The sequence below is a fragment of the Argopecten irradians genome, chromosome 3, assembly GCF_041381155.1.
Source record: "Argopecten irradians isolate NY chromosome 3, Ai_NY, whole genome shotgun sequence".
Classification (NCBI taxonomy): Eukaryota; Metazoa; Mollusca; class Bivalvia; order Pectinida; family Pectinidae; genus Argopecten; species Argopecten irradians.
Genome location: NC_091136.1, coordinates 2,747,930 through 2,820,018, shown reverse-complemented (window position 1 = coordinate 2,820,018; position 72,089 = coordinate 2,747,930). Strand labels below are relative to the sequence as shown.

At 35.3% G+C, this 72,089-nt stretch overlaps 1 protein-coding gene across 1 annotated transcript; it reads left to right on the top strand.

The window, feature by feature from the left end:
- Nucleotides 1–35,499: 35,499 nt before the first annotated feature.
- On the top strand, nt 35,500–71,001 carry LOC138317308 (YLP motif-containing protein 1-like). Its single transcript, XM_069258875.1, has 20 exons — nt 35,500–35,928; nt 37,901–38,090; nt 39,092–39,196; nt 41,569–43,792; nt 44,278–44,311; nt 44,946–45,743; nt 45,988–46,217; nt 47,499–47,686; nt 48,115–48,195; nt 50,807–50,828; nt 51,152–51,359; nt 52,954–53,073; nt 53,643–53,819; nt 55,071–55,154; nt 55,468–55,551; nt 56,322–56,417; nt 63,685–63,733; nt 64,072–64,193; nt 64,337–64,513; nt 69,323–71,001. Exons 1-19 carry the CDS (start codon nt 35,578–35,580, stop codon nt 64,481–64,483), a joined length of 5,310 nt encoding a protein of 1,769 aa, XP_069114976.1. The 5' UTR covers nt 35,500–35,577; the 3' UTR covers nt 64,484–64,513; nt 69,323–71,001.
- Nucleotides 71,002–72,089: the final 1,088 nt, after the last annotated feature.

The window sequence follows — 72,089 nt, the reverse complement described above, 5'->3', positions numbered from 1 at the left end:
TCCGATGACTGAGTGATCACTTTTCCCTAAAGGAGGATCGAGTTGAATTAGTTCTATACAATCTTCCTTATCGGTTAAAATCAAATCTATAACGTTAAGGTTATCCGTTCCACGTCCACGGGTGGGCTGCCGTATATGCTGATACATGTAACAGTCGCGTACGGTTTCAACAAATATGAATTGTTTTGAAGCTTCACCACACTTAGTATTACAGACTGACCAATCAATTCCTGGTAAGTTCAAATCTCCAAATAGTGTTTTGCAGCTGTACTTCATTACTGTTGTTTTTAACAGTAATGCACACATGTTTTTGAAATTTTCTTCAGTCGCATTTGGACTTCTGTACAAGGAACCAACTAGTACTTTATCCTTGGCGTTGATATCCACTTCACACAAAATATGTTCATCAAATTCAATGCTGGTGATCTGGGAATATATAAGACTATTTTTATTTATATGACCATTCCTCTTCCGGTTGATTTATTTGTCACATTTAGTGATAGCATTCCATATCCCTCTATATTATATTCAGAAAGTTCAATTTCTCTTTTACAATTCTTTGGTTTAACTTCAGAAATTAATAGCTATTATATCTGGGTTTTCTCGAATTATCAATTTCCTTAACTCATGTAATTTATGTTGAGTCAAAGTATCTGCATTTGTAAAAAGAATGTTTAGATGATTGTGTATATTTGTGTGTGCGAGTCTAATCTTTCCGCACTTTCTTCATCTTTATTGTCCGCATATCCCACGGTGGGCCGCGAACTACGTATTTCCATTCCCCCGACTTTTCACTGCGCGATTTTGCCACCGTGACTTTTTCCTTTAATAACTTTCTTTCTTCCTGTTTCATGTCATGAGTGACACTGATATTTTTAATACTTTCGTCACTTATCTTGCTCATGAACTAATTCTTTGCTTGATAATCCTTAAAATTTAGGAGTAGGGGTATTTAAATATTCTTGAGTAATCCCCATATATGAATATACAAGAAATCCCTCTGGCGCCCACCAAAGAATGATATATTTCTGAAAAATGACAGAGGGATCTTTTCTCTGCTTTTCAAACTACCTTTCCAAAACGGCTTTTGATTTTTAAAATGAATGTAAAACGAGATCAATTATTTTGTAGAGTCACAAAAGTTATTAACTTACTGTTTATAATTTATTTATAATCACATTCTGAACAATTTTATAAAAATGAATAAAATGTTAATTATCCTAACGCGGGTCTTCCCGCCGTCGTCCTAAATACCGCGCGGTAGTTGTGAGCATCACTGTGACAAAACAGCGAAATGACTCTCCACTGTTTTCATATATTACGCAGGAAATTTTGCATATGTTTGGTGTTGTAACCTCATCTCAGTCCATCGATATATATTTTCTGTAGTTGTTGATGTTTTTTTTTAAAGAAACTTTTATATTTTGCTCCGGAAAGGAATGTGAGTATTCGTTAAAGGCCCACTACCTTTCCGAAACAGCTTTTAGTTTCTAAAATGGGAAAGTAAAACGAGATCGATATTTTTGTATAGTCGCTAAAGTTATTAACTTACCGTTAATACTACACGTGTCATCACATTCTGAACAATTTTATAAAAATGAATAAAATGTTAAGTATCATAACGCGGGTCTTACCGCCGTCGTCCTAAATACCGCGCGGTAGTTGATCATCACTGTGACAAAACAGCGAAATGACTCTCCACTGTTTTCATATATTACGCAGGAAATTTTGCATATGTTTGGTGTTGTAACCTCATCTCAGTCCATCGATATATATTTTCTGTAGTTGTTGATGGGTTTTTTTAAAGAAACTTTTATATTTTGCTTCGAAAAGGAAGTGAGCCTTTAAAGGCCCACTACCTTTCCGAAACAGCTTTTAGTTTCTAAAATGGGAAAGTAAAACGAGATCGATATTTTTGTATAGTCGCTAAAGTTATTAACTTACCGTTAATACTACACGTGTCATCACATTCTGAACAATTTGATTAAAATAAATAAAATGTTAATTTTCATAACGCGGGTCGTCTTATGTTTCCCGCCGTCGTCCTAAATACCGCGCGGTAGTTGACTATCACTGCGCCAGACGGCAAAACAGCGAAATAACTCTCCACTGTTATCAAACATTACGCAGGAAATCTTGCATATGTTTGGTGTTGTAACCTCATCTTAGGCCATTGGTATATATTTTTCTGATGTTATTAATGTTTTTAAGAAACCTTTATGTTTTCCTCCGGAAAGGTAGTGGGCCTTTAACTTTCAAAATCCAAGATGACGGGTGGTCGGCCATCTTGTTGACCGCTTGGTCTCAAAATACAATATGCACAACCAGGGCCCTAGGGGAACCTGCGTATGAAATTTGAGAAATATCTCTTCAGTACTTTCTGAGAAATAGAGGTAACAAACTTTAACTATCAAAATCCAAGATGGTTGCCTGGCAGCCATCTTGTTTACCAATCGGTTTCAAAAATGCAACATGCACAAAAAGGGCTCTAGGGGAACCTACAGATAAAATTTGAAAAAGATCCCTTCAGTACTTTCTGAGAAACAACGATAACAATCTTAAACTACCAAAATCCAAGATGACTGCCCAGCGGCTATCTTGTTGACCGCTTGGTCCCAAAATGCAATTATGCGTAACTATGGTCCTATGAGAACATACGTATGAAATTTGAGAATGATCCTATGAGCGCTTTCTGAGAAATAGCGATGACAAGAATTGTTAAGGGACGGAAGGACGGACGGACGAAGGACGGACCACGGACAAAAGCGATTGAATAGCCTACCATCTGATGATGGTGGGCTAAAAATGGAAAATGTCAACCCAGAAAAAAGATGGAGAAGTCCCCTTCTTGTCTTTAAAATTCAATACAAAAGGCCATGACAAGTCTTATAAAACAAATGTTTGTGTCGCTTTATAAAGGGCGAGACGAAACCTTGAGTGTGTTGTCACAGCTTCATATAGAATTCAATACTACCTCCGGTTAGCCGGATAGCCGATATAATATCGTACAAGTAGATAGAACAGGTTCATGATAATCGAGAAAACAGATAGACAGCCCCACAGGTTCGGTATCTGTTAGATAAAACAAACAAGGCCCAGTTATTCAAAAGACAGGCTATTCACAGTTTAACGACAATTTTCAAATCGAGACTAAAATAATTTCTGGTTATACAAATGTTACAAAATTTTATAAGATTCTTAAGAACTTCATTTTTTACCCGCTTGCTAATTTTGGTGAAGATATTATCAAATAGTTAAATTTTGCTTGTTACGAGAATTTTCATTCGCTTAAAAATTTACTTTATCAGCCCATAAAGGAAAAAATGGCGTCGCCGTTTGTGACATTGCTTCTGATTGGCTGAGATGACGGCGTAATGATATCATAGACAAAAGAGTCCCAAAATTAATTTTGAGTATTGAAAAGATTATCTTTAGTAAATTTAAATTATAAGGATTAATTTGAATAGATTTTTATATGTTAGTGAGATATAACACAAAAATCTGTTGTACTCTCATCATAAAACCGCTTCGCGGTCTATTTATAGTACACTCAGATTTTTTGTGTTACATCTCCATAGCATTAAAAATCCATTCAAGGTTAATCCTTAATTGCTAATTCATCTGATCGCGTAGAGAATTGTATTTCAAAAATCAAATAAAAACAGATATGTCTAATGGACAAAATCTACAAACACATTTGAAGACTGATTGGTGTCGATGATGCAGTATTTTGATTACCAGGACTTTTGTTAAGTCAAGATGTATTTAGATTGAACTCATCGTCCATGGTTGTGTGTGTTTTTTAATCCCACACTAAAAATGCTTTATGTACTGTACAGTACGTTTTATAAGGTATCCTTGTGGTGTACATCAGTGGTGTTTCCAGATGTACCTAGATGGACTTAGGGATTTCCATTGAGGAATGGAAATCCCTATTGTTATTGTTCTGTTTTTTCTTCTTATTATTATTAGGGATTTCCATTGAGGATGGAAATCCCTATTGTTATTGTTCTGTTTTTTCTTCTTATTATTATTATTCTTTATTTTTCTTTTTTATTCTTATTTCCACAAATCTTGTTCGCAGGATATCTCAGGAACGAAATAAGGTACGACGCTCAACTTTGGACACGTTATGAATGTACATAAGATCTTGAAATGTACGTTCGATTTTTTACAAAAATGTTCAAGGTCAAGGTCATAGACGTAAAAAACAATTTTTTGGAACGAAGTTTAAGCGCTCATAACTTCATTACCGTACGGTGTACATCGTTCACGTTTTGTTATTCAGATAGATCGTGACATTGCGCGTGCTTTTCCCATGCCATGTTATCAGAGATTATGTCAAGGTCAAGAGTTCGCTACGGGGTCAAACAAAGGTCAAAAACGAAATTCAACACAGAAAAGTTTTGAAAGTTGGATATGAAAGGGCATGCCCTCAGAAATATATAATGACAAGTTTTAAGGTCATGTGATCCAAAATGGCGGAGATATAGGCCTTTGAAAAAAGGCTATTTTGGCGTTTTCCCGCCAAAAATATTTAAGGTTTCAGCGCCTTTAATACTTAACACACATGCTTGATTTTTTGTATAGACATAGCATGGACGAATGTCTACAGAACTTATGCTGTTTTATTGACCTTGACATTCATTCAAGGTCACAGGGTTCAAAAAGCTTTAAATCTTTAAACGACATCTTCGTAATAAATAAGAGGTGTAGAGCGCTGAAATTTGGAGACGTTATGTACGTACATGAGTTCTTAAAATGTACTCTCGATTTTGGAGGATAACGTTCAAGGTCAAGGTCACAGACGTAAAAAACTGCTTTTTTTCGAACGAACTTTAAACGCTCATAATTTCATAACCGTACGCTACACAACATGTACGTTTCATTCTCCATGTAGATCACGATAATTCACGTTTTTTTCTCATTACATGTTATCAGAAATTATGTCAAGGTCACGAGTTCACTAGGGGGTCAAATGAGGTCAAACAAAGGTCAAAAATGAACTTTACCATAGAAATGTTTCGAAGGGCGCATATGAAAGAGCATGTTCTCAGGCACAAAAAATGACCAAATTCAAGGTCATATGATCCAAAATGGCGGAGATATAGGACATCAAAAATCGAAATTTTAGTTTATATTTGCCCCTGCCCGAGACGTTTCAGCGCCTTAATACCTGTATGTACGGTGTTGATTTTTCATACCGCTGTTGTATGAACTTTTGTCTTCAAAAGTTATGGGTTTTAAAGGGATTATATAGAAAAATGGCGGAAATATAGCTCTCCAAATATGGCAATTTGTTCCATTTCCTTATTTTTCAACGTAATTTGTGTGCTCGTAGCGCCTTCATAATTTAATGTAGGGTGTTGATTTTTTTGTAAATGTAGACTTTAACATATTATCTGTATCGGGTTTCAATTTCAAAGACAAAGCACTGAAAATGGCGGAATTGTAGCCCTCCGAATATGGCGTTTCGTTCATTTTTTTAAAGTAAATTTTACCGTTATTTATGAATTTTCAAAGAAAATTGTTTTGAATTAGATGTGAAAGAGCATGCTCTAAGACACATAAAATGACCAAGTTCAAGGTCATATGATTCAAAATGGCGGAGATATAGGACATCGAAAATCGAAATTTTAGTTTATATTTGTCCTTGCACGAGACGTTTCAGCGCCTTTAAACCTGTATGTACAGTGTTGATTTTTCATACCTGTGTTGTATGAACTTTTGTTTTGAAAACAAATGAGTTGCAAGGGGTTATATAGAAAAATGGCGGAAATATAGCTCTCCAAATATGGCAATTTGTGTCATTTCCTTATTTTTGTCCCGTAATTTCTGAGCTCGTAGCACCTTTATCATTTATTGTAAGGTGTTGATTGTTTGTAAATATAGACATTGGCACATTCTCTGTACAGAGTTTTAATTTCAAAGTCATGAATTTGAAAATGGCGGAAATATAGCCCTCTGAATATGGCATTTCGTTCACTTTTTAACGTAAATTTTACCGTAATTTTTGAAATTTCAAAGAGAAATGTTTTGAATAGGATGAGAAAGAGCATGCTCTAAGACACATAAAATGACCAATTTCAAGGTCATAAGATTCAAAATGGCGGAGATATTGGACATCAAAAATCGAAATTTTAGTTTATATTTGTCCCTGCGCGAGACGTATCAGCGCCTTTAAACCTGTATGTATGTAGTAGGGTCATATTTTATGTGAATTTATGTAATAAATAAAAGTGGTATAAAAGTGTATTTGAAAGATGTTTCAATATTTGCAAATATATAATTTGCAGTGAATAATAATATTAGTATGTATCTATGCCGTGCCGTGTTTTACTCGCGTGCGTAATATATCGTATATATTCGCGAGCGCTGCGTTTGTCTATATGTGTATGTACGTACAGTATATGTTTGTGTACCCGTTAGTAGTGTTCACTGACGGACTTTTATGACGGACAGGACATGTGACTGTTACGGACATTGACGAAGTTGTTTGATTGGTCAGTGTGGTCAGTTTAACGTATTTGATATATATCTTTTTGTATTTCGGGATATTTGAATTTCGTCCCTGTGCTTGGTTGGACGTTTCGTTTTCCCGGTCGAGAAATTCATTAATTTTGGTAAGTCTTGCTTTTCGGTTGTTCTAGTATTTGTTCTTTATCTTGGTTAATACATTATTCTATTCTCCCAGTATGAAAATGGTTTGAATGTGATTATTATAATTTAGATATTTTTAAAATATGAAATATATACGGATAAACATGTATTGTATACATGTGATCCGATTATTGTAATTGTAAAGTGTGTAAAATGTCTAAGTTATATATTTCTGAAATGAAGTAAGAATTGTGTGTTCTTTTATATTGTAGTTCAATCTGTTGTGATTGCATGGTCGTACTCATGACGTACGGAGCTAGTATACTTTGTAGTGCATACATCAATTACATTGATACACCATACGTGTTGTACATTAGTTGAGATTACATGATGTCACCAAAGGGAGATAATCCTCTAATACTAAAACTCGTACGAGTTATTCCGCATTGGTCCAAGATCTTTATAAGAAATGGAGAATTTTTGCACTTTAAAAAAACCTGAAATTCTAATGCGTTTACCTATTCATTATCAAAATTGATATTTTGAACCTAAATCTCAATCTGAATTTCCAAATTTATATCACGGTTATCAAGGAATAATTACCTGTCAGAATACATTTTTGATTTTGAAATTCAGAATCAAACAATCCAATCAGCAGCCGGGTTAAAATTCTGTCCTGGGCTCAATCTTCTATACACACGGGCCGTTTCGAAGGTCTTTTTTCATTTAGTTTTGAATACTTTTCGGGATGTTTTAAGTTCTACATGTACACGTATATATGAACAATGTACACGTGTTTGCGTAAATGCACGTACATGTGTAGCTACACCGCATACATGGGAGGCCGTCCTTACGTGACCCTAGCTGTTAATAGGACGTACATTTGAACAAACAAACAACAAAAGTAATGCACAAACATAATAACTGACAGGTTTAAAAACCTTTTATGTGTGTGGCAGAGCCGTCACCTGTGACACCGGATGTTCAAACACAACCGGTGCTATTTTGAGAAACTACCCGGCCGTTTTGAGATCACAGAACCAAATAAATTCCCATAGAGGACCGTGTTAACGTTTGCTACTATTCAGGTTAAATGAAGTTATCAAAATTCTTTACAAATTTTACATCTACATGTATTGTCCGACCCACACATAAACCATTAACTGGTGTACCCTGAATATATCCAATCAGCAGGCTCCTATATATTCACCTCTCTATGAAATCTTGTGCCCAAAGGGGGATTCCCCTAAATCTGTTTTTCGGTTGGACCAGACTGCTTTCGTAAGAAACGCTTTCAGATTAATATTGAGTGAGATCGTCCGTTCGTTCAAGCAATCGTCTGTTCGCTAACATTACTTATATCATTACATAGGTGGAAATCCCGTGTTTTGATCGCGATCAAATCTAGTTAGGGATTTCCATTGAGGATGGAAATCCCTATTGTTATTGTTCTGTTTTTTCTTAGGGATTTCCATTGAGGATGGAAATCCCTATTGTTATTGTTCTGTTTTTTCTTTTATTTATTATTATTTTTTTCTTATTATTTCCACAAATCTTGTTCGCAGATATCTCAGGAACGAAATAAGGTACGACGCTCAACTTTGGACACGTTATGAATGTACATAAGATCTTGAAATGTACGTTCGATTTTTTACAAAAATGTTCAAGGTCAAGGTCATAGACGTAAAAAACAATTTTTTTGGAACGAAGTTTAAGCGCTCATAACTTCATTACCGTACGGTGTACATCGTTCACGTTTTGTTATTCAGATAGATCTTGACATTGCGCGTGCTTTTCCCATGCCATGTTATCAGAGATTATGTCAAGGTCAAGAGTTCGCTACGGGGTCAAACAAAGGTCAAAAACGAAATTCAACACAGAAAAGTTTTGAAAGTTGGATATGAAAGGGCATGCCCTCAGAAATATATAATGACAAGTTTTAAGGTCATGAAATCCAAAATGGCGGAGATATAGGCCTTTGAAAAAAGGCTATTTTGGCGTTTTCCCGCCAAAAATTTTTAAGGTTTCAGCGCCTTTAATACTTAACACACATGCTTGATTTTTTGTATAGACATAGCATGGACGAATGTCTACAGAACTTATGCTGTTTTATTGACCTTGACATTCATTCAAGGTCACAGGGTTCAAAAAGCTTTAAATCTTTAAACGACATCTTCGTAATAAATAAGAGGTGTAGAGCGCTGAAATTTGGAGACGTTATGTACGTACATGAGTTCTTAAAATGTACTCTCGATTTTGGAGGATAACGTTCAAGGTCAAGGTCACAGACGTAAAAAACTGCTTTTTTCGAACGAACTTTAAACGCTCATAATTTCATAACCGTACGCTACACAACATGTACGTTTCATTCTCCATGTAGATCACGATAATTCACGTTTTTTTCTCATTACATGTTATCAGAAATTATGTCAAGGTCACGAGTTCACTAGGGGGTCAAATGAGGTCAAACAAAGGTCAAAAATGAACTTTACCATAGAAATGTTTCGAAGGGCGCATATGAAAGAGCATGTTCTCAGGCACATAAAATGACCAAATTCAAGGTCATATGATCCAAAATGGCGGAGATATAGGACATCAAAAATCGAAATTTTAGTTTATATTTGCCCCTGCCCGAGACGTTTCAGCGCCTTAAAACCTGTATGTACAGTGTTGATTTTTCATACCTGTGTTGTATGAACTTTTGTCTTCAAAAGTTATTTATTTTTAAGGGGTTATATAGAAAAATGGCGGAAATATAGCTCTCCAAATATGGCAATTTGTTTCATTTCCTTATTTTTCAACGTAATTTGTGTGCTCGTAGCGCCTTCATAATTTAATGTAGGGTGTTGATTTTTTTGTAAATGTAGACTTTAACATATTATCTGTATCGGGTTTCAATTTCAAAGACAAAGCACTGAAAATGGCGGAATTGTAGCCCTCCGAATATGGCGTTTCGTTCATTTTTTTAAAGTAAATTTTACCGTTATTTATGAAAATTTTCAAAGAAAATTGTTTTGAATTAGATGTGAAAGAGCATGCTCTAAGACACATAAAATGACCAAGTTCAAGGTCATATGATTCAAAATGGCGGAGATATAGGACATCGAAAATCGAAATTTTAGTTTATATTTGTCCTTGCACGAGACGTTTCAGCGCCTTTAAACCTGTATGTACAGTGTTGATTTTTCATACCTGTGTTGTATGAACTTTTGTTTTGAAAACAAATGAGTTGCAAGGGGTTATATAGAAAAATGGCGGAAATATAGCTCTCCAAATATGGCAATTTGTGTCATTTCCTTATTTTTGTCCCGTAATTTCTGAGCTCGTAGCACCTTTATCATTTATTGTAAGGTGTTGATTGTTTGTAAATATAGACATTGGCACATTCTCTGTACAGAGTTTTAATTTCAAAGTCATGAATTTGAAAATGGCGGAAATATAGCCCTCTGAATATGGCATTTCGTTCACTTTTTAACGTAAATTTTACCGTAATTTTTGAAATTTCAAAGAGAAATGTTTTGAATAGGATGTGAAAGAGCATGCTCTAAGACACATAAAATGACCAATTTCAAGGTCATAAGATTCAAAATGGCGGAGATATTGGACATCAAAAATCGAAATTTTAGTTTATATTTGTCCCTGCGCGAGACGTATCAGCGCCTTTAAACCTGTATGTATGTAGTAGGGTCATATTTTATGTGAATTTATGTAATAAATAAAAGTGGTATAAAAGTGTATTTGAAAGATGTTTCAATATTTGCAAATATATAATTTGCAGTGAATAATAATATTAGTATGTATCTCTGCCGTGCCGTGTTTTACTCGCGTGCGTAATATATCGTATATATTCGCGAGCGCTGCGTTTGTCTATATATGTGTATGTACGTACAGTATATGTTTGTGTACCCGTTAGTAGTGTTCACTGACGGACTTTTATGACGGACAGGACATGTGACTGTTACGGACATTGACGAAGTTGTTTGATTGGTCAGTGTGGTCAGTTTAACGTATTTGATATATATCTTTTTGTATTTCGGGATATTTGAATTTCGTCCCTGTGCTTGGTTGGACGTTTCGTTTTCCCGGTCGAGAAATTCATTAATTTTGGTAAGTCTTGCTTTTCGGTTGTTCTAGTATTTGTTCTTTATCTTGGTTAATACATTATTCTATTCTCCCAGTATGAAAATGGTTTGAATGTGATTATTATAATTTAGATATTTTTAAAATATGAAATATATACGGATAAACATGTATTGTATACATGTGATCCGATTATTGTAAATTTCAGAAAGTGTGTAAAATGTCTAAGTTATATATTTCTGAAATGAAGTAAGAATTGTGTGTTCTTTTATATTGTAGTTCAATCTGTTGTGATTGCATGGTCGTACTCATGACGTACGGAGCTAGTATACTTTGTAGTGCATACATCAATTACATTGATACACCATACGTGTTGTACATTAGTTGAGATTACATGATGTCACCAAAGGGAGATAATCCTCTAATACTAAAACTCGTACGAGTTATTCCGCATTGGTCCAAGATCTTTATAAGAAATGGAGAATTTTTGCACTTTAAAAAAACCTGAAATTCTAATGCGTTTACCTATTCATTATCAAAATTGATATTTTGAACCTAAATCTCAATCTGAATTTCCAAATTTATATCACGGTTATCAAGGAATAATTACCTGTCAGAATACATTTTTGATTTTGAAATTCAGAATCAAACAATCCAATCAGCAGCCGGGTTAAAATTTTGTCCTGGGCTTAACCTTCTATACACACGGGCCGTTTCGAAGGTCTTTTTTCATTTAGTTTTGAATACTTTTCGAGATGTTTAAGTTCTACATGTACACGTATATATGAACAATGTACACGTGTTTGCGTAAATGCACGTACATGTGTAGCTACACCGCATACATGGGAGGCCGTCCTTACGTGACCCTAGCTGTTAATAGGACGTACATTTGAACAAACAAACAACAAAAGTAATGCACAAACATAATAACTGACAGGTTTAAAAACCTTTTATGTGTGTGGCAGAGCCGTCACCTGTGACACCGGATGTTCAAACACAACCGGTGCTATTTTGAGAAACTACCCGGCCGTTTTGAGATCACAGAACCAAATAAATTCCCATAGAGGACCGTGTTAACGTTTGCTACTATTCAGGTTAAATGAAGTTATCAAAATTCTTTACAAATTTTACATCTACATGTATTGTCCGACCCACACATAAACCATTAACTGGTGTACCCTGAATATATCCAATCAGCAGGCTCCTATATATTCACCTCTCTATGAAATCTTGTGCCCAAAGGGGGATTCCCTTAAATCTGTTTTTTCGGTTGAACCAGACTACTTTCGTAAGAAACGCTTTCTGATTAATATTGAGTGAGATCGTCCGTTCGTTCAACCAATCGTCTGTTCGCTAACATTACTTATATCATTACATAGGTGGAAATCCCGTGTTTTCGATTTCCATTGAGGATGGAAATCCCTATTGTTATTGTTCTTTTTTAGGGATTTCCATTCAGGATGGAAATCCCTATTGTTTTTTTCTTTTTTTTTTATTTTTTTTTTTTTTATTTCCACAAATCTTGTTTAAGACTTTTTCTCAGAACGAAATAAGGTACGACGCTCAAATTTGGACACGTTATGTATGTACATGAGATCTTGAAATGTAAGTTCGATTTTTTACGAAAGGTTCAAGGTCAAGGTCACAGACGTAAAAAAACAATTTTTTGGAACGAAGTTTAAACGCTCATAACTTCATTACCGTACGCTGTACATCGTTCACGTTTTGTTATTCAGACAGATCTTGACATTGCGCGTGCTTTTCCCATGCCATGTTATCAGAGATTATGTCAAGGTCAAGAGTTCGCTACGGGGTCAAACAAAGGTCAAAAACGAAATTCAACACAGAAAAGTTTTGAAAGTTGGATATGAAAGGGCATGCCCTCAGAAATATATAATGACAAGTTTTAAGGTCATGAAATCCAAAATGGCGGAGATATAGGCCTTTGAAAAAAGGCTATTTTGGCGTTTTCCCGCCAAAAATTTTTAAGGTTTCAGCGCCTTTAATACTTAACACACATGCTTGATTTTTTGTATAGACATAGCATGGACGAATGTCTACAGAACTTATGCTGTTTTATTGACCTTGACATTCATTCAAGGTCACAGGGTTTCAAAAAAGCTTTAAATCTTTAAACGACATCTTCGTAATAAATAAGAGGTGTAGAGCGCTGAAATTTGGAGACGTTATGTACGTACATGAGTTCTTAAAATGTACTCTCGATTTTGGAGGATAACGTTCAAGGTCAAGGTCACAGATGTAAAAAACTGCTTTTTTCGAACGAACTTTAAACGCTCATAATTTCATAACCGTACGCTACACAACATGTACGTTTCATTCTCCATGTAGATCACGATAATTCACGTTTTTTTCTCATTACATGTTATCAGAAATTATGTTAAGGTCACGAGTTCACTAGGGGGTCAAATGAGGTCAAACAAAGGTCAAAAATGAACTTTACCATAGAAATGTTTCGAAGGGCGCATATGAAAGAGCATGTTCTCAGGCACAAAAAATGACCAAATTCAAGGTCATATGATCCAAAATGGCGGAGATATAGGACATCAAAAATCGAAATTTTAGTTTATATTTGCCCCTGCCCGAGACGTTTCAGCGCCTTAATACCTGTATGTACGGTGTTGATTTTTCATACCGCTGTTGTATGAACTTTTGTCTTCAAAAGTTATTTATTTTTAAGGGGTTATATAGAAAAATGGCGGAAATATAGCTCTCCAAATATGGCAATTTGTTCCATTTCCTTATTTTTCAACGTAATTTGTGTGCTCGTAGCGCCTTCATAATTTAATGTAGGGTGTTGATTTTTTGTAAATGTAGACTTTAACATATTATCTGTATCGGGTTTCAATTTCAAAGACAAAGCACTGAAAATGGCGGAAATGTAGCCCTCCGAATATGGCGTTTCGTTCATTTTTTTAAAGTAAATTTTACCGTTATTTATGAATTTTCAAAGAAAATTGTTTTGAATTAGATGTGAAAGAGCATGCTCTAAGACACATAAAATGACCAATTTCAAGGTCATATGATTCAAAATGGCGGAGATATAGGACATCGAAAATCGAATTTTTAGTTTATATTTGTCCTTGCCCGAGACGTTTCAGCGCCTTTAAACCTGTATGTACAGTGTTGATTTTTCGTACCTGTGTTGTATGAACTTTTGTTTTGAAAACAAATGAGTTGCAAGGGGTTATATAGAAAAATGGCGGAAATATAGCTCTCCAAATATGGCAATTTGTGTCATTTCCTTATTTTTGTCCCGTAATTTCTGAGCTCGTAGCACCTTTATCATTTATTGTAAGGTGTTGATTGTTTGTAAATATAGACATTGGCACATTCTCTGTACAGAGTTTTAATTTCAAAGTCATGAATTTGAAAATGGCGGAAATATAGCCCTCTGAATATGGCATTTCGTTCACTTTTTAACGTAAATTTTACCGTAATTTTTGAAATTTCAAAGAGAAATGTTTTGAATAGGATGTGAAAGAGCATGCTCTAAGACACATAAAATGACCAATTTCAAGGTCATAAGATTCAAAATGGCGGAGATATAGGACATCAAAAATCGAAATTTTAGTTTATATTTGTCCCTGCGCGAGACGTATCAGCGCCTTTAAACCTGTATGTATGTAGTAGGGTCATATTTTATGTGAATTTATGTAATAAATAAAAGTGGTATAAAAGTGTATTTGAAAGATGTTTCAATATTTGCAAATATATAATTTGCAGTGAATAATAATATTAGTATGTATCTCTGCCGTGCCGTGTTTTACTCGCGTGCGTAATATATCGTATATATTCGCGAGCGCTGCGTTTGTCTATATGTGTATGTACGTACAGTATATGTTTGTGTACCCGTTAGTAGTGTTCACTGACGGACTTTTATGACGGACAGGACATGTGACTGTTACGGACATTGACGAAGTTGTTTGATTGGTCAGTGTGGTCAGTTTAACGTATTTGATATATATCTTTTTGTATTTCGGGATATTTGAATTTCGTCCCTGTGCTTGGTTGGACGTTTCGTTTGCCCGGTCGAGAAATTCATTAATTTTGGTAAGTCTTGCTTTTCGGTTGTTCTAGTATTTGTTCTTTATCTTGGTTAATACATTATTCTATTCTCCCAGTATGAAAATGGTTTGAATGTGATTATTATAATTTAGATATTTTTAAAATATGAAATATATACGGATAAACATGTATTGTATACATGTGATCCGATTATTGTAATTGTAAAGTGTGTAAAATGTCTAAGTTATATATTTCTGAAATGAAGTAAGAATTGTGTGTTCTTTTATATTGTAGTTCAATCTGTTGTGATTGCATGGTCGTACTCATGACGTACGGAGCTAGTATACTTTGTAGTGCATACATCAATTACATTGATACACCATACGTGTTGTACATTAGTTGAGATTACATGATGTCACCAAAGGGAGATAATCCTCTAATACTAAAACTCGTACGAGTTATTCCGCATTGGTCCAAGATCTTTATAAGAAATGGAGAATTTTTGCACTTTAAAAAAAACCTGAAATTCTAATGTGTTTACCTATTCATTATCAAAATTGATATTTTGAACCTAAATCTCAATCTGAATTTCCAAATTTATATCACGGTTATCAAGGAATAATTACCTGTCAGAATACATTTTTGATTTTGAAATTCAGAATCAAACAATCCAATCAGCAGCCGGGTTAAAATTTTGTCCTGGGCTTAACCTTCTATACACACGGGCCGTTTCGAAGGTCTTTTTTCATTTAGTTTTGAATACTTTTCGAGATGTTTAAGTTCTACATGTACACGTATATATGAACAATGTACACGTGTTTGCGTAAATGCACGTACATGTGTAGCTACACCGCATACATGGGAGGCCGTCCTTACGTGACCCTAGCTGTTAATAGGACGTACATTTGAACAAACAAACAACAAAAGTAATGCACAAACACAATAACTGACAGGTTTAAAAACCTTTTATGTGTGTGGCAGAGCCGTCACCTGTGACACCGGATGTTCAAACACAACCGGTGCTATTTTGAGAAACTACCCGGCCGTTTTGAGATCACAGAACCAAATAAATTCCCATAGAGGACCGTGTTAACGTTTGCTACTATTCAGGTTAAATGAAGTTATCAAAATTCTTTACAAATTTTACATCTACATGTATTGTCCGACCCACACATAAACCATTAACTGGTGTACCCTGAATATATCCAATCAGCAGGCTCCTATATATTCACCTCTCTATGAAATCTTGTGCCCAAAGGGGGATTCCCCTAAATCTGTTTTTCGGTTGAACCAGACTGCTTTCGTAAGAAACGCTCTCTGATTAATATTGAGTGAGATCGTCCGTTCGTTCAACCAATCGTCTGTTCGCTAACATTACTTATATCATTACATAGGTGGAAATCCCGTGTTTTGATCGCGATCAAATCTAGTTAGGGATTTCTTCCCTATTGTTATTGTTCTGTTTTTTAGGGATTTCCATTGAGGATGGAAATCCCTATTGTTATTATTATTATTATTATTATTATTATTCTTATTATTTCCACGAAACCATCTTAACACTTTTTCTCACGAACGGAACAAGGTACGACGCTCAAATTTGGACACGTTATGTATGTACATGAGTGCTTGAAACGTAAGTTCGATTTTGTACGATAAGGTTCAAGGTCAAGGTCACAGACGTAAAAAACAATTTTTTTGGAACGAAGTTTTAACGCTCATAACACCATTACCGTACGCTGTACATCGTTCACGTTTTGTTATTCAGATAGATCGTGACATTACGCGTGCTTTTCCCATGCCATGTTATCAGAGATTATGTCAAGGTCAAGAGTTCGCTACGGGGTCAAACAAAGGTCAAAAACGAAATTCACCACAGAAAAGTTTTGAAAGTTGGATATGAAAGGGCATGCCCTCAGAAATATATAATGACAAGTTTTAAGGTCATGAAATCCAAAATGGCGGAGATATAGGCCTTTGAAAAAAGGCTATTTTGGAGTTTTCCCGCCAAAAATTTTTAAGGTTTCAGCGCCTTTAATACTTAACACACATGCTTGATTTTTTGTATAGACATAGCATGGACGAATGTCTACAGAACTTATGCTGTTTTATTGACCTTGACATTCATTCAAGGTCACAGGGTTCAAAAAGCTTTAAATCTTTAAACGACATCTTCGTAATAAATAAGAGGTGTAGAGCGCTGAAATTTGGAGACGTTATGTACGTACATGAGTTCTTAAAATGTACTCTCGATTTTGGAGGATAACGTTCAAGGTCAAGGTCACAGACGTAAAAAACTGCTTTTTTCGAACGAACTTTAAACGCTCATAATTTCATAACCGTACGCTACACAACATGTACGTTTCATTCTCCATGTAGATCACGATAATTCACGTTTTTTTCTCATTACATGTTATCAGAAATTATGTCAAGGTCACGAGTTCACTAGGGGGTCAAATGAGGTCAAACAAAGGTCAAAAATGAACTTTACCATAGAAATGTTTCGAAGGGCGCATATGAAAGAGCATGTTCTCAGGCACATAAAATGACCAAATTCAAGGTCATATGATCCAAAATGGCGGAGATATAGGACATCAAAAATCGAAATTTTAGTTTATATTTGCCCCTGCCCGAGACGTTTCAGCGCCTTAATACCTGTATGTACGGTGTTGATTTTTCATACCGCTGTTGTATGAACTTTTGTCTTCAAAAGTTATTTATTTTAAAGGGATTATATAGAAAAATGGCGGAAATATAGCTCTCCAAATATGGCAATTTGTTCCATTTCCTTATTTTTCAACGTAATTTGTGTGCTCGTAGCGCCTTCATAATTTAATGTAGGGTGTTGATTTTTTTGTAAATGTAGACTTTAACATATTATCTGTATCAGGTTTCAATTTCAAAGACAAAGCACTGAAAATGGCGGAATTGTAGCCCTCCGAATATGGCGTTTCGTTCATTTTTTTAAAGTAAATTTTACCGTTATTTATGAATTTTCAAAGAAAATTGTTTTGAATTAGATGTGAAAGAGCATGCTCTAAGACACATAAAATGACCAAGTTCAAGGTCATATGATTCAAAATGGCGGAGATATAGGACATCGAAAATCGAAATTTTAGTTTATATTTGTCCTTGCACGAGACGTTTCAGCGCCTTTAAACCTGTATGTACAGTGTTGATTTTTCATACCTGTGTTGTATGAACTTTTGTTTTGAAAACAAATGAGTTGCAAGGGGTTATATAGAAAAATGGCGGAAATATAGCTCTCCAAATATGGCAATTTGTGTCATTTCCTTATTTTTGTCCCGTAATTTCTGAGCTCGTAGCACCTTTATCATTTATTGTAAGGTGTTGATTGTTTGTAAATATAGACATTGGCACATTCTCTGTACAGAGTTTTAATTTCAAAGTCATGAATTTGAAAATGGCGGAAATATAGCCCTCTGAATATGGCATTTCGTTCACTTTTTAACGTAAATTTTACCGTAATTTTTGAAATTTCAAAGAGAAATGTTTTGAATAGGATGTGAAAGAGCATGCTCTAAGACACATAAAATGACCAATTTCAAGGTCATAAGATTCAAAATGGCGGAGATATAGGACATCAAAAATCGAAATTTTAGTTTATATTTGTCCCTGCGCGAGACGTATCAGCGCCTTTAAACCTGTATGTATGTAGTAGGGTCATATTTTATGTGAATTTATGTAATAAATAAAAGTGGTATAAAAGTGTATTTGAAAGATGTTTCAATATTTGCAAATATATAATTTGCAGTGAATAATAATATTAGTATGTATCTATGCCGTGCCGTGTTTTACTCGCGTGCGTAATATATCGTATATATTCGCGAGCGCTGCGTTTGTCTATATGTGTATGTACGTACAGTATATGTTTGTGTACCCGTTAGTAGTGTTCACTGACGGACTTTTATGACGGACAGGACATGTGACTGTTACGGACATTGACGAAGTATTTTGATTGGTCAGTGTGGTCAGTTTAACGTATTTGATATATATCTTTTTGTATTTCGGGATATTTGAATTTCGTCCCTGTGCTTGGTTGGACGTTTCGTTTGCCCGGTCGAGAAATTCATTAATTTTGGTAAGTCTTGCTTTTCGGTTGTTCTAGTATTTGTTCTTTATCTTGATTAATACATTATTATATTCTCCAAGTATGAAAATGGTTTGAATGTGATTATTATAATTTAGATATTTTAAAAATATGAAATATATACGGATAAACATGTATTGTATACATGTGATCCAATTATTGTAATTGTAAAGTGTGCAAAATGTCTAAGTTATATATTTCTGAAATGAAGTAAGAATTGTGTGTTCTTTTATATTGTAGTTCAATCTGTTGTGATTGCATGGTCGTACTCATGACGTACGGAGCTAGTATACTTTGTAGTGCATACATCAATTACATTGATACACCATACGTGTTGTACATTAGTTGAGATTACATGATGTCACCAAAGGGAGATAATCCTCTAATACTAAAACTCGTACGAGTTATTCCGCATTGGTCCAAGATCTTTATAAGAAATGGAGAATTTTTGCACTTTAAAAAAACCTGAAATTCTAATGCGTTTACCTATTCATTATCAAAATTGATATTTTGAACCTAAATCTCAATCTGAATTTCCAAATTTATATCACGGTTATCAAGGAATAATTACCTGTCAGAATACATTTTTGATTTTGAAATTCAGAATCAAACAATCCAATCAGCAGCCGGGTTAAAATTTTGTCCTGGGCTTAACCTTCTATACACACGGGCCGTTTCGAAGGTCTTTTTTCATTTAGTTTTGAATACTTTTCGAGATGTTTAAGTTCTACATGTACACGTATATATGAACAATGTACACGTGTTTGCGTAAATGCACGTACATGTGTAGCTACACCGCATACATGGGAGGCCGTCCTTACGTGACCCTAGCTGTTAATAGGACGTACATTTGAACAAACAAACAACAAAAGTAATGCACAAACCCAATAACTGACAGGTTTAAAAACCTTTTATGTGTGTGGCAGAGCCGTCACCTGTGACACCGGATGTTCAAACACAACCGGTGCTATTTTGAGAAACTACCCGGCCGTTTTGAGATCACAGAACCAAATAAATTCCCATAGAGGACCGTGTTAACGTTTGCTACTATTCAGGTTAAATGAAGTTATCAAAATTCTTTACAAATTTTACATCTACATGTATTGTCCGACCCACACATAAACCATTAACTGGTGTACCCTGAATATATCCAATCAGCAGGCTCCTATATATTCACCTCTCTATGAAATCTTGTGCCCAAAGGGGGATTCCCCTAAATCTGTTTTTCGGTTGAACCAGACTGCTTTCGTAAGAAACGCTCTCTGATTAATATTGAGTGAGATCGTCCGTTCGTTCAACCAATCGTCTGTTCGCTAACATTACTTATATCATTACATAGGTGGAAATCCCGTGTTTTGATCGCGATCAAATCTAGTTTTAGGATTTCATTGAGGATGGAAATCCCTATTGTTATTGTTCTGTTTTTTTTCCATTCAGGATGGAAATCCCTATTGTTTTTGTTCTGTTTTTTCTTTTTTTATTATTATTTTTTATTATTTCCACGAAATCTTCACTTTTCTCAGGAACGAAATAAGGTACGACGCTCAAATTTGGACACGTTATGAATGTACATAAGATCTTGAAATGTACGTTCGATTTTTTACAAAAATGTTCAAGGTCAAGGTCATAGACGTAAAAAACAATTTTTTTGGAACGAAGTTTAAGCGCTCATAACTTCATTACCGTACGGTGTACATCGTTCACGTTTTGTTATTCAGATAGATCGTGACATTGCGCGTGCTTTTCCCATGCCATGTTATCAGAGATTATGTCAAGGTCAAGAGTTCGCTACGGGGTCAAACAAAGGTCAAAAACGAAATTCACCACAGAAAAGTTTTGAAAGTTGGATATGAAAGGGCATGCCCTCAGAAATATATAATGACAAGTTTTAAGGTCATGAAATCCAAAATGGCGGAGATATAGGCCTTTGAAAAAAGGCTATTTTGGCGTTTTCCCGCCAAAAATTTTTAAGGTTTCAGCGCCTTTAATACTTAACACACATGCTTGATTTTTTGTATAGACATAGCATGGACGAATGTCTACAGAACTTATGCTGTTTTATTGACCTTGACATTCATTCAAGGTCACAGGGTTCAAAAAGCTTTAAATCTTTAAACGACATCTTCGTAATAAATAAGAGGTGTAGAGCGCTGAAATTTGGAGACGTTATGTACGTACATGAGTTCTTAAAATGTACTCTCAATTTTGGAGGATAACGTTCAAGGTCAAGGTCACAGACGTAAAAAACTGCTTTTTTCGAACGAACTTTAAACGCTCATAATTTCATAACCGTACGCTACACAACATGTACGTTTCATTCTCCATGTAGATCACGATAATTCACGTTTTTTTCTCATTACATGTTATCAGAAATTATGTCAAGGTCACGAGTTCACTAGGGGGTCAAATGAGGTCAAACAAAGGTCAAAAATGAACTTTACCATAGAAATGTTTCGAAGGGCGCATATGAAAGAGCATGTTCTCAGGCACATAAAATGACCAAATTCAAGGTCATATGATCCAAAATGGCGGAGATATAGGACATCAAAAATCGAAATTTTAGTTTATATTTGCCCCTGCCCGAGACGTTTCAGCGCCTTAATACCTGTATGTACGGTGTTGATTTTTCATACCGCTGTTGTATGAACTTTTGTCTTCAAAAGTTTTGGGTTTTAAAGGGATTATATAGAAAAATGGCGGAAATATAGCTCTCCAAATATGGCAATTTGTTCCATTTCCTTATTTTTCAACGTAATTTGTGTGCTCGTAGCGCCTTCATAATTTAATGTAGGGTGTTGATTTTTTGTAAATGTAGACTTTAACATATTATCTGTATCGGGTTTCAATTTCAAAGACAAAGCACTGAAAATGGCGGAATTGTAGCCCTCCGAATATGGCGTTTCGTTCATTTTTTTTAAAGTAAATTTTACCGTTATTTATGAATTTTCAAAGAAAATTGTTTTGAATTAGATGTGAAAGAGCATGCTCTAAGACACATAAAATGACCAAGTTCAAGGTCATATGATTCAAAATGGCGGAGATATAGGACATCGAAAATCGAAATTTTAGTTTATATTTGTCCTTGCACGAGACGTTTCAGCGCCTTTAAACCTGTATGTACAGTGTTGATTTTTCATACCTGTGTTGTATGAACTTTTGTTTTGAAAACAAATGAGTTGCAAGGGGTTATATAGAAAAATGGCGGAAATATAGCTCTCCAAATATGGCAATTTGTGTCATTTCCTTATTTTTGTCCCGTAATTTCTGAGCTCGTAGCACCTTTATCATTTATTGTAAGGTGTTGATTGTTTGTAAATATAGACATTGGCACATTCTCTGTACAGAGTTTTAATTTCAAAGTCATGAATTTGAAAATGGCGGAAATATAGCCCTCTGAATATGGCATTTCGTTCACTTTTTAACGTAAATTTTACCGTAATTTTTGAAATTTCAAAGAGAAATGTTTTGAATAGGATGTGAAAGAGCATGCTCTAAGACACATAAAATGACCAATTTCAAGGTCATAAGATTCAAAATGGCGGAGATATTGGACATCAAAAATCGAAATTTTAGTTTATATTTGTCCCTGCGCGAGACGTATCAGCGCCTTTAAACCTGTATGTATGTAGTAGGGTCATATTTTATGTGAATTTATGTAATAAATAAAAGTGGTATAAAAGTGTATTTGAAAGATGTTTCAATATTTGCAAATATATAATTTGCAGTGAATAATAATATTAGTATGTATCTATGCCGTGCCGTGTTTTACTCGCGTGCGTAATATATCGTATATATTCGCGAGCGCTGCGTTTGTCTATATGTGTATGTACGTACAGTATATGTTTGTGTACCCGTTAGTAGTGTTCACTGACGGACTTTTATGACGGACAGGACATGTGACTGTTACGGACATTGACGAAGTTGTTTGATTGGTCAGTGTGGTCAGTTTAACGTATTTGATATATATCTTTTTGTATTTCGGGATATTTGAATTTCGTCCCTGTGCTTGGTTGGACGTTTCGTTTTGCCGGTCGAGAAATTCATTAATTTTGGTAAGTCTTGCTTTTCGGTTGTTCTAGTATTTGTTCTTTATCTTGGTTAATACATTATTCTATTCTCCCAGTATGAAAATGGTTTGAATGTGATTATTATAATTTAGATATTTTTAAAATATGAAATATATACGGATAAACATGTATTGTATACATGTGATCCGATTATTGTAATTGTAAAGTGTGTAAAATGTCTAAGTTATATATTTCTGAAATGAAGTAAGAATTGTGTGTTCTTTTATATTGTAGTTCAATCTGTTGTGATTGCATGGTCGTACTCATGACGTACGGAGCTAGTATACTTTGTAGTGCATACATCAATTACATTGATACACCATACGTGTTGTACATTAGTTGAGATTACATGATGTCACCAAAGGGAGATAATCCTCTAATACTAAAACTCGTACGAGTTATTCCGCATTGGTCCAAGATCTTTATAAGAAATGGAGAATTTTTGCACTTTGAAAAAAACCTGAAATTCTAATGCGTTTACCTATTCATTATCAAAATTGATATTTTGAACCTAAATCTCAATCTGAATTTCCAAATTTATATCACGGTTATCAAGGAATAATTACCTGTCAGAATACATTTTTGATTTTGAAATTCAGAATCAAACAATCCAATCAGCAGCCGGGTTAAAATTTTGTCCTGGGCTTAACCTTCTATACACACGGGCCGTTTCGAAGGTCTTTTTTCATTTAGTTTTGAATACTTTTCGAGATGTTTAAGTTCTACATGTACACGTATATATGAACAATGTACACGTGTTTGCGTAAATGCACGTACATGTGTAGCTACACCGCATACATGGGAGGCCGTCCTTACGTGACCCTAGCTGTTAATAGGACGTACATTTGAACAAACAAACAACAAAAGTAATGCACAAACCCAATAACTGAGAGGTTTAAAAACCTTTTATGTGTGTGGCAGAGCTGTCACCTGAGACACCGGATGTTCAAACACAACCGGTTCAATTTGAGAAACTACCCGGCCGTTTTGAGATCACAGAACCAAATAAATTCCCATAGAGGACCGTGTTAACGTTTGCTACTATTCAGGTTAAATGAAGTTATCAAAATTCTTTACAAATGTTACATCTACATGTATTGTCCGACCCACTCATAAACCATTAACTGGTGTACCCTGAATATATCCAATCAGCAGGCTCCTATATATTCACCTCTCTATGAAATCTTGTGCCCAAAGGGGGATTCCCCTAAATCTGTTTTTCGGTTGAACCAGACTGCTTTCGTAAGAAACGCTCTCTGATTAATATTGAGTGAGATCGTCCGTTCGTTCAACCAATCGTCTGTTCGCTAACATTACTTATATCATTACATAGGTGGAAATCCCGTGTTTTGATCGCGATCAAATCTAGTTAGGGATTTCCATTGAGGATGGAAATCCCTATTGTTATTGTTCTGTTTTTTCTTCTTATTATTATTAGGGATTTCCATTGAGGATGGAAATCCCTATTGTTATTGTTCTGTTTTTTCTTCTTATTATTATTATTCTTTATTTTTCTTTTTTATTCTTATTTCCACGAAATCCTTGTTCGCAAGATATCTCAGGAACGAATAAGGTACGACGCTCAACTTTGGACACGTTGTGAATGTACATGAGATCTTGAAATGTACGTTCGATTTTTTACAAAAATGTTCAAGGTCAAGGTCACAGACGTAAAAAACAATTTTTTTGGAACGAAGTTTTAACGCTCATAACACCATTACCGTACGCTGTACATCGTTCACGTTTTGTTATTCAGATAGATCGTGACATTACGCGTGCTTTTCCCATGCCATGTTATCAGAGATTATGTCAAGGTCAAGAGTTCGCTACGGGGTCAAACAAAGGTCAAAAACGAAATTCACCACAGAAAAGTTTTGAAAGTTGGATATGAAAGGGCATGCCCTCAGAAATATATAATGACAAGTTTTAAGGTCATGAAATCCAAAATGGCGGAGATATAGGCCTTTGAAAAAAGGCTATTTTGGAGTTTTCCCGCCAAAAATTTTTAAGGTTTCAGCGCCTTTAATACTTAACACACATGCTTGATTTTTTGTATAGACATAGCATGGACGAATGTCTACAGAACTTATGCTGTTTTATTGACCTTGACATTCATTCAAGGTCACAGGGTTCAAAAAGCTTTAAACGACATCTTCGTAATAAATAAGAGGTGTAGAGCGCTGAAATTTGGAGACGTTATGTACGTACATGAGTTCTTAAAATGTACTCTCGATTTTGGAGGATAACGTTCAAGGTCAAGGTCACAGACGTAAAAAACTGTTTTTTTCGAACGAACTTTAAACGCTCATAATTTCATAACCGTACGCTACACAACATGTACGTTTCATTCTCCATGTAGATCACGATAATTCACGTTTTTTTCTCATTACATGTTATCAGAAATTATGTTAAGGTCACGAGTTCACTAGGGGGTCAAATGAGGTCAAACAAAGGTCAAAAATGAACTTTACCATAGAAATGTTTCGAAGGGCGCATATGAAAGAGCATGTTCTCAGGCACAAAAAATGACCAAATTCAAGGTCATATGATCCAAAATGGCGGAGATATAGGACATCAAATATCGAAATTTTAGATTATATTTGCCCCTGCCCGAGACGTTTCAGCGCCTTAATACCTGTATGTACGGTGTTGATTTTTCATACCGCTGTTGTATGAACTTTTGTCTTCAAAAGTTTTGGGTTTTAAAGGGATTATATAGAAAAATGGCGGAAATATAGCTCTCCAAATATGGCAATTTGTTCCATTTCCTTATTTTTCAACGTAATTTGTGTGCTCGTAGCGCCTTCATAATTTAATGTAGGGTGTTGATTTTTTTGTAAATGTAGACTTTAACATATTATCTGTATCGGGTTTCAATTTCAAAGACAAAGCACTGAAAATGGCGGAATTGTAGCCCTCCGAATATGGCGTTTCGTTCATTTTTTTAAAGTAAATTTTACCGTTATTTATGAATTTTCAAAGAAAATTGTTTTGAATTAGATGTGAAAGAGCATGCTCTAAGACACATAAAATGACCAATTTCAAGGTCATATGATTCAAAATGGCGGAGATATAGGACATCGAAAATCGAAATTTTAGTTTATATTTGTCCTTGCACGAGACGTTTCAGCGCCTTTAAACCTGTATGTACAGTGTTGATTTTTCATACCTATGTTGTATGAACTTTTGTCTTCAAAAGTTATTTATTTTTAAGGGGTTATATAGAAAAATGGCGGAAATATAGCTCTCCAAATATGGCAATTTGTGTCATTTCCTTATTTTTGTCCCGTAATTTCTGAGCTCGTAGCACCTTTATCATTTATTGTAAGGTGTTGATTGTTTGTAAATATAGACATTGGCACATTCTCTGTACAGAGTTTTAATTTCAAAGTCATGAATTTGAAAATGGCGGAAATATAGCCCTCTGAATATGGCATTTCGTTCACTTTTTAACGTAAATTTTACCGTAATTTTTGAAATTTCAAAGAGAAATGTTTTGAAGAGGATGAGAAAGAGCATGCTCTAAGACACATACAATGACCAATTTCAAGGTCATAAGATTCAAAATGGCGGAGATATTGGACATCAAAAATCGAAATTTTAGTTTATATTTGTCCCTGCGCGAGACGTATCAGCGCCTTTAAACCTGTATGTATGTAGTAGGGTCATATTTTATGTGAATTTATGTAATAAATAAAAGTGGTATATAAAGTGTATTTGAAAGATGTTTCAATATTTGCAAATATATAATTTGCAGTGAATAATAATATTAGTATGTATCTCTGCCGTGCCGTGTTTTACTCGCGTGCGTAATATATCGTATATATTCGCGAGCGCTGCGTTTGTCTATATGTGTATGTACGTACAGTATATGTTTGTGTACCCGTTAGTAGTGTTCACTGACGGACTTTTATGACGGACAGGACATGTGACTGTTACGGACATTGACGAAGTTGTTTGATTGGTCAGTGTGGTCAGTTTAACGTATTTGATATATATCTTTTTGTATTTCGGGATATTTGAATTTCGTCCCTGTGCTTGGTTGGACGTTTCGTTTTCCCGGTCGAGAAATTCATTAATTTTGGTAAGTCTTGCTTTTCGGTTGTTCTAGTATTTGTTCTTTATCTTGGTTAATACATTATTCTATTCTCCCAGTATGAAAATGGTTTGAATGTGATTATTATAATTTAGATATTTTTAAAATATGAAATATATACGGATAAACATGTATTGTATACATGTGATCCGATTATTGTAATTGTAAAGTGTGTAAAATGTCTAAGTTATATATTTCTGAAATGAAGTAAGAATTGTGTGTTCTTTTATATTGTAGTTCAATCTGTTGTGATTGCATGGTCGTACTCATGACGTACGGAGCTAGTATACTTTGTAGTGCATACATCAATTACATTGATACACCATACGTGTTGTACATTAGTTGAGATTACATGATGTCACCAAAGGGAGATAATCCTCTAATACTAAAACTCGTACGAGTTATTCCGCATTGGTCCAAGATCTTTATAAGAAATGGAGAATTTTTGCACTTTGAAAAAACCTGAAATTCTAATGCGTTTACCTATTCATTATCAAAATTGATATTTTGAACCTAAATCTCAATCTGAATTTCCAAATTTATATCACGGTTATCAAGGAATAATTACCTGTCAGAATACATTTTTGATTTTGAAATTCAGAATCAAACAATCCAATCAGCAGCCGGGTTAAAATTTTGTCCTGGGCTCAATCTTATATATACACACGGGCCGTTTCGAAGGTCTTTTTTCATTTAGTTTTGAATACTTTTCGAGATGTTTAAGTTCTACATGTACACGTATATATGAACAATGTACACGTGTTTGCGTAAATGCACGTACATGTGTAGCTACACCGCATACATGGGAGGCCGTCCTTACGTGACCCTAGCTGTTAATAGGACGTACATTTGAACAAACAAACAACAAAAGTAATGCACAAACCCAATAACTGAGAGGTTTAAAAACCTTTTATGTGTGTGGCAGAGCTGTCACCTGAGACACCGGATGTTCAAACACAACCGGTTCAATTTGAGAAACTACCCGGCCGTTTTGAGATCACAGAACCTATAGAGGACCGTGTTAACGTTTGCTACTATTCAGGTTAAATGAAGTTATCAAAATTCTTTACAAATGTTACATCTACATGTATTGTCCGACCCACACATAAACCATTAACTGGTGTACCCTGAATATATCCAATCAGCAGGCTCCTATATATTCACCTCTCTATGAAATCTTGTGCCCAAAGGGGGATTCCCCTAAATCTGTTTTTCGGTTGAACCAGACTGCTTTCGTAAGAAACGCTCTCTGATTAATATTGAGTGAGATCGTCCGTTCGTTCAACCAATCGTCTGTTCGCTAACATTACTTATATCATTACATAGGTGGAAATCCCGTGTTTTGATCGCGATCAAATCTAGTTATTATTATTATTAGGGATTTCCATTGAGGATGGAAATCCCTATTGTTATTGTTCTGTTTTTTAGGGATTTCCATTGAGGATGGAAATCCCTATTGTTTTTGTTCTGTTTTTTCTTTTTTATTATTATTATTATTCTTATTATTTCCACGAAACCTTCTTAACACTTTTTCTCACGAACGGAACAAGGTACGATGCTCAAATTTGGACACGTTATGTATGTACATGAGTGCTTGAAACGTAAGTTCGAGTTTGTACGATAAGGTTCAAGGTCAAGGTCACAGACGTAAAAAACAATTTTTTTGGAACGAAGTTTTAACGCTCATAACACCATTACCGTACGCTGTACATCGTTCACGTTTTGTTATTCAGATAGATCGTGACATTACGCGTGCTTTTCCCATGCCATGTTATCAGAGATTATGTCAAGGTCAAGAGTTCGCTACGGGGTCAAACAAAGGTCAAAAACGAAATTCACCACAGAAAAGTTTTGAAAGTTGGATATGAAAGGGCATGCCCTCAGAAATATATAATGACAAGTTTTAAGGTCATGAAATCCAAAATGGCGGAGATATAGGCCTTTGAAAAAAGGCTATTTTGGAGTTTTCCCGCCAAAAATTTTTAAGGTTTCAGCGCCTTTAATACTTAACACACATGCTTGATTTTTTGTATAGACATAGCATGGACGAATGTCTACAGAACTTATGCTGTTTTATTGACCTTGACATTCATTCAAGGTCACAGGGTTCAAAAAGCTTTAAATAAACGACATCTTCGTAATAAATAAGAGGTGTAGAGCGCTGAAATTTGGAGACGTTATGTACGTACATGAGTTCTTAAAATGTACTCTCGATTTTGGAGGATAACGTTCAAGGTCAAGGTCACAGATGTAAAAAACTGCTTTTTTCGAACGAACTTTAAACGCTCATAATTTCATAACCGTACGCTACACAACATGTACGTTTCATTCTCCATGTAGATCACGATAATTCACGTTTTTTTCTCATTACATGTTATCAGAAATTATGTTAAGGTCACGAGTTCACTAGGGGGTCAAATGAGGTCAAACAAAGGTCAAAAATGAACTTTACCATAGAAATGTTTCGAAGGGCGCATATGAAAGAGCATGTTCTCAGGCACAAAAAATGACCAAATTCAAGGTCATATGATCCAAAATGGCGGAGATATAGGACATCAAATATCGAAATTTTAGATTATATTTGCCCCTGCCCGAGACGTTTCAGCGCCTTAATACCTGTATGTACGGTGTTGATTTTTCATACCGCTGTTGTATGAACTTTTGTCTTCAAAAGTTTTGGGTTTTAAAGGGATTATATAGAAAAATGGCGGAAATATAGCTCTCCAAATATGGCAATTTGTTCCATTTCCTTATTTTTCAACGTAATTTGTGTGCTCGTAGCGCCTTCATAATTTAATGTAGGGTGTTGATTTTTTGTAAATGTAGACTTTAACATATTATCTGTATCGGGTTTCAATTTCAAAGACAAAGCACTGAAAATGGCGGAATTGTAGCCCTCCGAATATGGCGTTTCGTTCATTTTTTTAAAGTAAATTTTACCGTACTAAAGTATTTATGAAATTTCAAAGAAAATTGTTTTGAATTAGATGTGAAAGAGCATGCGCTAAGACACATAAAATGACCAATTTCAAAGGTCATATGATTCAAAATGGCGGAGATATAGGACATCGAAAATCGAAATTTTAGTTTATATTTGTCCTTGCACGAGACGTTTCAGCGCCTTTAAACCTGTATGTACAGTGTTGATTTTTTCATACCTGTGTTGTATGAACTTTTGTTTTGAAAACAAATGAGTTGCAAGGGGTTATATAGAAAAATGGCGGAAATATAGCTCTCCAAATATGGCAATTTGTGTCATTTCCTTATTTTTGTCCCGTAATTTCTGAGCTCGTAGCACCTTTATCATTTATTGTAAGGTGTTGATTGTTTGTAAATATAGACATTGGCACATTCTCTGTACAGAGTTTTAATTTCAAAGTCATGAATTTGAAAATGGCGGAAATATAGCCCTCTGAATATGGCATTTCGTTCACTTTTTAACGTAAATTTTACCGTAATTTTTGAAATTTCAAAGAGAAATGTTTTGAAGAGGATGAGAAAGAGCATGCTCTAAGACACATACAATGACCAATTTCAAGGTCATAAGATTCAAAATGGCGGAGATATTGGACATCAAAAATCGAAATTTTAGTTTATATTTGTCCCTGCGCGAGACGTATCAGCGCCTTTAAACCTGTATGTATGTAGTAGGGTCATATTTTATGTGAATTTATGTAATAAATAAAAGTGGTATAAAAGTGTATTTGAAAGATGTTTCAATATTTGCAAATATATAATTTGCAGTGAATAATAATATTAGTATGTATCTCTGCCGTGCCGTGTTTTACTCGCGTGCGTAATATATCGTATATATTCGCGAGCGCTGCGTTTGTCTATATGTGTATGTACGTACAGTATATGTTTGTGTACCCGTTAGTAGTGTTCACTGACGGACTTTTATGACGGACAGGACATGTGACTGTTACGGACATTGACGAAGTTGTTTGATTGGTCAGTGTGGTCAGTTTAACGTATTTGATATATATCTTTTTGTATTTCGGGATATTTGAATTTCGTCCCTGTGCTTGGTTGGACGTTTCGTTTTCCCGGTCGAGAAATTCATTAATTTTGGTAAGTCTTGCTTTTCGGTTGTTCTAGTATTTGTTCTTTATCTTGGTTAATACATTATTCTATTCTCCCAGTATGAAAATGGTTTGAATGTGATTATTATAATTTAGATATTTTTAAAATATGAAATATATACGGATAAACATGTATTGTATACATGTGATCCGATTATTGTAATTGTAAAGTGTGTAAAATGTCTAAGTTATATATTTCTGAAATGAAGTAAGAATTGTGTGTTCTTTTATATTGTAGTTCAATCTGTTGTGATTGCATGGTCGTACTCATGACGTACGGAGCTAGTATACTTTGTAGTGCATACATCAATTACATTGATACACCATACGTGTTGTACATTAGTTGAGATTACATGATGTCACCAAAGGGAGATAATCCTCTAATACTAAAACTCGTACGAGTTATTCCGCATTGGTCCAAGATCTTTATAAGAAATGGAGAATTTTTGCACTTTGAAAAAACCTGAAATTCTAATGCGTTTACCTATTCATTATCAAAATTGATATTTTGAACCTAAATCTCAATCTGAATTTCCAAATTTATATCACGGTTATCAAGGAATAATTACCTGTCAGAATACATTTTTGATTTTGAAATTCAGAATCAAACAATCCAATCAGCAGCCGGGTTAAAATTTTGTCCTGGGCTTAACCTTCTATACACACGGGCCGTTTCGAAGGTCTTTTTTCATTTAGTTTTGAATACTTTTCGAGATGTTTAAGTTCTACATGTACACGTATATATGAACAATGTACACGTGTTTGCGTAAATGCACGTACATGTGTAGCTACACCGCATACATGGGAGGCCGTCCTTACGTGACCCTAGCTGTTAATAGGACGTACATTTGAACAAACAAACAACAAAAGTAATGCACAAACCCAATAACTGAGAGGTTTAAAAACCTTTTATGTGTGTGGCAGAGCTGTCACCTGAGACACCGGATGTTCAAACACAACCGGTTCAATTTGAGAAACTACCCGGCCGTTTTGAGATCACAGAACCAGAACCTATAGAGGACCGTGTTAACGTTTGCTACTATTCAGGTTAAATGAAGTTATCAAAATTCTTTACAAATGTTACATCTACATGTATTGTCCGACCCACTCATAAACCATTAACTGGTGTACCCTGAATATATCCAATCAGCAGGCTCCTATATATTCACCTCTCTATGAAATCTTGTGCCCAAAGGGGGATTCCCCTAAATCTGTTTTTCGGTTGAACCAGACTGCTTTCGTAAGAAACGCTCTCTGATTAATATTGAGTGAGATCGTCCGTTCAGTTCAACCAATCGTCTGTTCGCTAACATTACTTATATCATTACATAGGTGGAAATCCCGTGTTTTGATCGCGATCAAATCTAGTTATTATGACGTCACAATACACACAAGGACATATACTGTCAAAAATGTACTTCATCTTAGTTTTGTTTAATGTGATCTGAAAAATGGCATGATGAATAGGCGCTAATGCTAAACTAAAAAAGTGATTTCATTTTTTTTTTATTTTTCTATATTTTTTGGACACTTTAATATTTTAATGTTATTCAATATATATTATATACATTCATTTTTCGTCCCTATACCCATACATAACCGAAATGTTAACAATATACCGTTATGTTTATTGAACGAATTTTTGTTACGGTCTTAATGGCCAGATTCAACCTTTTGGGCCTAAAAATAATCCCGGTTTAAAATAAGAGGTTTAAGCACCAAACTTGGGATTATCTGCATCTATTTTTTTTCAGTTAAAAACGTCACGTGCTTATACCTCATTCATGCCATTGGTCGGAATATACATTCGTATTATCGGTATTAGTGACCACTCACGTGAAGTATAAATGTGTTTACTTCCAAAAATTTATGGTGATAAATTGCTTGCCATTTCTTCGGAAAAAAAACATTTGTTTTGAAAGCATATTTTGTCCAAAATGTTATTAATATTTGCATGCATATCATTTTGACTTGCACATATGGACTGTTTTACAAATTTAAATAATGAACTGAAATTGAGTTATAAACTGCCTAATTTCCACGTTTTTGTAGCATAAATGATATAATGCGAGAATTAACCAAATTCATAGGTATAAACCGTTCTAAATATTTTAGCGAAATTCGATAATTTAATTGGGCTTCGATTCAGCGAAGATATTTAAATCATTTTATTTTCAAAATTTGTTAAATATTATTCAGTTCCCATAGGGGGTAAATATATTACCTGCTAAATTGGTGAATTCTTCGAAGACAGACACAAATAACACGGATAAGATCTTCGTCAAAAAAAGGCCAAATTATATAAACTAAATGCCAGGTCAGAGAAAATCACTCTATTTGGAAGTTAACACACACTCATGTGATCACTAGTTACCCATAATACAATTCCATTATTTATTTCGGCCAATGGCCGATGAAATGAGGTATAAGCACGTGACTTGTTTTACTACGTTTGACTACAAAGAACGGGTGTTTTGTGCCATTATTGGGAAAATCCCCCGCGGATCGTGGTTTCATTTCCACCATTTGAAATTGCTAAGCAATACTATCATATCATATTGTTAATTTCCAAATTCTTTCCAAACAAATTATTAAGCTTTCCGACTAAGCTTCCGCGTAGCCCACTTAGCTTCTTGGGAATCTAATACATGTACTTGTACACATACTAAGGAAAATGATGTGCATGCACGGGCTATTGTGCTAAATTGAGACCTACATATATATAGGTAGGTTCCGTACGAAAATGCCTAGATACTACTGGTTAGTGTAGATATATATTGATATATATATAGTCTACGTCCTGTTACGTTGACCCGATCTGAACCGGCCGTGGCATTTTTTACGTTGATTATCTATCACGTTAAAAAGAGCGGAAGTTCCACTATCGCAAAGAGACACAAAAAATAAATGACCATGGCTGTTGATAGGGCGTTAACTTATCCAACCAGAATCAATCAGCCACCAAACAACTGTTTCCTTCTCAGACCTGTTAGTGTTCTCTAAGTGGACCAGAGAGTAAGTGTATCCCAATTCTATAAGAATGTTATTTTCCCCCGATGATCTCACGGAAAAGTAAACTTCCCTATAGTCAAGGGTATTCAGACCTACATGTAACCTTAGTTATAAGTGCGTTGTAGATTCTGTGACATTTTGTCCAACATGTGTATCTAGTTTTGATGATACATCTAGGATATGGTGAGAGGCGGATGGGTTGACGTTGCAAGTCAATTATAAGAAAACCCGTTAATTACTATATAATTAAGGATATTCCTTATAATCGCTATTATTACAATGTTCTAAAATTTCACTTGAACACGAATGTTGTTATTTATTATCAGTTACTTTAATTAATGGTTTATAGACCTATTCAAATCGTATTGACATCACCATAATGTAATACATACCATGCAGATCAAAACACGTTCATGTATAAAATGACAAAATAGTATGCATAAATGCAGTTATCATAACAATTACATACATGTAAGTATACACTATCCGCTGTGTAGTAAACACTTGTATACATCATACATCATACATTGATCTATATTACTAAAATTAAAGGGTCACTACCTTTCCGAAACGGCTTTTAATTTTTGAAATAGGAATGTAAAACGAGATCAATCATTTTGTAGAGTCGCAGAAGTTATTAACTATACGTTTACTAGCACACTTATCATCACCTTCAGAACTGTTTAATTAGAATAAATAAAATGTTTATTTTCATAACGCGGGTCGTTTTATGTTTCCCGCCGTCGTCCTAAATGCCGCGCGGTAGTTGACTATCACTGCGCCAGACGGCAAAACAGCGAAATGAATCTCCACTGTTATCGTACATTAGACAGGAAATCTTGCATATGTTTGGTGTTGTAGCCTCATCTTAAGCCATCGATATATATATTTTCTTTTGTTATTAAAGTTTTTAAGAAACCTTTAAATTTTGCTCCGGAAAGGTAGTGGGCCTTTAATACATGTACATTCAAGCTAGGCCAGTGGCATAACTTTACAAATGTATAAATCATAAAAAACTTATATCAGTACACTATACATGTACGTATCTATAAAAGTTGTTGCAGTAAAGTCATTATCCAAAAAATACACGCATTTATAAATAAGTGTCTAGAAAAAGGTTGGATTAATAAATTGTTAGACTCTCTAATGGTTTACAATTATAATCAGAGGTAATATTGGTAATAATTAAAATTATGCCAAAAATGATGCATGCAATCAGAAGCCTTGCTTTGCTTCTGATGAAATATTTACAACGAGCTATTGTCTTGGATTGATCGGTGTAATATAGGCTAATGTAATCCCTGTAACAAGCCACTTTTATTACCAGAGCCAGAGAAAACTGCCCCAGATACCAGACACGCATACTATTTATAAATATTATTGTGTCTAGTGCAAATAATGAATTCTCCCTCGTTAAAGGGGGACAACTCTAAACAAAGCCAAAAACGACGCCATGTTTTATGTGAGATCATGATCTGAGAAAGGCATAATTTATTTAAGAACAATATGTACGGGTGGCAGCAAATGCAAGGGGGCATGCCCGGCCAACAGATGCAGTTTAACATGGATCAACAACAGCAAATGTACCAATGGTACTACCAGCAGCAAGCGATGCAACAACAATGGCCGGGCCAGGCCATGATGGGAGTACCAAACCAGCCACAACCTCCTGTCGGGCCGGCTCCCCCGTTGCCTACTGACCCACCTCCCCCGACCCCCGAGGAGAAAGGACCACAGACACCAGATGAAAAGTCTAAAGACGCCCCTCCTCTCCCAGTAAACCCGGCCCCACCTGTAGATGAGAAGCCACCCCTACCCCCAGAACCTCCACCAGAAGATGGCAATAAATCGAAACAGGCAAGTTATAAATTAAATCATTCGGATTAAGCCTAAACATGGTATAATTATACATTAATACCCCCTACATTATTTGTAATAATTGTAAATCTGTTAAACAGCCAAAATAATATCATAGATCTGTATACGTATCAGGTCTAGATCTAGATCTTTTAGTTCTATTAATAGTCTAGGGTGCTAGCCCCCCAGCTTTGCTTTTCCTTTGGTTTTGATTGTAGAGATAATTGTTTTTTTTCGTCCTCCTAATATTCGTATGTAATACGATTTCAGTTTAATTTAAAAATTCATGGACGAAATTACAATTGATTCCCAATTTTTTTTTATTTCATACTGAATAACCAAGGATTTATAAGTGAGAAGGATTCGTGTCCGTCTCTTTACACTACTAAACACCACGCGAGACGCTTATGAACCGGGAACATACATGCCATACCTCCCGGCGTGAGACAAAACCTCCCGTATTTTAAAGCCTTTTATTGTCTCCCAGCAGGAGAGTCTAAATTCCCGATTTCTATAAACCCCTCCGTTTTATTTTCGTTGCCACATTTGTGTACATGCTAGGTTAATTTTAGCACGAGAGTAACAACTCCCTGACCCCCTGACCAACACCCAAGTGGCCCTAATTAGCAGCATTGGGCTATTTCCACCTTGGCTTGTGGTGTCACTTTCACTCGCGTCTGTGTATTACGTAAACTGAAGTCAAGCAGCCGATTCCCGATCGGCCGCCTAGAAAACAATCAGCTGGCCTATCAATAAATTTTTATGACTACAGCTAGTGAGCATTACAATAAAACAAATACTGCTTACAACTGTGAATGATTTACTTACGTTTTTAATGTTAAATAGGCCCTAACTGTATTTTGATGGATGTCACAAACTTTGCAATCGTAAAATTTTGGGTAATTGTAATAGATGATCCGGATTTTATAGAATTTCCGGATTTCCTAATAACCACGTTTTTAAAAATGGAAAAAGTATTATTTTTCTTAGAATTTCTGTGTGAATTTATTTTTAGAAAAAAATATATTAATAATAAAAAATTATCAGTAGTAACTGAATCTAAATAAATAAAATTAAAAAGAAATTTACTTTTTTTCTCTCTCAGATTAAATTACATTTTGAATATTACTGTTACGATTCTGTTTTTTTTTTTTTTAGTGCTTGTAAATTTAGAACTTAATCTAAGTTAATTATCCGTTATTGTGAAAGATTATTAAAAAGCCAAGTCTAATATTTCGAACAATAAAACTGCTCCAGAACTGGGTGTATATAGAGATGTGACTAATTTTGCAAAACCACACATTCCTTTATTTCAGTTAAATTCAATATGAATTCAGAATTTCATCATAAAAAAGCAGATATTTAATTTATTCATATATGTCGCGCGTATACCTCCCTCTATTGAGACCAAAATCCCTTTAAATGGTTTATCAATCTCCCTCTCCACCCCTAGAAAAATATGGCATGTATGCGGGAATAAAAACCGTTTTTCTCAACAAATACTTGTCTTATCGAGTCAAACTAAACACCAATGTAAAGTAAATTAAATTTCACAACGTTTATAACTTGCTTTAAAGACGGAAGATTTAGAAGAAATGTCTTAAACTTTCGTTAAAAAAATACGACCGCTCATGAAATGGCAGCACACTTCAGAAAGTAAGACGGTAACCCTCGCACCCCCATGCTACATCAACAGGTGCGGCGGAGGATATCGAAGGAAATCAGTCGTCGCCCAACGTCACGGTCAGTGCACAAACACAAAAGCCCTGCGCTGTCTTTGCCCAAAACTCAGTGTGACTTATCCTTCTCATATACGTCCTTGGAATAACTAATGTACTTTAATTGCCAATATTTGATTTTAACTGGTTTATAAAGTATAATCTTCATATTATTTTCAGCAGATAAAATTTAAAGCAATTCATTTTTTATGTATGAAAGTTTATAATTATTATATCTTTTTCTGTCATTGTAGACTAACGATGCTAAACCAAAAGCAAAAGTTGAAGAGGAAGAAAAACTGTCAGTTCTTCAGCAACAAGCAGCGAATTGGCAGCAACAGCAACAACAACAACAACAACAGCAGCATTGGTCCCAGGGACAGGGCGGTGGATGGTCACAACATCAGCCTTACGGAGATAAGCCTGCAGGACAAATGACCACAGGTGTGTGTAGACATGTATATACACAAGTGGGTTTCTTTTGGAATTAATTTTATCAAAATCATTTTAACCATTATTTTTCTATAATTTGGACTAAAATGAAGTTCTCAAGTGGTCAGACAGAAATACTGACAGAGGTCAGGCTAATGGTCACACTTATATTGTCACTTTTCCCTTGATCAAATCACAGCTACCAGGCTCATCTAAAAAAAAAATTACATGTTCTGGTACATAATATTTCTCATTTATTATGTTCTAGAATTATCTTGTCAATATCTATTATGTACTAGAGCATGTAATTATTTTTAAAACCGAGCCAGGTCCCGATTTCTGGAAACAAACTTAAGTCAAAATTTGACTTAAGTCAATTTTATCAACATAAGTTACATAAGGAGAAAAACTTAAGTTTTGACTTAAGTCTGTACTTTTGTTTCGAGAAATCGGAGCCAGGTATCTGTTATCAAATGCACATGTTCTCTGTCACAATTGTCAGCTTGTATTGATTGCTACATACATTAGCAGGTAAAGGGAAGTAGCTCAAAACCAACACTACACTATATCTCGACGGTATGAGATACAGCCACTCTGTTAGTGTGATACAGACACTCTGTTAGTGTATTATGATTATTTTTTCCTTTTTGTACACAATATATGTGCCCAGGGTGGTTACACCATTGAAAAATAAAGATTTCACAACTTAATTGCACAGAGTAAGCTTTAATCAAAAGAAGGCAAACACAGAAATCATCACAGTTTTCATAGTTTTGGTTTGTATTTAAGTCAATATATTAAATATAAGTGAAAATGGGGCCTCCAAACAAGAGGGAGGAGTGCTTATTGTGTAGAATACAGAATGCTATTGTTAGTCATCTTGTTAAGCACACAGATTTCATTAATTACTAACTCTAAAGGTTGCTGGACATTTTTGATGTGCTTTGAGTAAGTAGTTTTTTAAAGCGTTTTGATAATGATATGTCATCCTAGCATGTTTTCTACTCTCACAGCCTGCAGTCCAGCTATGGAGGCCATTAAGCAGGAGGAGCGTGACTTTGACATACAATACAAACAGTGGAAACAGCAATATGATGACTGGAAGGCTCAGAATCAAAGTAAGTTTAAATCACCAGCCACATTATGGGTAAAAACAACAGGGCCCAGTTGCACGAACATTCTTTGAAATTAAGGAATTCCTAAGGATGTACTCCTGAGAAGTCAAAATTTTCTTGTATTAAATTTTTCTTCTCATATAGATATTTTTGGAAATAGGAGTTCATGCCATAAAAGAAAATGGAAGAAAAAACATATGTCCGTGTGCTCGTTTTTGAGCTGTTGTCACTCAAAGATACCTAGTTGACAAAATATTGTATTTTATGGGAATTTTGCGGTTTTGACCATATACACAAAAGATAAAAGCCATAATTTCCTAATGAGGTGTTTGATATGTATGGATATTTGTAAAATTTATTTTCCTGTAGTCTTCTTTAAAAATATACCAGTTTAGTTATGATTGATAAGACTTATATTTTTTCTCAGAATAGCAACATTCACCTTAATTTTGAGCTACAAGATGCACCATTTTCAGTCATTTTTGCCAACTTTAACCCTTTATAGAAAAAGTTCTGGTATTAAACTTTTGTTAATATTTTGCATATCAACAGGGAAAGGGTTGTTCTTTCTAAATCAGACAGAAAAATGGGGGTTCCGTGTGCTTACTTTCTTGCCCCATTTGAATATTTGTTATTTTTCAGTATTTTAGAGTAAAAACTAAAAGTGCTCAAATTAACATTAAATGTAAAAATTAAGTGACAAAAATGTATCATTTCACACATTAATGCTCAATGTTTTAATTACCATGACCCCAGTAAAGATTTCCAGCAAAAATTAGCTCGATACAGCTGAAAATACTGGCGCAGTGATGATTTAAGTAAAAACAATTTCAGTAAAAAACGGTAAAACAGTGGTTCTACTCAAAGCGAAAAAAGACACAATTTCAAAATGGGCCATTTCTTAAAATCCCTGTATAAAAAAATCTACTAAAGATAGAAATTAATTTTTTGACAAAATTTGCAACTGGCAACTTGCTACAGATATTGATAGATTTTATGTGAAAATAATCATAACTTCTTTGATCTATATCGAAACGAGACTTCAACGGGACTGAAACCTCAGAAGAATACATTCTTAAATTAGATTCTCCAAAGGAAAGCATTACAGATTTTAAGGCAGTCTTTTTAACTTAGATTTTTCCTTAATTTTTGTAATGCTTTTTCTATGGGGAAATTTAAGTTACGGAATGTTCATAAAACTGGGCCCAGGTTTTGAAAGTACAAGGGAATTATAAATCCCATACGTATAAAGTACAAAGTACATTTCTATAAAATTCTTCCCACGTTTTCTTCTCCAGCAAGTTCAAATGTGTTATATATTGTCAAACAATGTGATGAAAATAAGTGTTTTTGTTAGTAACAAAGGATCCTATCTAGCCACAGGGAGCTGACACAATATAGTAGGGGGTGTCTAATTACCATAAAAGTACTTAAAATACTACTATTAACCTCAGATATATTGTGTCAACCCCCTGTGAATCTACCTGTTTTAAACATAGACAGTAGAAAATATATTTATAAAGAAAGGAAGAACAAAAAAAGCAAGAAAAAGAAAACAAAAAAAAACCAGGCATCAATGTTAACTCAATCATGTTTTATGTAGTACATTTGTATTATAAGGGATCTGTAAAGTTGATGTAGGATCTCGATGTCAACTGCACATTTCTCCCTCTGTATTTGACAAAATTCTAACCAGATGTTAACTGCTTATCCAAAATAACAAGTGATTTTTACTCAATAAAGACATGTACATCAGTACATGAAGCCGGTCAACGTGATACTTATTCTATGGTAGATGTTTCACGATCCACATTACCAGGGGTTGTGATCTCTACAACCCTGGAACATGCTACAGCAAAAGTGAAGGCAATTCAGGAGAAACAAAATAAACAAGATAAAATCACATGCCTGCAGATTAGAGACTTAAGCTTCCTTTGAATATTTACAGTAACGAAACTCAACTTCAAACCCATATAATGTATATTTCTTCAATTCTTCTAATATACATCAAAGGAACAAACTACCTGCATGCTCATCAAATGTCGCATACATCTAGCCTTCAGTTTGCAATGACATGTTCCAGGGGTGAAAATATTGTAAGTTAAAGTAACCCATGGAACTGGAGGATGCTGTACCCTTACCTTCACTTTTACCGGTGTTGTTTGCAAACCAATTCACATGATTTCAATTTATGGTGTGATCGATCAGAAAAGTAATTCTGGATATTTAAATTTGTTGTTATTCAATTAGAGAACAGAGTAACTGTTTTGCTACAAAAGGTTTAGATTTTACATGACCAATAATTGTTGTCAAAAATAAACAAAATGCCAACATAATTTACATTTTGTAATTCTTTCATATTCTGATATTTTTAGATCATCCAAACAAGGAACAGTTCCTACAGTATGAAGCAACATGGAGGCAATATGAACAACAGATGGAAGGAAAACGATTAGAAATCGCTTCCAGGAAAGCGGAAGTTGTGAAGCAGGAAGAAAACAATGCTAAATCTAAACAGGATGGACAGGGTGCTACAGACAGTGCTGGAATGAACCAACAGGGAAATAACAACCAGCACGGTAATTTTGGTCCAAATCAAGGAAAATTTGGTCCAAATCAAGGAAATTTCGGTCCGAATCAAGGAAATTTTGGTTCAAACCAACAAGGAAATTTCGGTCCGAATCAAGGAAATTTTGGTTCAAACCAACAGGGAAATTTGGGTTCAAACCAACAAGATAACTTTGGCCAAAATCAACAAGGAAACTTTGGCCAAAATCAACAAGGAAACTTTGGTCAAAATCAACGTGGAGGCTTTGGTCCAAACCAACGAGGGAATTTTGGGCCAAACCAACGAGGAAATTTTGGTTCAAACCAACGGGGGAACTTTGGCCCAAATCAAAGAGGGAACTTTGGCCCAAATCAACGAGGGAACTTTGTACAGAATCAACGAGGGAACTTTGGACCAAATCAGAGAGGGAACTTTGGGCCTAACCAAAGAGGAAACTTTGGCCCAAACCAGCGAGGAGGATTTGGTCCAAATCAAGGAAAGTTTGGTCAAAATCAGCAAGGGAACTTTGGATCAAACCAAGAAGATAGTTCTGAACAAATGCAAGGAAACTTTGGTCCAAATCAACAGGGAAACTTCGGCAAAGGTTTCGGTTCTCAAGGGAAGTTTGGACAAGGTCAAAACCAGCAGCAAAGTGCTGGACAGGATGAAAACCAGGGTGAATTTGGACAAAATGAGGGTCAGGATAACTTTGGTTCACAAGATCAAGAACAATTTGATTCTGAGAACAATTTCAATTCTAATAAAAACTTTGGAACCTACCAGAACATGAAGTTTGGTCCATCAAGAGTGATGGACAGAGCAGGTGGTCAAAGGTTTCCTGGGTCTGGGGGTGGACCAAGACCAGGGATGCTTAGAGGTCAGAATACTCAAGGTTATCAAATGCAAGGTCAAGGGCGTGGGCAAATGATGCAAGGAAATCAGTCGAATGATGGTGAGGACGATATGGACCTGGACACACCAGAGCAAGAGGATAATCAAGACAATTTTGAAACAGACTTTGATAATGAATCTGAATCTTATATGTTTGACAATCAAGATCAAATGGGAAATCAAGGTCAAATGGGTGGCCGGGGACAAATGAGAGGTCGAGGTCAAATGGGGGGTAGAGGTCAAATGCGTGGCAGAGGTCAGATGGGAGGCAGAGGGCAGATGGGAGGCAGAGGTCAAATGGGAGGTAGGGGTCAAATGGGAGGTAGGGGTCAAATGGGAGGTCAAGGGTCCTTTGGAATGAGAGGTCAAGGTTTATTAGGTTCTAGACCTTCCGGTCCCAATTCAGAAAATCAACAGAATGATGGAAATCAAGGAAGGGGAAGAGGTAACCAAAGAGGGATGCTTCAAGGTCAGTATGGACCAGGAGGAAGAGGTCAGAGATTTGATGGCCCTCAAGGTCAAATGAATGAGTCTGCCGGAGGGCGAGGCATGATGCGAGGACAAGGTCCTAGGCAACCATTTAGTGGTGACAGAGGAATGGGTCCAGGTAGGGGAGGAAGAGGTGGTCAGCGAGGGGGATTTAGAGGCCGAGGGGGTGGCCCTGTGCCCTTGATGGACATTCACTTCCGAGGAGGTGCTGACAATTTACAAGAGGAAGACATGGATGAAGATGAGGCTGGAGAGGATGATGAATGGAAGATGGTAGATGCAAGTGAAGCATTTGGCCAGAAGAAGACCTCATTACTAGGTCCGGGACCCAAATCCGGACCCCCACAAAGCATTGCTACAGGACAGAAGCTGGGAGATTCAACAAATCAGGCCAAACCAGGGGACAAAAAGTCTGACACACCAAGTCAAGTATCTCCAACTAAGGGCAGCACTGGCGGAAAACCTGGAGACAAAGCGGATCCGTCTAGCACCAGCAAACCAGGAGAAAAACCAGCATCAACTGAAGACAAATCTGATAAACCAGGATCTGACAAATCTGGTGAGGAGAAGACGAAAGACAAACCAGGCGACAAATCTGGTGATAAATTAGATCAGTCGGGGAACAAATCAGCCATAGAAGACAAGGATGATGGCGAAAAGAAAATTCCAGGGTAAGTTTAATTAGATTCTTTCTCCAAATTGTTTCACATTTTTAGTTGGTAAACTATATTTACCTGTGGTCAACCTCTGTCTTTGTGACATTTTTCTCTGTTTTAAACATGTGTGCTGGTCCTCTGGTTAAACATTGAATGTTTTTGTTTAAATAGCTTTTAATAGCTAATGTTATGACATTTTCCTCAGGATACAGGTAAATAAGTATACCTGACGACTATAGTATACTTTATGCAATTGCAAATGAAAAAGATGGAATGTTGGGATAAAATTACAATTTTAAATTCCACCTATTCACCAACCAGGACACATTTTCACTTATCCTGATCTGAGACTTGAGCATGTCATTTTAAAATTCAAGGGTCGAATAAATTAACAAGACATTGCTGGAAAAGTTGGAAAGCAATAATAGGATAAGTTTTATACTGATGGTGTATATTTCAAGGATTTCTTTGTTGATCAAAATGTTTTATCTGTCTTTCAGTTTGGGTGATGGCGATGCTAAAGATGCTCCCAAGGTTGGTTATATGTTTGGATAATATAAGAATACCTTGGTAATAAGTTAGGCAATCCAAAGATACAAAGAAAAAAGATCTTCATAGCCCAGCAATCTAATTAAAATTAGACTTGTAATTGCGCTCTACTACGGTACTCTATGATACGCTCCAATACAAGATCTAACAACTTCCTGTTCGGGTCACCTCAGCATGACATAGCTACATAATATAGTATATTCTGCGATGTTCCAATTTTAGGCCAGGGGTCATGCTGAGGTGACCCCGATTGGGGTATTGTTAGCTCTTGTATTGGATCATAACATAGAGTATCGTAGTGGAGCAGAATTATGATTCTAATTCTAATTAGATTGCATAGCCCAGTGGTGTATAAACACAGATCACAGTGCTTTATCTGGAGGTTGTTATAAGACAAAGTGTATTTTACGGCAATAAAGTACACATGATTGTTTGTAATTTCAATATTTTGAGATTATTTTGTTCCTGGCAACATGAAAGAAGGAAATTTAGAAATCCTATGTAAAATAGTTTCTGTAGAACTACCATAATTGAAAGTTCCTGCATGATTTTTGTGACTATGGGGTTTTATTAGAAATCCACCGACCTTTGCAATAAGTTTTAATATTTTTTTTTGCAGTTTAACAGAAATATCCGTGGGGTTGGTGACCTGCTCAAGGCTTTACAGGAAGCTCCTCCAGAGATGCCTGAGCCAACAAACTCGCAGAATTCTGGTCCACAGAACATGGGACAACCTGGCATGGGCCCTGGAGCACAAGGAAATCAGTTTGGTATGCCTGACCAATTTGGAAGGGGACGTGGCCAAGGATTTGATCAACAGCTAGGTGGTTGGCATGGGCCTCCAGGTAGAGGTCGTGGTATGGGTCAACAAGATGAAAATCAACAAGGGTGGCAAGGTCACCCTGTTAGAGGTCGCGGTGGAAGAGGTAAGCAGCCAGGACCGCCAGGCAGAGGTCGAGGCAGAGGTCAACAGGAGGGACCTCCAGGCAGGGGTCGTGGTAGAGGTCAGCAAGATGAGAATCAACAAGGTTGGCAGGGACCCCCTGGTAGAGGTCGGGGAAGAGGTCCTGGTAGGGGTAGAGGAAAGCCTGGGGAGGAGATGCAGGAAGAGGACTGGCAAGGATGGCAAACGGGCCAGGAAGGGGAGGACCAAGGATGGGGCCAAGCAGGACAGGAAGGGGAGGAGCAAAAGGGATGGTATGGCGAGGAGGAAGAGGACCAAGGATGGGGGGCAAAGGGAGAGGGCCAAGAACAATGGTCCAGAGGACCAGCCCGGGGGAGGGGCAGAGGTCGAGGAAGAGGGAGAGGTCGAGGACGGCCCGACCAGGACTGGCAGCAGGAGGGTCTGGAGGAGGAATATAGAGATTACGGACAACCACCACCTCCCCCTCCTCCTCCTCACTATGCTGAAGAAGGGGTAAGTACAATTTTTGTTATACATGAAATTAATAATGCATTTCAGGCTAAAAGGCCAAAAGTCAAGAATTGATTAATTGTGATAAGTTGAAGGTGACACATCTACCTTTGATATGTACTTTCCAAAAAGTTTCCTTGAATTGTTCCAAGGATTTTCGACCGTATTTGATAGATACTATGAGTAAGGTAAACACATGTATTTACCGTAAGAATATTGTATTGATCAGATGATTCCTTGTTATTAGCGTTTGAGCCAGGACGACCCTTACAGACGAGACGAGTATGGCTACCCTGACAGACTGGACGATCGGTGGAGGGATCGACCGGGACTTCCCCCACGTGACCCTTATGATAGGGCATATCCTCCTGACCCCTACCTGAGACGTGACCCTTATTATCGTGACCCCTACGATAGGGCGTACCGGCCCCCTCTGGACCCGTATGATCGACATCCATACTACGCAGATCCATATAGGTAAGTATTTACAATTGCCACTGTTTCTGTATCGATAAACTATGTTTGAGCAGATCTGTTTATTTTCCAATAACTTAAAGTTGAGCGTGACCCGATTCGGTGCGTATGGATACCTGTAAACATTGGCGGACTTCCTTTGACATTACACAAAATCATGTGTCAATCTTTACAAATACCACATGTATGAAACAATCGGAGACATACAATTAAATGCATTTATTTTTTTAAATGTATTATTGCTATTTGACATGAATAAAATAACTGAAATATGAGAACTATTTTTTGTGATGTCATGGAAAAAAAGGGCGGAATTAAGTGTTCAGTCAACGGCGCGCTTTTTCTGAATGGCTGTTGTGCATGGATCAACATGACGGCAGTATAAATTTGATGGCGAATAGCACACGTTAAATGATTGTATCTGACGTTTTTGTTGATTTTATTTTTATAAAGAAAATATTGTAAATATAAGAATTAACATCTTACTTTGTTTAGTTTATGAGATGATAAACGTAATGTAGCAGTCGGTAAGTTGTACGTAAACGCTTTGCGTTCACGCAATTTACCTCGTGCTCCATTGGGTTTATCATCTCATAAACTAAACAAAGTAAGAGGTTAATCCTTAAATAAAACTTTTAATGCATAGGTACTTAGTAATCCTGTGTTTTAAATCTCATTAAAGGTGAAAGATCAAATATAAGTAACAACTAATTTTATATGATTATATTGATTTTGGCCTGAACGTTAAAGATGTATTGGTTGAAAATGCCTATTTAAACATTTGAAGGTCATGAATCTTCGCTTTAAACCATTAAAGGTGAGATATACATATTGTTCAAAGAACAATTTTACACAAATTGGATGTTTTAAAAGTTTTCATCTTTGAAAATTTCTCTTGCTTTTGTTGATAGCACATAAAGGGTTCAGGTGTTGTTTTTCCTGTTGCAATAGTCTTGGTTAGGACAAAATTTTAGTTTTTTTTTTTTCAGATTTTGAGGATTATGTTAAAGGCTACTTTCTGACAAAATGACATTGTATCTGTTGGAATTGAACACATTAGAATATTACTGTCTACTTGCTATTTTTGACATAATTATTTAAATACATTTTACTTTATACATGTACATACCTACCCGCAAGGGAGCTAACTCTGTAATATGCAAAGACAGAATATATGATCTAAAATTATGGGCAAAGGAAGATATGAAAGACAAATAATCATCTGTTATTATTGTACTTTAATGAGCCTGATGTATTTTCCGACTGTTTCATTATGTCATTTAGATATGATAGAGGTAGACCTTACTCACCCCTTGGACGAGAAAGATCATTGGAGCGTGACCCATTGCTGGACCGAGAACGAGGGCTTGACCGTGACCTAGATCGATATTTACCTCCCCGAGATATAGTGGACAGACCCTATGTCCCTCCGATAGTCATTGACCACTCACACAAATCCTCAAGTCTACCAGGTACAATGCTTGTATTCTGTATGATAATGTTATGTGAATTTAATATGAGGCATTATGTTTGTTTTCTATTCAGAATGTAGATCATGGATAAAGGCTAAGTCTGAAAGAGTGAAGCAGAGTTACATTTTTACCTAACTATGTTTAACTAGAATTTCACCCTAATACGAGGGTTTCAAGATTTCAAAACGATATGGGTAAAGTACTATTTACCGTTTATTAGTCCCACCATCCGGTGATTATTATGGCAAATGATAACGTCATAATAACCGGATGTTGGGACTAATTGATGGTAAATTGTACTTTACCCACATCGTTTTGGGATCTCAAAATCCCTGATGTTACTGTTGTAAACATACTAGTTTCCAAAGCTAGGAAAAAAAATGATGAAGAAATATGTAGGACTTATGATTTATTGATTGTATTTTCAGATACAGAGACAGCATTTATTCCACCTCAAACAGTGATAGACTATGGTCATGGCCGCAGCAGTAGTGTGGAGACTGATACAGGTAAGTCATGAGAGAGAGAAGGGAGGAAAGGGTCCAGAAACAGAGAAGGCTGACACAGGTAAGTCACGAGAGAGAGATGGGGGGAGGAAAGGGTCCAGAAACAGAGAAGGCTGACACAGGTAAGTCATGAGAGAGAGAGATGGGGAGGAAAGGGTCCAGAAACAGAGAAGGCTGACACAGGTAAGTCATGAGAGAGAGAGAGAGAGGGGAGGAAAGGGTCCAGAAACAGAGAAGGCTGACACAGGTAAGTCATGAGAGAGAGAGAAGAGGAAAGGGTCCAGAAACAGAGAAGGCTGACACAGGTAAGTCATGAGAGAGAGAGAGAGAGGGAAGAGGAAAGGGTCCAGAAACGGAGAAGGCTGACACAGGTAAGTCATGAGAGAGAGAGATGGGGGGAGGAAAGGGTCCAGAAACAGGGAAGGCTGACACAGGTAAGTCATGAGAGAGAGAGAAGAGGAAAGGGTCCAGAAACGGAGAAGGCTGATACAGGTAAGTCATGAGAGAGAGAGATGGGGGGAGGAAAGGGTCCAGAAACAGAGAAGGCTGACACAGGTAAGTCATGAGAGAGAGAGAAGAGGAAAGGGTCCAGAAACGGAGAAGGCTGATACAGGTAAGTAATGAGAGAGAGAGAGAAGAGGGAAGGGTCCAAAAACAGAGAAGGCTGACACAGGTAAGTCATGAGAGAGAGAGAGATGGGGGAGGAAAGGGTCCAGAAACAGAGAAGGCTGACACAGGTAAGTCATGAGAGAGAGGGGAAGAGGAAAGGGTCCAGAAACAGAGAAGGCTGACACAGGTAAGTCATGAGAGAGAGAGAGAGAGAGAGAAGAAGAAAGGGTCCAGAAACGGAGAAGGCTGACACAGGTAAGTCATGAGAGAGAGAGATGGGGGGAGGAAAGGATCCAGAAACAGGGAAGGCTGACACAGGTAAATCATGAGAGAGAGAGAAGAGGAAAGGGTCCAGAAACGGAGAAGGCTGATACAGGTAAGTCATGAGAGAGAGAGATGGGGGGAGGAAAGGGTCCAGAAACAGAGAAGGCTGACACAGGTAAGTCATGAGAGAGAGAGAAGAGGAAAGGGTCCAGAAACGGAGAAGGCTGACACAGGTAAGTCATGAGAGAGAGGGGAAAGGAAAGGGTCCAGAAACAGAGAAGGCTGACACAGGTAAGTCATGAGAGAGAGAGAGGGGGGAGGAAAGGGTCCAGAAACAGAGAAGGCTGACACAGGTAAGTCATGAGAGAGAGAGAGAGAGAGAGAAGAGGAAAGGGTCCGGAAACGGAGAAGGCTGACACAGGTAAGTCATGAGAGAGAGAGAGAGAGAAGAGGAAAGGGTCCAGAAACGGAGAAGGCTGACACAGGTAAGTCATGAGAGAGAGAGATGGGGGGAGGAAAGGGTCCAGAAACAGAGAAGGCTGACACAGGTAAGTCATGAGAGAGAGGGAAGAGGAAAGGGTCCAGAAACAGAGAAGGCTGACACAGGTAAGTCATGAGAGAGAGGGGAAAAAAGGGTCCAGAAACAGAGAAGGCTGACACAGGTAAGTCATGAGAGAGAGAGAGAGAGAGAGGGGAGGAAAGGGTCCAGAAACAGACAAGGCTGACACAGGTAAGTCATGAGAGAGAGAGAGAGAGAGAAGAGGAAAGGGTCCAGAAACAGAGAAGGCTGACACAGGTAAGTCATGAGAGAGAGATAGGGGGAGGAAAGGGTCCAGAAACAGAGAAGGCTGTCACAGGTAAGTCATGAGAGAGAGGGGAGGAAAGGGTACAGAAGCAAAGAAGGCTGACACAGGTAAGTCATGAGAGAGCAAGAGGAGGAAAGGGTCAAGAAACAGAGAAGGCTGACACAGGTAAGTCATGAGAGAGAGAGAGAGAGGGGGAGGAAAGGGTCCAGAAACAGAGAAGGCTGACACAGGTAAGTCATGAGAGAGAGAGAAGAGGAAAGGGTCCAGAAACAGAGAAGGCTGACACAGGTAAGTCATGAGAGAGAGAGAGATGGGGGAGGAAAGGGTACAGAAACAGAGAAGGCTGACACAGGTAAGTCATGAGAGAGAGAGAGGGGAGGAAAGGGTCCAGAAACGGAGAAGGCTGACACAGGTAAGTCATGAGAGAGAGAGATGGGGGAGGAAAGGGTCCAGAAACAGAGAAGGCTGACACAGGTAAGTCATGAGAGAGAGGGAGGAAAAGGGTCCAGAAACAGAGAAGGCTGACACAGGTAAGTCATGAGAGAGAGAGAGGGGAGGAAAGGGTACAGAAACAGAGAAGAAGGATGAATGTTAATACAATCATAGGCAGTTCAGTATTTCACATCCCATTATCATCTGATGTTATGCTAGGACTAGATTCCAGAGGAGTTTCTGTTGATTGTTAGCTGTAACCTACCCCAGACTGAGGTGGCAGGTTTAAAAGTAATAGATAGCAATTTTAAAAGTGCTCTGAGCTCCTGGATTGCCAGGGATAAAACCTAACAATGGATACCAATTCTTTGGAACTTTTTTTACTGCTACAGAAATGAAGAGATTCAACCAGATGAGAAATACAGGCCTTCTTGACCTCTTATTTTATAATAAGATATTTTTGTACTTGTATTTTGTTATATTTTATTATGTTTTCATTTCAGCTCCAGCTGCAGATACAGAAAGGTATGCTTCATTCTTTATAAAGTTAAAAAATGTAATAGCATTGCCTGATATTGAAGTTCAGTTGCTGCCATATACAGATATAATAACACTCATTGTAAAGGTCAAAGTTTTGAGTTTCTTGTCTTTTTCTACTTTGGTGAAGTCCAAAAGTAAGCAAGTTGGTACTGTTATGGCATAATCTACGAGCCAGGCAATGTTTACCTGATTCATTAGAAGTATATTGAAAGACGTTTAAATGTAGTCGGGTAGCAGTCAATTACTCAGTACAACCAACATTTAAAAAACATAAAACTGTGACCTGAAATTTCTTATCCAATTTACAGAGTATTGAGGGATTACAGACAGGACCATGATAGAAACTCGCCATCCTTGCCAAGAGGAAGTCACACTGTTCACGAACCTAGGATAGAAACTGTGAAGGTTGATGATCTACTGGTAGCCCCTGGCCGGAACAGCAGACCGCCACAAATTGTCGTCATCCTCAGGGGACTACCGGGAGCCGGCAAGTCATATGTCGGAAAACTCATAAAGGTATCAGTTAGGATTAGAAAAATTGTCAGTTGGAATGAGAACTATCGAATTCGAAGGATGTTTTTCTTAAAGATGCTCCATTGCCGACGAATGGTATTTTTTCCCTATCAAAAATAGGAGCAGAAAAATTTGTATTTTTCTTCAGTTACCAAAAGTTACTTACTTTACACCATTACCACAATTGAAAAGTTTGAGCTTTTTATTTTGATTAAGATAAAAATATTCAAAATAATTTATTTGTGTCCCGAAACCAATCCATGTCACTATGTTATACATATAGTACTGATTGTGCATGTACCGAAAGCAAAATAAATTATTTTATATGACATTTTTGTGCTTATTAGACACATATATACACGATTATACGTCAGTCACTGTTCCAATGATGGGTATCATTTATGCTCGGCGGTGGAGCATCTTGTGCATATATTATTAAAAATCACGCATGGGCTGTCAAGATTCACATACTTTACTGAATCATAGCATTAATTGTTACTAAATAATGTAAAGAAAAGACAACAGCACTTTTTCATGTATAAAGATTTTTCACCCAAGGGTAAAATGTTGTTAGACTTTAGGCTTGCTGAATGTTTTACAAATTATTATTAACTCAAAGGTGGAATATCTCTACCTTCTTCACACACATGAAGAAAAGCTCTTTTACTTTCAGATTGGTACCATAATATTATTTGTTAAATATATAGACTGTCAATTTGTTTCATAAGATTTCTTTCATGAAAAAAAAAGAATACAATTTTGAAAACGATCATACTTGTACCAATAATTTGCAAAGTAATGGCTTGACAACTTTTTAGCTCGCCTATTCGAAGAATAGGGGGAGCTAATGTTGTCACCCCGACGTCGGCGTTGGCGTCCCATTTCACTTTAAAGTTTTTGAGCAAGTTTCTGTTTCGTCAATTGTTTAAGCTTAAGTCATCATAAATGTTTATGATTTTATTTTCCTAATGTGTATGGATGCTGAATGTGATAATACAACCAATTTGGGGCCCTTTAGGGGTTTTTTGAGTCTGTTAATTTGTCATATTTCCATGTTAAAGTTTTTGAGCAAGTTTCTATTTTGTCTATTGTTTAAGCTTAAGTCATCATAAATGTTTATGATTTTATTTTCCTAATGTGTATGGATGCTGAACGTGATAATACAACCAATTTGGGGCCCTTTAGGTTTTTTTTGAGTCTGTTAATTTGTCATTTCCATGTTAAAGTTTTTGAGCAAGTTTCTATTTTGTCTATTGTTTAAGCTTAAGTCATCATAAATGTTTATGATTTTATTTTCCTAATGTATATTGATGCTGAACGTGATAATACAACCAATTTGGGGCCCTTTAGGTTTTTTTTGAGTCTGTTAATTTGTCATATTTCCATGTTTAAATAGTAAATACTTGAACATCAACTTCTTCTGAATAGGCGAGCTTTGCTGTTCTCCAACAGCTTTTTTTGAACATTTTATAAGTACATGTAATTGCAAAAATTATTATAAACTTTAGATATCCACAGACCTATATATGTTGACCAGTCTAGCTGATTTCTGAGTTGTACATAGAGTAATGTAAAATTCCATGATTCCTCGTTATAGGACAAGGAGGTACGACATGGTGGAGGGGCCCCTCGGATGCTGTGTCTGGACGACTACTTCATGGTGGAGGTGGACAAGGTGGAAAAAGATCCCGATACAGGCCGCAGGATCAAGAAAAAGGTCTGTTTAGGTTTCAAACTTTTAAATGGCTTCGAGGTCAATAATTTGTGGCTAATTTTAACGAGGATGTTTTCTACCATTTCTCAGACCATTTCTTATTAAGTGTGTCAAGTAAAAAGATGAATGCAAAATTTCCAATAGATAAATCCCCCAAACCACCTGCTACGTATAGTAAGGTATCCTAAGGTGACTTTATCGATTTTGGCCAATGGAGAGATGGACATGTGGGAGAGATCAAGAATAGATCATTAAGATTATTGTGTTTTATTATTTACAATTTCTTACATAGATTCTGTACTGTTGTGTGGGTTAAGATTTTTACCATTTTCTGTATTTTAGAATTTTTTTTAATTCTAACAGTTATAAATGTTTCAATAATTATTTCTATAAGGACATATATACTTCATCCATTTCTCCACTCTCCTGATATAATTTTTTCGCAGCTGCAGCATTGTCCCACTAAACATGAATATATCTTCCTTGAGAAAATAAGTAAATCCTGTAATATAAAATGACTGATTTATAATTTGAGAATTCTTGATTCACGTCCAGTTTGATATTTGTTACAGACTCTTGAATATGAATATGAGGCGGAGATGGAAGAGAGCTACAGACAGAATATGTTTAAGAGTTTTAAGAAGACAATAGACGATGGATTCTTCGCCTTCATCATCTTGGATGCTGTCAATGACAGATGTAAACAGTTTGAAGAGTTCTGGAGTTACGCTAAATCCAAAGGTTTCCAAGTGAGTTGTTTGCATAAAGTTGTATCTTATTTCTAAATCTGCAGGGTGACTTAAAGAAAATTTTAAAAAGAGTTTGTAAATCTTTTATTGAACACAGAAGAATTTAACTTTACATTTTAGGAATTTGTTTACCATTTTCCTTGTGTACTTAACCTGAAACGTATTTAGCTGAAAATTAGGTGTGTAGCTATGCTATAGTGTGGTTTACATGAGTACAAACCAAGTCAGATGATTATTTAAAGATGCTCCACCGCCGACAGAGCATAAATGATATTCAACATCTGAACAATAATTGGTGTTTAATCGTGTATATATATGTCTAATTAACACGAAAAATAATATAAAATAAATTATTTTGCTTTAGGTGCTTGCGCAATCAGTACTTCATTCCATAGAGGTGCCATGGAATTTTTTCGGGATGCAATTAATTATTTTTTTTATATTTTATCTTAAAATCAAATAAGAAGCTCATACTTTTAAATGGTGGTAATGGTGTAAAGTAAGTAACGTTTTTAACTGAAGAAAATTACTTAATCGTCTGCTCTTGTTCTGATAGTGAAAAAATACCATTTGTCAGCCGTGGAGCATCTTTAAGGGAAAAAACATTGGATAGAAAGAACAATAAAAAAATGTTTAATGGAATGGAATGACACTCCAATATATTTTGGGGACCATAAGTGCATAAATATATAACAGACAAAAATTTAATAAAAAAACAAATAATACTAATTAAAAGTTTTCATGAACATACTGTCCAAGTCATATAACGTTTCATAGACAAAATGGATTGCCTCCCTTAGATCACTTTAATAATATTATATCGTTCTGGAGGAACTAAAACCACATTTTAGCTTCAATTGAATGATCTCAATTCAAAACAACATATTTTTTTCTCAAGGCTTAATATTCAATTAATATTTATTAATTTGTAATTTCAATATTTGTTGGAAAAAAATTGTAAAATCAATTTGGTTATATTTTGAGCTTATGATGTTATTTGAAGTAATTAATTTGCTAGTCCTTCACTAATAGCAATAAGAGTTTACCTCTCTCAAACAAAGACATTGCTTAGGCATTGTTGTCTCTGGGTTCTGGCACCCATATTTTTACCTGAAGAGGAAAGAAAGGAAATACCCTTGATCCGAAACCATAGCCTTTACTGAGGAAATATAAATTCTGATGTACACTGAAAACTGTGATAATATAATTATGCTGTATTTGAAATATACTACCCTAATGTCTCTATTTCAGGTTTATATTGCTGAAATACAAGGTGATGCTGCAACATGTGCCAAAAGAAATACACATAAAAGATCTTTGAAGGAATTGGAAAAGGTATGTATAACATGATACGCAGTACAGTTTCGTAGAATTCCACACGTTAAAACTGTGTTTTTTTTAATAAGATAAATATTGATTATATATCAAAACTGTCTCAGATTTGCCATCAGTGTAGTTATCAGTTTGATGTTTTCCAGAATACAAAGATAGCACAGATTTTTCATTGAACTTTGTACATCAAAATTGTGCTATTTTCTTTATAAATTGAAACAAAATATTAATTATGTGTTAAAATACAAATTGTCTCTGTTTTGCCTGCAATCATTCAGTTTTCAGTGTGATGTATCTGGTTAACCTTTTTTTCCAGATGAAAAAGAAATGGGAAGAGACGCCACGTCACTACCTACGATTGGACATCCGAACACTCTTACAAGAAGTTTCCATCACAGAGGTTAGTGCCTTCATTCATTTTACTCATCAAATTAATATTTTCATCATCAGAAACCTTTTAATTTAAAGAAAACAATCAATGTGTCATCACACTATCTGGGTACATAGATTAGTGTGTACCCCCAGAATTATACCTTGTGAGACCGCATGGTGCTACGGTATGCACAGTATTCAGACTGTGGTTCGGTACATGGAGACATGCTTACAAACGGTGAATTCTGTACCAGTAATTCTGTATGATGCTCTCAGACATAATGCTTATAGCAATTAGATAACTTAATGAACATATCTGATCATTGTTACAGTTGAATTCTTACTTGAAAAATTGTCAGATTTTGGTACCCAAAAAGGTACAAATCATTGATGGTTCTTTGATCTGAAGCACCGCTGAATGAAAGGGAAAAAAAATTGTACAAAAGTATCTAGGTCTTGCCCACTGGTTCGACTTTAGGAAATACAGTATGTTCTTGAAAATACTTCTTAACTTCTACCATAGGACTGAAAAATACTTGGTCCATATGTGGTTTACATCATTGTGTGAAGGGGAAATTCATTGTGTATAAACTTTGCAGTTATCCATCCAAGATTCATGAAATTTTGAAGGATATGCTTCATATAGAAGTCTAACAAAATTTTTGAAATTCATTCAATTGCTTCATCTGATTGGGGATATTGTTCATACTTCAGTAATTATCAGTTTGCTTGTTTGAAGCAGTTCTGATAAATACTGAGTGATTATCACAATGAAAGAAAGATTCGTTAATATTCCAGGTGGAAATGGAAGATGAAGTGCAGGAGACAGGAGAAAAGAGGAAAGCTAAATCAGGAGATGATGACGATGACTCGGTAGATAACCGGTTTGGAGGGGTAAGTACTCGTTACATCTACTAGTTCCTCTGACTGATGTTGTTGTGTACTAACTTAAGTTCCTTTTCAGTGGATGGCAGCAAGAGTAAGGAGGGGCATGTTCGTGTAGTAGCTTGTAGTTGGCATGTAAGGTAAGTCAACGCTGTGGTGGCGGTTCTCAGAACGGTTCTGTCGTCACTTAAGACTTAAGTAGTCTTTCTGTCTGTACAAACTTGTACAAGACAGATTTAGGGAAGGAATAAGCAACTGTGACACACTTAATCATGCTGTTCCTTATTGAAGGAATAAGCAACTGTGACACACTTAATCATGCTGTTCCTTATTGAAAGAATAAGCAGGAGTGATACATAAGATAGGTGGTACATTACATTTATTAAGCAATAGTCATTATCAATATATGATATGGATCTTACTTTTCCTTATTGAAGGAATAAGTAACATTGATAACATAATGGAATTGTTCCTTATTAAAAGAATAAGCAATAGTGATGCTTGAGACAGACGGTAGTGTTCTTCATTGAAGTATCAAGCAGTATACATATACATGCTTCTCTTCCTTATTGAAGGAATAAGCAATAGTAATACACCTAACAGTACTGTTCCCTTTTGAATAAGCAACAATAGTACACCTAGTGATATTGAAATCACTAATACTGATGATAACTTACATTTTTGAAGTAGTAAGCAATAGTGATGCACTTATGTTACTGTTCCTTATTGAAGGAATAAGCAATTACTATGCGTACAGCAGACAATACTGTTCTTTATTGAAGTATTAAGCAGTATTTATTTATTGAAGGAATAAACAACAGTGATAATCTAATGTTACTTCCATATTGAAGGAATGAGCAAGTGATAATATAATGGTACTGTTCCTTATTGAAGGAATAAGCAACAGTGATACACGTAATGATATTGAAATCACTAATACAGATGATACTGTACCTTTTTAAAGTAACACACTATAGTGATGCATCTAATGTTACTGTTCCTTATTGAAGGAATAAGCAATTGAGATACAAGCAGCATTTGTGTATAATTTAGATGCTTCTTTTGCTTATTGAAGGAATAAGCAATAGTGATAATGAAATGATAATATTCCTTGTTGAAGTTAAAAATAGTGTTTATTTATTTATGGATGTTACTGCCATTGTGATATATATATATCAATTTCCATCATTGAAATCATAATACTAATGATACTGGTTTTTTTTGAAGTAATAAACGGTAAGCCTCGTGCTGCATAAAGTCAGTACTGTTTCTTTTTGAAGGAATAAGCAATAGTGACTATAAAGGCATATCAGATTATAAACAGTGTCCTAGTGTTATAAAGATTTGTGGTAATTATAAGAATGAACAAATTCCTACGCTGGATTTTACTTTAAATAGAGATGATTATGCATCAGGAATTAATTTATGTTCTTCACCAATTCTCTTGTTGTAATAGAACAAAAACCATATTAATGATAATCTAAATTAAACACAGACATTGGGGATATAATTTTGGTTATCTATGAAATACTATAGGGTGGACACTCGAAATAAACACTGGAGAGGAAAAAACTAGAAAAATATATGTACATTGTACATTGAATGTGTTATAGTTTCCGTATGTGTAGGCTCCCCTATTGTAGAAAGATAATCGGATTCTGTCTAGCTTTTTGAATAAGGGGACTAAAATGTTTAAAAAAATGTATCCAAAGGTCCTCCTTTTCTGTTATGATTTACAACACCAAGAGACTATGTAAAGTTTGCTGATTGTATTTGATTTGATAAAACATATTTTATTGTATCTTATGTATACTATGGGATTTGGAACATGTTTTCAATCTTGTACAAAGCCCCGTTCTGAATATAAATATACTGTTGTTCAGATAATCACTGCCAACAATAGCATTTTGTAAGAAATATTTTGTGAAGAATGCACAATTCCATTTAATTCACTCAATAATGAATTAAAAAGAATTTGCATAGCCAAATTCCTAAAAGGGCATCCTCTATGAGGTATTGTGTGCTTAACCAGTCATATGGTAAAATATTATTATCATGTTATGAATTATGATACTGATAGATTCAATATCTCCATTTTCAAGGTTTGCAATTCTCTTTGAAGATTATGATTTCTATCTGTCATAATCTTTAAATGAATGTTCAAGCACTCACTTGAATAAAAAACATATTAAGATATAAACCCATCCCAAAGGACCCTCTAAAAATATGATTACCCAAGCAACCCTCTGACAAAAAGATTTCCGAAACGACCCCTTAGTAACCAAACAACCTTGCAGAAAGAGATTTCCCAAACACCCCCCCCCCACCCCCCACTGGCATAAAAGACTACCCAAACGATCATCTTGTCTCAAGTTGATGTCCTTATCCATTCCCAAATAGTTGGTATAAACAAAGAGAGAAAATGAATTCAGATATACCTATCAAGGACAACTTGTGTGTATCTGAAATATTTTTATTTGCCAGCAATTATGTATTCAAACATCTGATGTAAGATATCTAGTACTGTAGTCTGTAGTATCACCATACACAGGTTAATGCCCTTGGTATACCACTTGCCTATCAATGTATGTTTGATAATGGTTTGTGTCGTATACTCAATGGTAGTACTAATATACCAGATGATTATACAGTATATTATACATTGATTGTGTTACAGGTAATAGCAAGGTCTATTATTATCATATTGAGATAAAACTACATACAAAACACAACTTTACTATATCTACTGAATTAAGTCATGCCCAATATTAAAAAATGAAAATGTGAATGACAATAAATTGATTACATATATAATGTTTTTAAGTTATTTAGATTTCATACGAAATAAGATTTCAGCTTCCTGCTTTCAGCATGATTTCCACTCTACCAATAGAAATATGAAATCAAGAAATTTATATATACCCTTTACATATAATGTACAGAGTATATATAGATTGATATACGCAATAAGCAAACAGTGAGGTCAAGATGCCTGCCACACACTACATTGTTAGAAATTTCAGTAATATCTGGAAATGCATGCATTAACTTCCAAAAACACAATTATTACAAAATTGACGCTGCTTTCACAACACAACAATAAGATATATAGCACTTCCAGGCAATCCAAATTGTCAGTAGGGGGAAATTGTCAGTAGGGGAACATTGCGTTAAATTATAAAAATCATTGGCCCGCTTTTCATGAAGGATAATTATGCCTCCTCCCTCCCATTCCATACAAAGAACGTCTAGCAAGAGAATGCATGTAGCAAATATATGTATGTACTATAAACACAGATCTATAAAATGACTTCTATCCATGACAACAAATCTGTTGTGATTTCTGGAATGCTCTTTGTGCAAAATTATTGGAGGCTTCTCTAAAAGGGAGATTGGAAGGCCAGCCCAATGTGAAAATGCATTTCAGACCATTATAAAGTAATGGAATGTGTATTTTCTAAGCAAAAATGATACTTGATAAGCAGCCAAAACATCCATAAGCAGCCAAAACATCCTGTATGGAAGAAAATAAACATGTCTTCTTATTGATGCCTGTTATCTGTTATAGAGATCAATATTTATCAAGGTAAATACATCATATTCTTTGTAGTTTTTAGTAGTTGTAGTCTATGGTCAGTCTATGTATGCTGATGGTATATTACAACTGTTTTAAAACTGATTTATTATAATCAATATATCTGTACATGTAGTTTTTTTGTACATTTTCTATCATAATACATATATTTAGTGTTAATCATTAAACTTAACCTGCCATAAATCTACTACTTTTTGGCAACTTTGTTGTGAAGTGCGATTTCTGTTCTAATAAAGATCAACTTGATCTGTTCCATATAAGAAACATGCTCTACAATAAATGCAAACATAGCACATTTAGTGTTGCATGTGAAACATATTCTCATTCTTCTAAGGATGTGTTTAACAGATGTGTCCTTTGGAATAATATATATTATTGAGAATAACATATATCATTCCTTTATGGATGCAGTTATTGGCATATTTATGTCAAAAGTAAACCATATACTTCCATAGATGTAATGGTATTAGTAGCAAATTTGGTGTCAACTGTTCCACCTGACACTGTCATTCCACGTATACTATATTACCATGTATTATATACCTAATATATACCATATCCTGTGGTTTATCATATTGAGCTAAATAATCTAACAGTAGAGTTGTTCCAGTGTTACTTCAAGTAACGCTATATGTTATAATTTGTTATAGTTTAACAAGCTATACGGCTACTTAAAGTTTATCGTTTAAATATTTTAGAATCTCAACATCATATCACACCATGACATCTAAAGTAACTGCATAATAGTCTCATAGAAGCAAAAGATTTTGTTGTTTAATGGATTTATATCAAGATTGTGAAAACACATGCATTATTGAGATATTGAAAGTCACTTTGACTCCATGTTACCTTAACAAACCCAATTCAATGGAAATCTAAAATCAATATCACACTTAGTACGACAGTGAACATACTTTTCTTATGATACATACAGAGTCAGTTGGAAATTATTCATCTTATTTCATCAGAAGGGACAGCTCCTCTTTACAGATACTATTTTATTAAGATGGTTACATTGTCATTCTCATTTCAACTTTTGTTGCAAAAGTTGCAGCTGCTGAAGAAATATTCTCAGAAATTCCGTATTTCAATATACAATGTACCCTACTTCAAACGGAACATGTTGAATTATATTAGTAAATACTCGACTTCTATTTGATATGTTGATGCCAGTTTGTTGTGCCCCCCTGTATGAGTGAATTTTAAATGAGGAAAAAGTTTAAGTTCATGCTTTTCACGTTATTAATATATTGTCAATGCTATAGACATCAGTCAACTGCTAGTATTTCATTACAAACAATAGCATACATACCGTATAAAGACATATGTGTCATGTAACTAAGGCGAGCAGAAGAAACTGGTGTCGTAGCGTTTGATATAACCACATGGCAGACAAAACTGAAATGAATGAATTGTCAGCATCATTTATAGACTGCTTGAAAACAGCTATAACTGGTGCCTATTATATTAAGCGAACTTTACACCATGATCGTGAAAAAGCCCTAAGCCCTGTCCATCTAATCTTTGTTTTTGGTATTACCTCCGGGGAACAGTTGTTAACTTTTATCACTTACATTATAACATAGTATTCACTTACATTATAACATAGTATTCACTTACATTATAACATAGTATTTTCTATGGAAACGAACCCCAGAATTGTTCTCGCGAAATGTATTATCTTTATGATCCTTTTAGGTTACAAAGATTATATTGCCATGATACTGATGTTCATTTTGAAATATCTTGAAATATCTGTGGAATTGAAGAAAGCTTGTATCAATACAAAAATAGTATACTAAGCAACAGTATTTTCCTGATCCCAAAATGCAACTTATTGTTTTTGGAAGGAAATGATATAAATAAATATATAAAAAATTATTTAGGAAACAATTTTTCTTATCCAAAAATGCAACATGTTGTTTTGGCAAGGAGGACACTAAGTACCATGCATATAAAAGTAATATTAATATTTAAAGAGGATAACATGCTTAACTTAGTGCTAATTTACCGCATAGTCCTCGAAAGTCAGTAAAACAAAATACATGCTATATATGTACATAAAGTATATCACAGTCAGTACTAATTATGATACTGTCACGTTGGTCCTCAATTGTAGACATGGATGTCTTGTAGATATGTTGTAACCAAAGGTCGAAATATGAAATGTTTTATTTCTACGTGATTCATAGAAATACAATTATCATCATGTAATTATGAAAATGATAGTTTGGCTTTCTTTACAATCTGATACTGTAATGAATGCAATTTCGTTGTTGAAATATGCTTTACACCCCGAAGCTGTTTCTTATTAAGTAATTTAATTTAACTGTATAATACACGTATATATTGCATCCTACAATCCCTATGTATTGGGAAATGAACGAAATTTTGCTTATTTCCCAATATATTAAATGCTACTATCTAGTAGTAACATAAAGATTCTGAGCTGAAAATTCATTTGTTTTATGTTCTGGTGAAGCGATACATATACATTGATCGCTACGATAAGCTATGTTATACTACGCTGTACTTTGTTATCCTGATATTGGTGAGTAATCAAGTGTGGCTCTAAGATCTCACCACATCTTCTATATCTGGTCCTTTGCTTGAACATTTGTATCCGGTAATTGCACCAATCATCAATATTTGAAGCCTTTTGAAACTGTTTCATATGGCTTTAGATTTATGAAAACATCATCAAGCATATTCACTTGGACAATAAATATATTTTACAAAGTAGAGAAGATTTATTTGAAATATCATTGATGCTATTGGTGACAAATGGACAAAACATGTCTGCCTTCTTTTGTTATAGTTATTATATAACTACTGTTATATATAATTGTTATAGTATCTGCTAAAGTTCGCATAGTGTTAAGAAATGAACATTTGGTTCTATGACTCCAATGTATTTTGACGAAATTGTCTTTTCTCATGCATGCTGATTGGTCAAAATACATTTCATATGCCCAAACATGTCGCGGTATTACACTGACTCGAACAACCGAGTGTACTATAAATCACCGGTTCAATGATCCGCACCGGTCCAATGACCCGTAAAGACACCCGCACAATCAAATTCACAACATTTTTGACCAATCAGAAGCGTGTAACGTCGTTGGCTCATTTAAGTGAAAATGGCGGGCGATAAACGATTCGATTCGGTATCTTATGAACAGCTGAAAACGATTTTGAATATCTGCTCATTTAACCTAAGTATTCATGATTATTGTAATACTATGTAATAAAACAGTGATTTACCTAATTTTGGGTGAATTCGATTATTTATACCGTAAAGAACTTCTCATATTCACCCAAAATAGGTCAATAATAGGAATTATATATTGTTGAACAGCTAAAACGCCAACTCATCATGTTCTAAAAGCCAATTATCATATTAATAAACATAACCAGTATATTCTTCAAAATATGAAAATCAATTCAGCTTCAGTTTAATTTGAAAGAAAAAAAAACCTGCTTTTTTGCGATATAATAATATATAATTACGTTTTTAAATTTATTCAACGAAAATTGAGTTGGCAGTTACTGGGTTTTCATCATCTTTTTGTTGTCTCTCCTTAATACATGAAATTTGTCTGTTGTCAATACTTACATATATATAAATATATTAATTGATTAATGTTTCATGTATATATTTCCATGTTGCTGTTTTATCAGGCATACAAGAAAAGTCGCTGGGAGTTGGACACATCCGAGGAGCATTTAGGTAAGTGTTCAAACCACTTCGAAACTACGCATAGTCTCTCTTCAGAAATAGGAATCAGGTAGCAATTTGATAGGATAATACATGTAGTCGTAATCAAAAGAAATGGGTAGCCATGATAACGCCAATCCATGCTGGGTATATAAGCAAATAATTTGACTACTTTCGACACGTTTATTTTTTGCCTCTTTTGAGTTTGTCATAATGATTGGGATTCTATCTGACGAAACTGTATTTTGATAGGAGTAAGCCTAAATTCCATTAATTTTCAAATACCACATAAAGACATCATAAATGTAAAGCAATTTATTTCATTATGTCATATGTTTTTGTCGAAATAGACAAGTTGGACGGTCTTCGTCATGGAAAACGAAAGCGTTCACCAGACCCAACATCAATGGAGGATTTCTTACAGCTGGCAGACGACATCATGTCTCGTCCTTCTATACCAGGAAAGAAGAGGGTAAGAGGCCTCGTACAAGATTCATGGTTAATTTACTGGAATTTTGTCAACCTAATTATCTATTGAACTTCTCTTCTATTTTAAACCAGACATCATTTTCACAATATAAACATAATAACCTCTATAATATATATATTTTCCAGGTTCAATGGGCCGATATAGAGGAGAGGAAAAACCAATCACGACGGCGGGAGATTGGCTTCGTTGTTGGCCAGACACAGCAGGATTGGGAGAGAATAACTGACCATTCATTTGCTGACCGACAACTAAATCGAACGAAATACTTCTAATGGTTTTTAATCTGTTTTCAAACTAAAAAGGTAGTTATCATTATCAATGGATTAAAATAAAAAGAAAGGAGATTGACTTGTGATTTGTTACAATGGAATTTAAAATAAAACATGTAGCTTTAAAACTAAATACCACGTAGGTAAAAACATGGTTTGTTGATGTGATGTTGAAAAACGTTACAGAATCGGCAATGTTTCTTTTAAATTCGGTTTTTGAGCTATTGTTAGTTTGATCATCTGCTGCTCGCGATACATTTTTATCATAATGATGAGAAAATAACAAAGAAATACTTGTATATGAATTTTATAAGATATACTTACATATAAATAAAATATATAAATTTTTGTAGCCGTTGGGGTATACTCAACTAGGTACAGCTAAGATTACCATTTATGAACCCTCTGAATGGCACAATCATGCTAATATCAGTGGGTTTGTTGCACCAGTTTGAAAATTTATTTCCGTAAATTTAGAATTATTGCACATTTTATATGTCCTTAGATCAGAGTTATCTAGACAGTGCAGGCATCGTCAACCGTGAATTCGGTCCATAGTGCGAGACAGACGCTTCGTGATTTTCTTTCACTTGCTCCAAACTTCCGTGAATGACGCACGCGGTTTCGAGATTGACAATAAAAGTTTGTATCTACTTAGGACTTCACGTAATAGAAGACAGACTTATCAGGACAAATTCTGCTCAGATTTTAGACTTTGAACTGGGAATATCATTTTGTTTGAAATGTTTTCAACAGTAAGTTTAGATAATCTGCATTGTTTGTAAATATGAAATGCTGCTTAAGGAAACACTGACGACTTATCATTTGATGTGCAGTGTTATTGCAGTGGAGGTTTATAAATATGTTATATAACTGTGATAATGTTGTAAGTATTTGAACACAGTGGGTGTCCCCCGATACACTGGCCGCCTTTCTCAATTCACTGGATACAAAACACATGTTACTGATGGTAATCTTCACGTAATCTGGGTAATTTTCACTTGTTTATACCCGATTTATTTGATTACCAGCGGAAGATTTGAAATATATATAGTGATAGCTAATGTTTTATGATGTCTAAGAGCCTGTCGTCTTTAGGCAGGCTTTGAACCATGTAATCTGGGCTGTTATTCAAATTAGTGGAGACAGTTATATTCAACAAAATACATGGCTCTTACTTGTCAGGGTTCATATTGCTGTCATTGATGAGGTGTCAGGTTTGAATTTAATGCATGTGTGTGTTGATGGGTGATTTGCTATCCGCCAGACCCCAGGCGTGTTTCAATGGCTCAGAAGTATTGCTTTGCTATAGCTATCGAGATTACGGTAGCCGCGTCGCCAGTCTGCCCATTCACCCAGCTCTATATACCTGTGCACTCTTCAATGCTGAATGATACAAAACAGAGAAAAACAAATACTTAACATGAGATTTTCCCCCAAAGTGAACTGATTTATACTGTTAAAACTTCACAATCGACCACCCAGATGTAAGAACTCATTTTGATGTGAATTAAACTCCTGATTTTATACAGGAACTGGAAGAATGCCCTTCTCTTTAACACCCAAACGCTATTTTAATGCATAGAATGTGTATTGGAATCTGAGGTGAAGTTGAAGCAATGATTGTTATTTATTTATATTTATTTGTAATTGTAAAAGATTCAAAGATCTGAAAGATTTAAATTGACTGAAGCAATAAATGAAGCATTTTAAAAGATGTAGCAACTTACATGACATGACGTATTTCGTCCACATAATAAACTCGTTGTTAAGAATAGAATAAACTGAACATTCCTTTAGACGTTCAATTTGGAACTTTGAAGACTGAAGTGGAGAAGGGTTCCATGTGAACAGCAGTTGAACATGGGTCAGTCGGCCCCAGGCGATGGGGGAAACACCTTTCTGAAACGGGGCAATACCGACTCTCAAAAACATTCCCTCTATATATTATCCCCATCCATTTGCATTATGTTGCATACAACGTTGACTACATGTATGCACTATATAGATAGCATGAAGATGAAACAATTGGGTTTCATTAATTTTGGTGTTCATGTACATGATAATCAAAAATGCAGTTATATAATAATATGCAATATCAATGCAGTAGTAATATAACCGGCCATTATCAATTCCCCTTTCTTTTGTAGCAATATTAAGTACGTCATACCAAGTACCGTAAATATATCTATTTGAAAGCAATGGAATTTTAGCTTGATTCCACGCGTTCGTAATAATCGCTATACTAACTTACTGAAGATGCGTTTAGCAGTCATATTTTAGTAGAAAATACGCAAAGCGAAAATGCGCTAGAATATTATTACCGCAAAATTGCAGTTATATTTTATGTATGCACGTTTGCCGTAGGTATACTATTGTGCATTTGAAAATTCCAGAGTTATCGTTCTTCATTACATCCGGGTATTTAGTGATAATGGATCGTTTAAGAATAATAATCCACATTAATGATCGTGTTTAAAGTACGTTTGCCATAGAATAAACTGTTCCACCTTTAGGTAATAGGCAATACGTTACAGAGGCAAGCCATTGCTACTTGAGTAACACCATTACTGGTAATTGTATATGAAGTGGCACTTTATAGGGTGTTCCGTGTTTGCAGCTGTGTGTTGAAACATGGATCCATATGGCTCGTCCATTACTGTCGTTTCAAACACAGCCTGGTTGTAGCTGTGTTCGAGAAAGGCCAGAGCCCCCACCAGTTCCACGTAACCCCCATTACTTTCACATTATTTATATACAACGAAACATCGGCTAATTCTAACTTAATAGAAAACCCCATGTGTGTCTAAAATTGCTAAACAGTTTTATTTAATCTGATTTTTAAAATTCCAAATGGTCAGTATCTTTTTGGATTGAGTTTTCTATGGAAGCAAAGGAGGTCTGTATGTTACTTAGGAGTGTTTTGGTAGCAAATTCTTTTTAGATAATGACCTTCTGACAAAGAGTGTTGGTTACAGAAACTAACCACACCTGAAGTTTAATTTATTACCTATCATTTTTGTCAAAGCTTTAGCTACGCCATTTTTTGTTTAGAAAACCCATTTTACGTTCGGCAATACTTACAAAGATGAAACCAGATGCTGGTTACAAGGCTTTTACGCACAGCAACGATAATAATATACAAGCTTTATTCTGAAATGAAAATTAAGTCGTAAAACTGTTCCAACGTTGAGCCCCATGAGCCCCACTATCGCACTAACATAGAGGTGTTATTGGCTTAAACACTTGAGCACTCGGACGTTTTAATCAAGTACTGTTATAGCTGTTTCCATAGACACAGATAGATTGATAACAACAAATTAAGGAATTGTTGAGTCTTGAAACTGAAATTGATTTCCTCTTCTATAGGCTGTAGGTAAACATACATACCACACCGCTAGCTCTTGTTAATGTCTGTGCTATTTCACATTGACAGTTTGCCTCATTTTTCACCCCATAACATCAGCCTAGTCCATTACTTTATTGCCAGTCGATGAAATGTCTTTTTGGATATCGGTTTCACACTAGAGTTAAATCCCATTCTTATCGTTTCCTTCTGTAACTATGTTTATGGAGAGCATCCTGAAGTAGGTCTGTTTTATGATTGATTGCCATCAAATTAAACAAAAACGTCCCTGGGCTTCCTCACAACAACATCCACCGGTGTGATTACTTAAATTGTATCAGCTGGTTTAATGTAACCCGTGTACATATCACATATTTATCATATTACACCCTCTATATAAATCCTTATCAATGGAGGTTGGTCGATGATGCTTTTGAAGTGATGATGAATAAACTTCACTAATTTAATAAATTTATGGTATAATTTTATACTAAACTACTTATGAAGTTGATGTGATGACTACTCATATAAAGGTTATTTTCTAGACATTGTTTCATATTAATTCTAGTTTTATCGTGTTTGAGAAGCGAATGAATTCGGTACTGCGTTGTAGATAGCGCGCGCGTGTTGTAGACGACATTGGAGTAAAAGTAATTGATAATGTTAGAATTTAAGAAAGATTTTCAATAGAATATTTTGTAGGGCCTATCGTCGTTAAAGATGCTCCACCGCTGATAAATGGTATTTTTTCACTATAAAAAACAGGAGCAGACAATTTAGTATTTTTCTTCAGTTACAAAATTTACTTACTTTACACCATTACCACCATTGAAAAGTTTGAGCTTCTAATTTTACTGCAAGTTAAAAGATGAAAAATAATTAAATGCATCCCGAAAAAATTCCATGACACTATATCATATATGGAATGAAGTACTGATTGCGCATGCACCAAAGGTGAAATAGATTATTTTATATTTATTTTTGTGTTAATTAGGCATATATATACACGATTAAACACCAATTATTTTTCAATTGATTAATATCATTTATGCTCTGTCGGCGGTGGAGCATCTTTAAAAGAACATAAAACACTTGATTTTATTTTTATCTCTCGTTTGACGATAGTCGAGGAATGTGGTACTATGGTGTTGCTTTTCCGGCAAGAACGACGGCGGCATCAACATCTTTGTAAAGTCCACTCACGATAAAAAAAAATGGCCTCCGATTGAATTTTTTTTTTTTTTTTTTTGAAAATTTGCTTTATATTTTATTTGTGTTAAACTTTTTAACATTTATGTTTCTAAATCCAAAATCTTACTGCTACATGTATCCTAACAATGGGATGGAATTTAGAGCATTATAATGGAAAGCGGGTAGGCGAGGCAATTTTTTTTGATTAGTTATACGTTATAATCCACCATATGATAAAATTATGGTTTTGTTGATAGAGGTTGTTAAAATGCATGAATGTTATTTTTGTTTTGTTATGTTGACAGGTTGTGTGAGAATTCCGACCTCGGCTGATGCTGTTGAGATTGTTCTGGCCTCAACATTAAACAATTCAATGACGTGTATTGGACAATGGACAATGGATGTGAAAAACCGCGATATAGAGTGCAATGCAGCGGACAATGATATCCAAAGAAGGCTAGGAAAAAAATACAGTCATAGATTTCATTTCTTCTCATACTTTGTAGTGTTCTCATTGTGAGTAATCTCATGTTTTAACTTTGAAATATTTGACGCTAAGAGTGTTCTCATTGTGAGTAATCTCATGTTTTAACTTTGAAATATTTGACGCTAAGAGTGTTCTCATTGTGAGTAATCTCATGTTTTAACTTTGAAATATTTGACGCTAAGCGACTGATGTGTAGAAATGATCATGAAACAGAACGATTTTATTATTGTATTCATGTTGATTATCAATGTATTGTGTAAGTGTAATGAAATAAATTAAAGTTGTATAGTCCTTTTTTGTTTTCGTCGGTCGCCATCCTTAGATTACATTATCAAAATTTACTTTCTGTTCGGTTTTGTTTCCATCTCATGATTTCAATATTTTTCATATTGCATGTAATTTCCTGATTGCTAACTTCATGTTTTCATGATGTATTTAATATTTCATACAAAGAAAACTGATTTGTTTAAAATCCTACGCCGTTGACGGGATACTTCAAAAGAAAACTAGGTGGAATATCATGAAATATGATTCGAGATTTTAGTAAATAGTTGACCAGTGTCATCTCAGCAAAAATCTGAAGTTGTAGCTGATATGATTCCGTAGTTGTAGATTCGAGTTGCTGCTGACCCCTTTCACTTCGATTGAAGATCAGAATTTGATGAGACACTCGATAGCTTACCTTGATGTTGTCATTATTTTAACAATCTTATATGATTATGAAGCATTGCCAATGATGTAAAATTAGAGTTGAATATTTTCTGACAGTAAACATTTTATTATTGTATTTATATTGAATGTAAATGTCTCATGTAATATTAATACATTTCAAATGAGCTGTGTCGTCTTTATCGCCTATTCATGTACAGTATATGGCTATGCTATCAACACTAATTTCTTCTCGGTTTTATTTCTATCTCGTTTTCATAATGTTTTGTGTTGCATGTGATTCTGTAATCTTTTGTTTTGCTGGTAATGTGGAATATTTCAGAAGAACTAATACTAAATAAGTAGAATGTCCTAATTACAGCTGACCACTGATTCGAGTTCGAGTCGAACTTCCAATTCGATTCAAGCTGCACATGCTACTTCGAGTAAAGACCAGGGTTGATTATACTACTGCTACTTCGTATAAAGACCCAAATACGACTTACCAACGCCATGTCGAGAGTTGATCAGGTGTGATTATCAACTGCCACGTGAGTAAAGATACGATTTCGACTGACCAAGAAAGCTCGGGTGTAGACGATTCCGGCTGACCGCTACTGCAGACCAATTCTTCATTGTACCTCGAATTAAGATCCCAAAAGTGTCGTGAAATTAAATGTTACTTTTCTTGGTTTTGTCATGTTGATATGTAAAGCAATTCGAATGGTATAATATAGAAATAATCACTGAAAAAATATGTAAGCATTGTATTATTTTATTCGTATTGATTGTAAATATTAAGTGTAAGATGAATGAATTAAAATGAGCTGTGTCGTCTTGATCCCTGTTTGTTTTTGTCGGTTCAGTCATTCACAGGTAATGTATAATTACGTTATCATTTCCTTATTGTCCCATTTTATTTCTATTTCATTATTTCCAAAGTTTGTTTGTGTTGCATGTCATTTAATTATCTTTAGTTTAATATTTTTGAAATTTATTATCAAGTTCCATTCCAAAACAAACTGGTTTTTTGAACACATATTTGTTATAATCTTATGTCGATAACGCGATATATCATATGTCATCTAGACCTAGGAGAGTAGAAGACCTTGTTGCGCTTGACCGATGCTACCACCACAGATGAAGAACAAAATTGTAGGCCTAGATGAAAAGGCCACCTTTAGTGAAGATCCGAATTCGATTGACCGATGCTAGCTTGATGCTAGTTAACATTTGAGCTGCAATCGACCAGGTATTTTTTTCAAAATCTGAGTTGTCGATGATGAAGGATGATCCAAAATGTTGCACGAGATTCAATACCTTATATTGGTGGCTGGTACTTTTCTTACATTAGTAATAAGATATCCTTTATAGGAAGTTCTTATTCTTTAATGTGACCCACGATGATGAAATTGTATTGTCAAACTATTGAAGTAATGATCTGTTGCTTCCTGAATGATGATAAGATTTAAAAAAAAAATGCAGCAGGGTATATCCTCGTTTGATATTGTAATATTGAAAATACATTAGTTTTTATTCCCAAGTCACTTATTAAAATAACAGTAACATGCATAAATGCATGCTGATCATGTATAAATTATTCAAATAGTATTGTGTGTGTTTTTGTTTTGTTTTTTTTTTACTTAGGTCAAATGTTGAAAACAGTGTACATTCGGAGTGAACAAACCCCACACGTTTTTGCATAGAAATAATGGAATAACTGGCAAACACTATCAACTAATAAACAAGATAAACATCTAAGATGATATCCATTTGCAATGTTGTTTTATCATACAGAAACTTACATAGTCCGTAGATTTTTCTCAAATGAAATTGTTATTAAACAATTTGCTTCCAACTTAACTGCTCTGTATTAAAACAACTCGAGGGGTGCGGATATCGCTTATGTGGGAAGACTGTGTGGCAGCTCAAATGTC

Excerpts from the sequence above, each read along its gene's own strand:
- LOC138317308 (XM_069258875.1), top strand. The coding sequence starts at position 35,578 with ATGTACGGGTGGCAGCAAATGCAAGGGGGCATGCCCGGCCAACAGATG. Across the intron at positions 53,074-53,642 it reads GCCGCAGGATCAAGAAAAAG|ACTCTTGAATATGAATATGA; the intron begins GTCTGTTTAGGT and ends TATTTGTTACAG. Across the intron at positions 64,194-64,336 it reads CTATACCAGGAAAGAAGAGG|GTTCAATGGGCCGATATAGA; the intron begins GTAAGAGGCCTC and ends TATATTTTCCAG.